General features: G+C 56.0%; 1 protein-coding gene across 1 annotated transcript; it reads right to left on the bottom strand.

Moving 5' to 3' along the window:
• Window positions 1–21,491: 21,491 nt before the first annotated feature.
• On the bottom strand, window positions 21,492–51,686 carry URI1 (URI1 prefoldin like chaperone). Its single transcript, XM_081107858.1, has 11 exons — window positions 51,287–51,686; window positions 42,290–42,324; window positions 38,661–38,739; window positions 37,496–37,631; window positions 30,683–30,774; window positions 30,433–30,490; window positions 27,543–27,708; window positions 25,952–26,270; window positions 24,312–24,451; window positions 23,480–23,729; window positions 21,492–22,286 (listed from the first exon to the last, which is right to left on the bottom strand). The coding sequence occupies exons 1-11, from the start codon at window positions 51,389–51,391 to the stop codon at window positions 22,110–22,112; spliced, it is 1,557 nt and encodes a 518-aa protein (XP_080963984.1). The 5' UTR covers window positions 51,392–51,686; the 3' UTR covers window positions 21,492–22,109.
• Window positions 51,687–66,296: the final 14,610 nt, after the last annotated feature.

The raw sequence follows: 66,296 nt of genomic DNA on the forward strand, positions 1-66,296 counted from the left end.
AGATAACTCCGGGTCAATATTAGATTCGCAGATGAGGCTGCGAATAAAATGTATGGAAATATAACATCTCATTTGTACGGATTCACGCGGCCCTTCCACCGACTGCAAGGCCCCGCCACCGCCCAGGGGTCAGAGGGCACGGTGACCTGGAAGCCGCCATCTGGCCCCAGGGGTCTCGGTGAGGACGAATCGCTGGCTTCCCGGGAGCCCAGGGTGGCCCTGCCAGGACCTCGCAGGGCAGGGGGGATGGAGAGCTTCCCGGGCCACCCGCGCTCACCCGGGCCGGGAGCCAGGGCCTGGCATGGGCACCTCGCCAGGGGCCGCTGTCCATATGCCCTCCCCACCTCGGTGCCAAGTTGGGGGCGAGCGGCCCCCTCCCTGCCATGCAGCTGCTCGGCACCGAAACGCAGACCACGAGGGGTTAATGGCCAGTGGCCCCCCGGACCCACCCTCTCCCCGAGCCGCCAGGCCCCGGCGGCCTTGCCCACCCAGCGGGAGAGGCGGGCGCGGGCCTCCAACACGGGCGGGCAGCTCCCGGTGGGCGACCGCTCGCTCGTAAATCACAATTGACAGCAGCGTTTCCCGGGAGCGGCAGGCGCCTCACTTAGCGGTTCCCGTTTTAGCCGAGGACGGACCCCTCCTCCCACTGCTGTTCCCATAAAAATAGACATTCCCACGGGGCAGGCAGGAGCCCCAGCAGGGCACCCCTAGAGGGGAGGCTGGGGAACCACTAAGAGGGAGCAGGTGGTGGGCACCCCCCCCATGGGGAGCCCCAGGGCGCCCTCCTCCTTCAGCGATGGCTCCTCGCACTCCGGGCCCCCCTCCCAGGTGCCAATGGGCAGAGCCCCCCTGGGTCACCGAGGAAGTGGACCTGGAGCCCCGGCAGCCGGCCTGGCCCTGGGACACTGGCCAGTCCACTCACAGCCTGTGCTCAGGTCAAAGACCCAGAGGTGGCCTGGCCGGCGGGGCTCAGGGGTGAGCGTCGGCCCATGAACCAGGAGGTCAGGGCCCGGGCTGTGGGCTCCGTCCCCAGTGTGGGCCGTGCAGGAGGCGGCCGGTCCATGCTTCTCTCTCCCTCTCCTCCCTCTCTGAAGTCAATACAAATATATTTTTAAAAAACAAAGACCCACAGGCCATGGGCAGCCCGGGCCTGACCTGAGCCCCAGGTTAGCGGGCACTGGGGGGTGGGGGGGAGGCCCTGGCCCAGGCTGTGTGCAGGTCCCAAGGGCAGAGTCCCCCCCACACACCCACTCACCCAGGGGCTGGTGAGAAAGCCGCAGGGAGAGCCGCCGCCCCGCCCCTGGCGGCCGGAGCCTTTCTTTCTGCTAAGACCCCTCCAGGTTCCCAGACGACTTAAGCTCGTCCCTATTCTCCCCTCCAGCTCGGCCGCTTTGAGGGCGGCTCTGGGAGATGAAGGGGAATTCGCTTTCTTTCCTCCTAAGCCCCTCAAACTCCCAGTGACCCCCAGTTAAATCCCTTTTAACAGGCCTCCCCTCGCCCAGCCAGTTAAAACTCTCCAAAAATAAACAAGGCCCAGCCGCTTTGCCTGCCGCTCTGGGGGCCCCCCCGGGCTGGGCGAGGGGGCGGGGTCCCTTACCCGATGGGGAGCAGGGTGCTGCTTTCTGAAAGAGGGTGCTGGGCCTGCTCCCCCTGCCTAGAACCCCCCCCCTCCCCGAGAGCAGCGCCTCTGGGCTGGGACGTGCAGGAGCCTGGGCCACCTGAGCGGCCCCCGTCTGTCCTCCACGCTGCCCCCCACTCTCCAAACCCCCTCCCCAGGGACACGCCCCTGGTGACCCTAAGTGGTGTGAGCCCCGGGTGGTGTGACGCTGGCCAACAGCAGGCTGGCCCCTCCGCTGCTGGGGGCCTCGCAGGCCTGTGCTCTGGAGGTGGGGGTGGGAGGCTGGGTCTGCGGGGGGGGGGGGGGGGGCGGGTGTCGAGCCCAGGTGGCCAGAGGTCAAAGTGCAGGGCCTCCTCAGCAAGTAGACACAGGGCACCCGAACCCTCACCACCCTCAGAGCCACACACCCCCAAACCCCTCTGTGCACACGAGCTACACCCACAGCCCCCGGGGCCACCAGCCCCCTCAGGGAGGCGCACCCCAGGGCCTCAGGGGCAGGTGCAGGGCCCCGCCCAGGACTGTGTCTGTGCTCCCTCTGACCCCTGCAGGGGGCGATCCTCCCATCCCCTCCCAGAGCCGGCCACCCCTCAGAGGGGCCAGGAGCCAGAGGACCGGGGAATGGAGCCGCTGATGCAGCCGCATTCCTGCCCTCAGCTGTCTCCCCACCGTGTCCTGGGGTCCCTACGCAGGCCCCTCGGCTGCTCTGCCGGCTCCTTCACTGCGATCCCCAGGCTCCGTGGCGACCAGTGAGGCTTCATGGGCTTGGCTGCCTGAGGCTGGAGGCCCCGAGAGGGGAAGGTCCCCGGGACGCGTGGGGAGCACGGGGGCTGGCACATGTGCGGCCTGCAGCCCCATCACTCCTCTCCTTCAGGCGACAGCTCGGCATTAGCCAATCGGAGCCCCACATCGCCCGGCCGGGCCAGCGCCTGGCCCAGGGGAGGCCGCGGGACTGGTGGGGGCAGTTGTCCTTGGTTGCTAAGGCGACAGGAGCTGCTTTGGGGGAGGAGGAAGCCAACGGAGGAAAGCAGAGCTGGGAACGTTTGGAAGAAGCAGAACCTTCATTTCACCGTTTAAGAGCCTTGATCCAGCCGGACCTGAAGGCAACCCGTTCCGCGACTTTCTACAGTCCCCTTGGGTGCCTGCCCCTGACTACCTGGCTGCTGGCACCAGGACACACCCCAGAGCCCGTCTGACGCCCCTCGTCCAGGATATGCACCCCCCGCCCCCGAGGCCACAGCCTTCCTCAATCCAGGCTGCAATGCCAGCCTGGCCAGCTCCCTCGGCCCCTGCACAGCACCATCCCTCCACACGCCTCCTGCCACCCCACGCTTATCCACGGCAGCCCCACACATCCACCCGGCCGTGTGGTCCGCCCCCGCCCGCCAGGACACACGGCTTCAGAGCTGCCGTGTGGCACACCCCCTGACCCACAGCCGGGGCCCGGCCTCCTGGGATGCATGCGCCTCCACTGCACACATTCCATGGCCACGGTGACCTTTCGGGCACATGGACGCCTGGCACGCTGGACAAATGACAGGCCCTCCCTCGGAGACGCCGGGTCAATGCCAATATCAATGACCTCCACCCGCCGTTCCTCACGCCCACGGCCCCCAGCCCTGGCACCTCCCTGCCCTCAGAAGTGAGCTCAGCCCCGTGGGGCAGAGCCAAGAGGAGCCTGTATGCCCAGCACGGCTCTCGGGGAGCCCCCTCACCCCTTCTGCCCCCCCGCAGCCCGGCCCGCACCCCCACCAGCACCTGCACAGCCGGCCGCTGCCTCCTGGAGGGCATTTCAGCAGAATGGACTTGGCGGCCGCGGCCTCCCGGGCGGATGTGATGGCAAATAGCAAGCGTCTGGCATGTCCCCGAGATTTCTGAGCAGAGAAAGGTCAGGCGGGTCTTAATGAGAGGCTGTGTGCGGCCGGGGCCCGTGGCCGGCAGACCCCTAATGTCCACATGGCCTGTCAGGGCCCCGGCTCCCAGGGCCAGCTACGGGGCCGGGCCAGGCCATCCCCCCCCCTCCTTCCCCTGCCCCCCACGTGCAGGGCAGGTGCCCCTTCCCAGGTCTGACCTCGGTGCTGAGACCTGACCTAGAAGCCAAATGCTCTCTCTTCTCCCCAAGCAGGTGGACACCTGCCTGCGCCCAGGCTCTGCGAGCAGCCGGCCTCGAGGAGGGCGGCCCCGGGGCGGGCGCCTTGGGCAGGGGCCAGGTGGCAGATGCCGCTGGCAGGGGCGGGGCAGGACAGCCCAGGCGGCTGCAGGAACCACCTTAAAGGGAGACCCTGCTTCCTGGGCAGCTCAGGGGTCGCAACCCTGGCAGGAGCCGGGACAGGGAGGGGTGACTGACAGGGCGGGGCTGCTGGGGGCTGGCTGAGCTCCCGCCCTCGGGTCTGGGACACACAGACTCCAGGGGCATCCAGGGGGCAGGTGGGCCCGGCCGGCGTGGCTCAGGGGTTGAGCATCGACCTAGGAACCAGGAGGTCACAGTTCCAGTCCGGTCAGGGCACAGGCCCGGGTTGCAGGCTCGATCCCCAGTGGGGAGCTGCAGGAGGCAGCCGATCAATTCTTCTCTCATTGATGGTTCTCTCTCTCCCTCTCCCTTCCTCTCTGAAACCAATAAAAATAAATAAATGAAAGGGGCAGGGGGAGGGCCTGGCAGGGCGCACCTGGCACTCTGTCCATGCACCACCCAGATGCCACTCAAGTCCCCTTCCTCCAGCTGCGCCCGAGACGGCCCCTCCTTCTCCCAGGAGGAAGCCCCCAGGCCCTGCTCCGGGGCGTGTGGGTCGGCGTGGAGAGACGCAGCCCGCAGACACGGCGACCACTGAGCAGGCACTGTCGGAGCCGGGAGGGCCCCCAGGTGGCTCCCAAGGGGGCTCAGCAGGGCTGGGGCTGGTGAGAGGCGGCCTGGCCGGTGGAGGGCGGGGGGGGCGCGTGCTGGCTGGGGCTCCCCCCATCTGCTGGCACATGGAGGGGCCCCAGGGTTGGGGGACACGAGGCTCTTCCCTGCCCTCCAGGGGCCCCCCGCTCCGACCTCCAGGCCTGCGTGGGCTCCGTTTCCCTCATTATACCAGGGGCACAGGTGGGCACCCAGACACCCTCAGCACGCCGAGCTGGGCACCGAGGGACTGAGGGGGCAGGGAGTGGATCTGCGGGGGGCAGACAGTCACCCCTCCCCACCCTCGGCCTCACGCTGGCCCTAAAGACACGCATCTATGGCCACCCCGTCCACAGCCCTTCCCTCCCTCCGACAGGCTGACCCAAAGCTTGGAACCCCCCCAGGACCCCCAAGTCTTACCGAGAAGCCTGTGCTGAGGGGGACGCCCCCTCTTCTGAGATGGGGACCCCAGGGCCTGGAAGGACCCGTGGCAGCTCCGTCCCAGGAGGATGGGCATCCAGAACCAGCTCCAACCCGTGCTCTCCCATTTCTAACAAGACCCGGAACCAGTTACAAGCAACACTTGTGAGCCCTTAACCACTCTTCCCCCCCGCCCGGAACCACCGGGCCGGACCGAACTGGATCGAGCCGGAAGCAGCCACCCTTTCGGAAGCCACGTCCGTGCAGAACCCCTCAAATCCTGCAGAACCCGGACAGGGGGCAGACCTGAGCCTGGCTTCCCGTCTCCTGGCCTGTGGGCCTCGCAATAACAGCTTTTCCTTTTCTTTCTTTCTTTTTTTTTAATTGATTTCAAGGAGGAAGGGGGAGAGAGAGAGAGAGAGAGAGAGAGAGAGAGAGAGAGATCAATGATGAGAGAGAATCATGGATCGGCTGCCTCCTGCACGCCCCCCACTGGGGATGGAGCCCACAACCCGGGCCTGGGCCCTGACCGGGAATGGAACTGTGACCTCCTGGTTCCTAGGTCAACGCTCACCCACTGAGCCACACCTGCCAGGGATGGACTGGGCATCCTATCAGGATGGCTCCTGCCGCCTGCAGCGCCCTCGGCTCCCCGCTGTGGCCCAGGGCCCAACGCTCCCACCCGCTCCCTCGGGAGACATCCTCGCGTCCCAGCCCGCTCCCTCTGCGCCCCGTCCTGCCCGGCTCCCCTCATGGCTTCCTCTGGCTCCTCGAATGCCCTGGGCTCCCTCCAGGCTGCCCGCCCGCCAGGACACGCTCCCTCATGGCCGTCCTGGCCGGCTGCCCGCCCTCCTCGAAGCTCAGATGTCACTTCTGCAGGAAGCCTTGCCCGTGAGGTCAGAGCCCCTGCTGCCCATCCTGGGGTGCTCTGGGGTCCCCTAGTACCGGCTGCCCCCACCCCTGCCCGACATGAACAGGGTGAGAGCAGGCACCCCGGTGACCCCAGGACACAGCCCAGGTCTGGCCCAAGGCTGGTGGCATCTGGGGCTGGGCCAGGCCCCTGAAACCGCCATCAGGAGGCCGCTGGGCACGTCCCACCATCACTGACCACACCCTCCCCTCCGGGACTCAGGGCCCGAAGACCGGGGCCCGGGGAGGCGAAGGCCTGGACAGATGCCCCCAGGAGGAGGTGGGGGGCAGCGTGCGGCCCAGGCAGGAGGGGACTGATCTGAGCAGCTGGGCCACCCGGAGGCCAGGAGTGTCGGGCGTTCGCTTCCAGGAGAAGGAAGTGGCCTGAGCAGAGGCCGGAAGGCGAGACAACGCGCCAGGTCCAGGAAGCAGGGCCGACGGGGCAGCAGGTCAGCGTGTGGACAAGGGCCCACCCTCGGGGCGGCCGGGGGCCCGTCCATCAGCGACGGGGCCTCCACGTCTCCTCCTCGGAGCATTTGCTCCCGGTTCTGGTCGCGCTCGGGCGAAGCGTGTCCTGTGCAGGTGGCGCCCGTTATACAAGCAGCTTCCCCTTCAAAACCGAGTGCGGGGCCCGGCCGGCCTGGCTCAGGGGCTGAGCGTCCACCTAGGAACCAGGAGGCCAGGGTTCAATTCCCGGTCAGGGCACAGGCCCGGGTTGCAGGCTCCATCCCCAGTGTGGGGCGAGCAGGAGGCAGCCGGTCCCTGATTCTCTCTCATCATGGATGTTTCTGTGTGTGTGTGTGTGTGTGTGTGTGTCTCTTCCTCTCTGAAATCAATAAAAACATTTTTAAAAAATAAATAAACAGAATGTGTGGCAGGTGCAGGGTGTGTGAGGCTGTGGGGGCTCAGGTGCCCGTGGCCCCTCTTACTGACCATTCCTGGGGGGTCGGGGGGTACACTCGGTCAATGCCCCCCCCCAGGGGCAGTGGAAGGAGGGCTGACATTTCCAGAGGCAGGAGGGCTATTGGGGGCAATTAACAGGTGGCAGGGGCAGTTTTCCCCTGGCGTGTCTGCGTGGGTCGGGCGGGTCTGGGCCGGGCTCAGGAGGGGAAGGTGGCGGCTGTGTTTTCGTGGCTGCCGGCAGCCTCCCTCCCCTGCACGCTCTCTGTATGCGGTTTTGTCTCGGCGATGCCAGCGTGTTCTAATTTTGTCATTCAGCCATCTGACTTTCCCTGCTCCGAACAAACAAAACCCAATTTAGTCCGGGATGTTTTAAGTCATAACAATGACGGATGGCGAGGGCTCAGGTGTGGGGGGCTATTTACAAACCCGGTCTCTGTTCTCCCGATATGAAGACAGACAGCTTCTTGTGCTCTGATTCATTATGATTTCGCATTTCAGGAGGAGAAGGAAGGGGAAGGAAAAAAAAGATCGCCTTTTCTGGGCTCCGGTATTAATTGGTTGTTTAATTAGGAATTCTCGGAGCTCGGGTGCGGGGAACGCAGAGCTCGGTCCGGTTGCCTCTTCGCATCTCGTGAAGGTCACACGCAGACGGGCCCGCCTGACACGGCGGCCGTGAATTATGCCACCCAGACAGGCTTCTAACCTGCGCGCCTGGGCGGCGGGCGGCGGCCGTGCGCTCGCCCTAAACCGCTCTCCATTGAAGAGGATTCAATCACCGTAATGAATCGGGGCCGGGCGGCAATCGCGGCGCTGAAAGGATCTCTGAAAGATGTGGAATTTGTAAAACGAACAGCCCGCCGCCTAAATGGCTGTGTGGGTGAATCAATTACTGCCGGGCCCGAGCAGTCATAATATTTAGTGCGGATCCCAGGCCCAGGTACGAGGCGGCGCTGGCGGCTCCCTCTCCCGCGGGAAGTGGCTCCGGGGGCCGCCCGGCGCGGGGGCCAGCGGTTCGGCCTCAGCCGTGTCCACCGCATTCTCGGGGCTGGAGGCTGGAGATGTCGGGGGCCGGGGGGATCGGGGGTGAGGACAGCAGAAGTGGCCCCCGCGCCCCCGCGCACGGGCACACGGAGTGGCGGTGGCTCGCAGAGCCGCTGGGCACGGGTCCCTTATTAATACAGTAATTATGCCTCCGACAGCACCATTCATAACCATCTATTCTGTGCCCAACGAGCCCTGTTTCCATTCATCAGTGGACACAGCGACTGTCAGCACCTCCGGATGCGACTTATCGCCGCCCGCAGCCCCTGTGGGGGGACGGGGTCAGGTGCGGACGGCCCCTCAGCCCCGGTTGGGGAGGCGTCTCCCACGTGGGCGCAGGTGCTGTCTGAAGGCTCCGCATCAGAGAGGGGCGCCCGGGCCGGCCAGCGTGGCTCAGTGGTGAGCACCGACCTACGAACCAGGAGGTCACCGTCGATCCCCGGTCAGGGCACAGGCCCGGGTGGTGGGCTCCATCCCCAGTGGGGGGCGTGCAGGAGGCAGCCGGTCCATGATTCTCTCTCATCATTGATGTTTCTATCTCTCCTCGCCCTTCCTCTCTGAAATCAATAAAAAGTATATTTTTAAAAAAAGAGAGAGAGGGAGCTCCCGGGAGTCCGCCAGGACCCAGGAGACGGGCACAGCGAGACAGGCCGTGGCCCGGGCGTGCGGGGAAGGCTGGACGGGGCCCACGGGGACTTTCCCCGTGACATCAGGGCGAGGCCCAGTTGTTGGGGGTAGGAGAGAAACCGGGGACAAGGCTGAGGGTGTTGGGGGGTCACAGGGCCTCCCAGATGGAGCTGGGGGTCCCTGCAGTGCAAACCCCAGAGGCTTCCGATGGGCAGGGGCCCCGCCTCGTCCAGGGAGGCGTCTGGGTAGCAGGGAAAGGTGCTCCCGGCTGGTCTCACAGCCCAGCGGGGGCACTGCCCGCACCCCTGACCCTCCGCCCCAGCCTGAACGTCGCCCCGGAACCCAGGGCCCCCAGCTCTGTCTCTGCGGCTGGGACACCTGCTCCGCACTGGTCCCCGGCCCAGCACTGCCCTGCCCTGCGTGTCTGTCGGGAGTACTCGGACGTCGGCAGGTCCGCAGATGGAAAACTCCCTCGGGCCTCCCACACTCCACGCAGACCCCCTCCACGGAGCTCCCTGAGCACCTGTGCTGATAAGAGACAGAGGGGACGCCCTGGCCGGTGTGGCTCAGTGGGTAGGCGTCAGCCTGCGGACGGAAGGGCCCCGGGTTCGATTCCAGTCGAAGGCACGTACCTCGGCTGCGGGAGGCAGCCCATCCCGGCGTCTCGCTCACATCGAGGTTTCTCTCTCGGTCTCCCCCCCTCCCTCCCGCTCTCTCTGAAAAATTAATGGAAAGATGTCCCCAGGCGAGGATTGACAACAGCAAAGGAACAGGCGGGGTCTTTTTTTTTTTTTTTTACTTAAAGAAGGCTGCCCTTGGGCCTGGACCCCGGGAGCCCTTCCCGTCTCCCCACGGGCCCCAGGCGGGGGCGGGGGTGAGGGGGGGGCTTCTCCCTGAGCCAGCTCCCCCTGATCGCCCAGGCGCCCACACTCCTCCAGAGGGGCCGGGGCCGAGCGCCTCACTAGCGCCCTCTGGTGGCAGGTGGGCGGCCAGCCAGCCCACAGCCCAGCTCCTTCCTCCCTCCACCCCCCCTCCCCAGCCCACCCCTCTCGTCTCTCCCCCAGGGGTGGGGGGAGCCAGCTCCGAGAGCTACTGGCAAAGGGTCCGAGGGTGAAGATACGAGAGGAGTCTGAGGAGCCACGTCTACAGCCTCCACGGGAGACGTGCAGGCTCAGGTCGGGCTCCTGGAGAACGAAGCCTCCCAGCCGACAGGCCACGTTCACGGCCAGGGAGGCCCACACCCCAGCCCGGCCCCCCAGTGACCTGCTGCCTCGGGGTCATCCGTGCGACGCCCCGAGTTCAAGAAACCTGTTAAGTGACCTGGACGGACACAGAGCCCAGGCGGCGAGGGCGATGTTTCTCTCTCTCCTCGCTCTCCCTTCCTTTCTCCCTAAGGAATCAGCAGGCGTGTCCTCTGGGGGACTCAGAAGTCCAAGTCATTAAACACCGTTCCAGTCGGCACCGGCACCGCTCTGTGAGCTGGGGCTGAGTGTGAGCTGGGGCTGGGTGTGAGCTGGGGCTGGGTGTGAGCTGGGGGCAGGGTGTGAGCTGGGGCTGGGTGTGAGCTGGGGCTGGGTGTGAGCTGGGGGCAGGGTGTGAGCTGGGGCTGTGTGTGAGCTGGGGGCAGGGTGTGAGCTGGGGCTGTGTGTGAGCTGGGGGCTGAGTGTGAGCTGGGGGCTGGGTGTGAGCTGGGGCTGGGTGTGAGCTGGGGGCAGGGTGTGAGCTGGGGCTGTGTGTGAGCTGGGGGCTGAGTGTGAGCTGGGGGCTGAGTGTGAGCTGGGGGCTGTGTGTGAGCTGGGGCTGAGTGTGAGCTGGGGCTGGGTGTGAGCTGGGGCTGTGTGTGAGCTGGGGGCAGGGTGTAAGCTGGGGCTGTGTGTGAGCTGGGGCTGAGTGTGAGCTGGGGGCTGGGTGTGAGCTGGGGCTGTGTGTGAGCTGGGGGCTGAGTGTGAGCTGGGGGCTGAGTGTGAGCTGGGGGCTGGGTGTGAGCTGGGGCTGGGGGCTGGGTGTGAGCTGGGGCTGGGTGTGAGCTGGGGCTGTGTGTGAGCTGGGGGCTGAGTGTGAGGTGGGGCTGTGTGTGAGCTGGGGGCTGGGGGCTGTGTGTGAGCTGGGGGCTGAGTGTGAACTGGGGCTGTGTGTGAGCTGGGGGCTGTGTGTGAGCTGGGGGCTGAGTGTGAGCGGGGGCTGTGTGTGAGCTGGGGGCTGAGTGTGAGCTGGGGGCTGGGTGTGAGCTGGGGCATGGTGTGACCTGGGGCTGTGTGAGCTGGGGGCTGTGTGTGAGCTGGGGCTGTGTGAGCTGGGGGCTGGGTGAACTGGGGGCTGGGTGTGAGCTGGGGCTGTGTGAGCTGGGGGCTGTGTGTGAGCTGGGGCTGTGTGAGCTGGGGGCTGGGTGTGACCTGGGGCTGTGTGAGCTGGGGGCTGGGTGTGACCTGGGGCTGTGTGAGCTGGGGGCTGGGTGTGACCTGGGGCTGTGTGAGCTGGGGGTTGGGTGTGAGCTGGGGCTGAGTGTGAGCTGGGGCTGGGTGTGAACTGGGGGCTGTGTGTGAGCTGGGGGCTGGGTGTGAGCTGGGGGCTGTGTGTGAGCTGGGGGCTGTGTGTGAGCTGGGGGCTGAGTGTGAGCGGGGGCTGTGTGTGAGCTGGGGGCTGAGTGTGAGCTGGGGGCTGGGTGTGAGCTGGGGCATGGTGTGACCTGGGGCTGTGTGAGCTGGGGGCTGTGTGTGAGCTGGGGCTGTGTGAGCTGGGGGCTGGGTGAACTGGGGGCTGGGTGTGAGCTGGGGCTGTGTGAGCTGGGGGCTGTGTGTGAGCTGGGGCTGTGTGAGCTGGGGGCTGGGTGTGACCTGGGGCTGTGTGAGCTGGGGGCTGGGTGTGACCTGGGGCTGTGTGAGCTGGGGGCTGGGTGTGACCTGGGGCTGTGTGAGCTGGGGGTTGGGTGTGAGCTGGGGCTGAGTGTGAGCTGGGGCTGGGTGTGAACTGGGGGCTGTGTGTGAGCTGGGGGCTGGGTGTGAGCTGGGGGCTGTGTGTGAGCTGGGGGCGGGGTGTGAGCTGGGGCTGGGTGTGAGCTGGGGCTGTGTATGAGCTGGGGGCTGGGTGTGAGCTGGGGCTGTGTGTGAGCTGGGGGCTGGGTGTGAGCTGGGGCTGGGTGTGAGCTGGGGATGTGTGTGAGCTGGGGGCTGGGTGTGAGCTGGGGCTGAGTGTGAGCTGGGGGCTGTGTGTGAGCTGGGGGCTGAGTGTGAGCTGGGGCTGTGTGTGAGCTGGGGGCTGTGTGTGAGCTGGGGGCTGGGTGTGAGCTGGGTTGAGTGTGAGCTGGGGGCTGAGTGTGAGCTGGGGGCTGGGTGTGAGCTGGGGGCTGAGTGTGAGCTGGGGGCTGTGTGTGAGCTGGGGGCGGGGTGTGAGCTGGGGCTGGGTGTGAGCTGGGGCTGTGTATGAGCTGGGGGCTGGGTGTGAGCTGGGGCTGGGTGTGAGCTGGGGATGTGTGTGAGCTGGGGGCTGGGTGTGAGCTGGGGCTGTGTGAGCTGGGGGCTGGGTGTGAGCTGGGGCTGGGTGTGAGCTGGGGCTGGGTGTGAGCTGACGGCTGGGTGTGAGCTGGGGCGGCTGGGGAGTGACCATCCATCTCTGATTCCCTGGTTCCTGAGACGAAGGTGAAGAGATAGACGCAGGGTGTGGTGGGCGGGGCCGGGTCCTGGAGGCCACGGGGCCTCTCCAGCTGCTCCGTGTCCTGTCCGTGGTGGCGGCCAGGCTGCACGTGCCCCCTCAGCACCCGCCCCTGCCCCGCTCCTCTCCCTCTGCCAGGCCCAGCCTCCACCACCACCCCTCCGGCCGCCTCCCTTCCTCGTCCCCTCCCCCTCCACCCCGTGGCCTCCGTCACCGTTGACTCCAAACACAAGGAGGGGCCACAGCATCTTTCTCCACCGCCCGTGCCTCCGTGAGACGGGCCCGCACAAGCACCTGGGGCTGAAATCCCCGCAGCCCTCACAGCCCAGGAGAGCGTCTAGAGCAGGTGGGGAACGGCCAGCCCAGGGGCCACATGAGGCCCCCCAGGCATTGGGGGAAAGTTAATTAAATGCTTGACCGAATACACCAGGCTACTTTTTATATATATACACATATTTTAAATATTTTTATTGACTTCAGAGAGGAAGGGAGAGGGAGAGAGAAACATCCATGATCAGAGAGAGAGTCATGGACCGGCTGCCTCCTGCACGCCCCCCACTGGGGATCGAGCCCACAACCTGGGCCTGTGCCCTGACTGGGTATCGAACCCTGACCTCCTGGTTCCTAGGTCAACGGTCAACCACAGAGCCACGCCGCCGGGCTAGCGGGCTCATGTTTAAGTGGATGATTTGTTTGGCCTTCGAATGACGTTGTCAATGTCCACATGGCCCTGGACAGGAAAAGGTTCCCCGTCCCTGCCCCACACGGGCGAGGAGACCCCGGGCGGAAGGGCAGAGCCGTCGGCCTGAGTCCGGAAGCAGAAGCAGAGCCGGCCTGCTGGGCTCACGCCCCCGGGTGTGCAGGCGGGCGGGCGGAGGGCGGGCGGGCGGAGGGTGGGCTGAGGTGCTGCAGGGCTGACGTCTGCACCCCCTTCACCCTGACGCAGGGTCCCAGCCGCAGCCCCGCTCCCCCACCCCCGCCCACCGCCTGCTACCACGGGGGTGAGCCTGACACCGGAGCTCTGCACCCGGCCCACCCCACACCCATCCGGGTAGGTGGCAGCCGCCTGGCGAGGTTTGCTGTGACATTTCAACACTAACTGACCTTCACCAATGGTAGGGACTTAGGACTTCCTATCGCAGCGGTTCTCAACCTGTGAGTCGCGACCCCTTTGGGGGTGGAACGACCCTTTCACAGGGGTCGCCTAAGACCATCGGAAAACACATGTATAATTACATATTGTTTTTGTGATGAATCACTATGCTCTAATTACGTTCAATCTGTAACAATGGAATTGGGGGTCCCCACAACGTGAGGAGCTGCGTTAAAGGGCCGCGGCGTTAGGAAGGTTGAGAACCACTGTTCTATCGTCAGGGGTGCTCTTCTGAAATCTGCAAGATAACAAACCGACTGATAAACAATCTCCTCCCCCTCCGCAAATGCATAGATCACGGCCACAACTCCAACACAATTAAAACACGTTGTACGCCCGGCCGGCGGGGCTCAGGGGCTGAGCGTCAACCTAGGAACCAGGAGGTCACGTGCGACTCCGGGTCAGGGCACAGGCCCAGGCTGCGGGCTCGATCCCCAGGGTGGGGCGGGCGGGAGGCAGCCGATCCATGATTCTCTCTCATCACTGATGTTTCTCTCTCTCTCCCTCTCCCTTCCTCTCTCTGAAATCAATAAAATATATTTTTTAAAAAAATAAATTGTACATTTCAACAAAAACGTCACTGCCCAAGGCTATGAGCAGCACGGGGCACCTGGATTTGGCCCCACACCTTTCCTCAATATTGTCAACAGTTATCAGCACACAGATCTCAGGGGGCCCCGGGATGGGGGCGCAGACACTGCTGGGGACAGACAGCCGAGGCCGGGACGTGTCCCCGAGCCTCCCTGGCTCTCGGACCAAACTCTGCCCCAGGACCTGTGCTCCGGTGCGGTACTCGCCGCCGTTCTCCACGGCCGGCCGTTCCGCGTGGGGAGTACAGCAACGCCCCGGACGCTGGGCAAGGCCCGGCCACGCGCCCTGGCACCGACGGCGGGACGGCCGCGGGCAGCATCGCGGGCGGCGCGGGAATGAGGGCGCTGTGTGCGCCGCGAGGCCGCGTGGGCCTGTGCGTGACTAATCTGTCTCCTGCATTATTTCATTCAATCTCCTCTGACTTTATGCCTTTGACATTTTTGCTACACTCAGTAAATTTGAGTGAATAGGCAATTTTAGAGAATTTTTATAGCGCTTCGGAGAAGTCATAGGCAGGCGGGATCTTTGTTCAAAATTGAACAGTTTCAATATTTCCTTTGTCTCGGGTACAGAGTAATCTTCAGGCCAAAAAAAAAGAAAGGAAGAAAGAATGCTTTAACCTTAAGATGTTAACCGTGTTTCCTGAAACAGTTGGGTTATTTTAAAAAGGAAAAGAGAAAAGGGAAAAAAAAGAACAAGCGTCTGAGTGAGGAGCTGCCCGACCTGTGCCACCGTCGTTCACCAGCGGGCTCGCCGCCTGCGACGGGGACAGGCCTCTCGCCGGGTCCGGGGGCGCGGAAGGTGCTGGAACAGGGGTTACGCTGAAATCGGGGGTCAGAGGGCCTCACTGGGCAGCGCCTGCTTCCTCTGACGTCGTGCGGGGCCTTCATTTGCGGTGGCACCTGTGGCCAGCCCGTGACCTGGTCTGTGGCGGAGCCCGGCCGGCCCGGCGAGCCGGTCACTGGACCGCGGAGAGGGCGACAGGAGATGAACCGCGGCTTGCCCCGCTGCCCTGGGGGGCGTCCTCCCGCCCTCGGCTCAGGGGGCAGCGCGGCTTCCTGGTGAGAGGACTGCCCCGCCTCAGCCTCTCTGGCATCCTGATGCCCCCGCCCCATGGAATCTTATTTTTCACAAAGCGAGCTCCTAGTCACGTGGAGGAAGCCTAAAAGGCCACGAATTGGTCTGAACAAGCTTCCACAGCACATGGCGTCCATGAGTGAGAAAAAATAAAAGAAGGAAAGGGCAGTGGAAGTACTGAGGAGGAAGTCACTAAGAAATCCTTCAAATAATAATAATAATGATATGAAGTGGTAGGAAAAAATAGCAAAAAAAGCTTCAAAACGTAATAGAGAACTGAAATGCGTAAACATGTCACAACATATATTTATAGACTGTCTAGGAGGCCCCCAGAACCATAGGAAATGCAAAAAAATTCGCTGTTAATAACTCATTCTCCAATTGCCCCCCTTAAAGATCAAACTGCCCCCCTGTGGGCACGTGCCCCACGTGGGGACCTCTGGGCTAGCAGGTGCTGTGGCTTATCCTTTTGAAAAGATTATTAAACTGTTTAAAGTAAATGGAGCCCTAGCTGGTTTGGCTCAGTGGATAGAGCATCAGGCTATGGACTGAAGGGTCCTGGGTTTAATTCCCGGTCAGGGCACATGTCTGGGTTGCGAGCTCAATCCCCAGTGGGGGGTGTGCAGGAGGCAGCTGATCAATGATTCTCTCTCATCACTGATGTTTCTAGCTCTCTCTCCCTCTCTGAAATCAATAAAAATATATTTAAAAATAATAATAAATTAAAATGGGAACTTCGGAGGAGTCTATTGGATGGATCCGGCAGCCAGTTATGCTTACGGTGTCTGTAATATCAAATCGCTCATCACCCCACACCCCGCAGGGGGGCGAAACGCTAACGTTTAGTATCTTTGAGGTGTTTTCAAGAAACGGGGCCTCCGGATCCGCCAGGGGGAAGAGGGGAATTCGGGGCACCTGCTGGCCTGCCCGCCCTCGGCCAGGTGCCCACGTTCCGGAGCAGGACGGAGCTGGGCCATTTCCCAGACACCCCGGGGCGCTGAGGGCCCCGCGCTGTGGGCTGTGGCCTCGTGGGGAGAGCCAGCCCCAGCCATGCTCCGCGCAGAGCTGAGGGCCGGGCAGGTGGCGCCGAGGTCCCTCCTTGGGGCAGCAGGGGCGGTGGCGTGCTGGTCACCAGCAGGCAGCCGCTGAGGGCAGGGGAGGGCGTGCGGGGGACAGGGGAACAGCAGGTAACGAGCTCCCCAAACGCGGGCGCCTGGCCGTGGCCCACAGACTCGGAAGCCGTCGGGCCCACACTCCGCTGCCGTCCCCCACGCGCCATGCACGCCTCCATCTCCCCGGGAGCACAGGTGATGAGCGGCCAGGGCCCAGGCTCGTCCCAGACGCACTCGTCTCCGGAGACCTGGGTCTGCGACTCCTGGTCCACGGATAAACCTCGTCGCCACGTCTCCGCCTGGGACACGCGGCCCGATCGTTCCTCACGGCAGACACGGAGACCCCTCGTGATCCCCCATCGCCACAGGCACGGGGTACATTCAGTGCCGTGCGGTGTCTGCAGGGGCCCAGCTGCGGTGTGACCCCGCCCGCCGGCAGACGCGCCCCCCGCCCCTGCGCACCCCCCCAGCACCGCCTGCTCCGTGGGAAGGCTGTGCCGCCTTCTGGCGCGTGGCCCATGTTCACAGCAGACATGCCCGTGACGAGCTGGGACGGGGCCCCATTGATTTAGACTCCGACCCTGAACAGAGGTCCTGTGGGCCTGTCTCTGCACATTCTAGTCGATCAGAAAGCTTCTCCGTGAAAGGGCCCGCCCGCCCGGCGGGACTCGGGCTGAGCGACGACCTGTGGCCCAGGAGGTCAGGGTTCGGTTCCCGGTCAGGGCACAGGCCTGGGTTGTGAGCTCCATCCCCAGTGGGGTGCGTGCAGGAGGCAGCCGATCACTGATGTTCTGTCTCATCATGGATGTTTCTCTCTCTCTCTCTCCCTCTCCCTTCCTCTCTGAAATCAATTTTAAAAAGTATTTTTTGAATGAAAGGGCCGCCCTCGCCGTTTTGGCTCAGTGGACAGAGCGTGGACCTGCAGACTGAGGGGTCCCCGTTTCGATTCCGGTCAAGGGCACATGCCCGGGGCTGTGGGCTCAACCCCCAGAAGGGGGCATGTCCAAGGCAGCCGATCACTGATTCTCTCTCATCATGGATGTTTCCACCCCTCTCTCCCTCTCCTTTCCTCGCTGAAATCAATAAAAATATTTATTAATAAACGAAAGGACCCACTCTTTCCAAACGAGATTGAAAATAAGACGTCCTGCCACGTACAGAGATGGGACCAGTGTTACCACGCAGGACGGGGGACCTGCGTGTTTAGAGCCCTTGTTCCTGGCCGGCGAGGGGGGCCCCACGCTTGAGCGCCCCATGGACACGGTGACTAACCCAGACCCGGCGGGACGCCCGCCCCAGCACCCAGCCTGCCGCGCCGCACGCGCGCTCTCTCGGCTACAGCGTGAGCGAGGGGGGAGCCGGTTGCCTAGGAAACCCTCCAGTCCTGGTAATTATGACTGTAACGGACTGCACACCCCACCTATAACCGAAATGAATAATAATGCTCACCAGTGACTGGCAGGCCTCCGCCGCCCTACTCGCCACTGCCCCCTACCGGCGCGCGAGGCGAGTGACAGGCAAGCCGGGGCCTCCCCGAGAGAAACCCGCAGAGCAGCACCCCCACCCTCACGGCGCCCCCCCTCCCGCCTCGGCTTCCTCCTCCAGGTCCTGAGTGCCATTCACGCAAATTGCTGCCCGATCAATAGAACAAAAATGAAAAGTGCTCCGTGCCCGCTAGACGGTGGGGGTGGAGCCACCTAATGGCCGTCGGTCATCTCAATTAAAAGCCATTTCATCTTGTGACATGAGCGGGTCCAAACAAGGCACTTAGGTCGGTTGGCAGAGGCTGGGAGCGTGCGTGGGTGACGGCCCCCCCACCCCGTGCGAGCCCCCACGACCCCACCGGCAGGGCTGGCTCCCGAGCTCAACAGCTACAAACAACACCCCACCCGGGGGTTCTGATCAATTAAACGGCGTGATTAGCAGACGGTCCGTATGTCTGGGGCCGCGTCGTCCAGCCGCGGCGCGCAGCTGAAGTTCTGCCCCTGGAAGACGAGTCTGTGCAGAAATGAGAACATGGCGTTGTTTCCTGGGTTGGACTTAAAAGGCACAGCGGGAGTTGGCAGAATGCACGTATCACGGGGTTAATGTGGGCTGGGAAGCAGCGATTTGTAACAAAAAGATCGCGTCCGAGGACACGCAGCCGGCTCTCCGACCCTGCGCCTGCCCGGCTGCCATGAACAGCAGGGGCAGCGGCCTTCGCCACCAGCAGGGCGGGCCCGCTGCCGGTGCCCGCTGCCGGTGCCTGCGCCGGGCTGAGCTGCGTGGGCAGGGCGTCCACCCGGCTGATGGAGGCAGGATGGGTATTTCCCGGAAGGAGTCTGGTCCCGGACACTCAGGCCCCACAACATCCAGGTTCTGTCCAGTCCAGGCATTTTATTTTTACTTCTATTTTTTAAATATATTGTTATTGATCTCAGAGAGGAAGGGAGCGGGAGAGAAAGAAACATCAATGATGAGAGAGAATCATGGATCGGCTGCCTCCTGCACAACCCACACTGGGGATGGAGCCCGCACCCCGGGCCTGTGCCCTGACCGGGAATCGAACCCTGACCTCCTGGGTCATAGGTTGACACTGAGCCCCTGGGCCCCGCCGGCCGGGCAGTCTGGGCATTTTAAACTGGCCGTTCAGGGGCTCAGAAGAAAAAGGAAAATGCCCGAGCATTGCTGAAGCTGTAGACTGGGATCCCGAGACCAAGGGTGTGAGGAGCAGACGGGGCCCCAGCACCCCTGGGTTAGGGGTGTCCCGGGACTCAACCGAGAGGTTCAGCCCTAAAAGCTCGAACAGGGTCCAGCCTTGGGCTCCATGAAGACCAAGGAACGAGGCAGGACCATGAGGACGGTGCCAGGAGAAGGACGGACACAGCACTGCCCACGGTCAGGAACACGGCGGGAAACGTGCTTCTACCTGCGGGGGGGGGGACCAGGAGGGGGGGTGGAGGCCCCCGGGCCGGGTAAGGGCAGGCCAGGCCCAGCTGGGGGCGGACATGAGACACGGTCGCGGCCTGTCAGGCCACGGGCTCCAGGACTGGCCTCGGCCCGGAGCCGCGGGAGGCTGCGCAGAATGAGACGCGAGCGTTTTCGGAGAACACTCAGGGCAGGACGGACACCCGGGTCAAAGGGCGCGGTGAGAGGGTCCTGGAGCCCCGGCCTCTCCCGAGACAGCGCTGCGAACCTCGGCACAAGAAGGAACCCAGCGCGGGGAGAGGGCTACAGCGGAACAGCCCTCCATTCGGACCCCGGGGCGTGACGGGGAGAGGCACTGGCTCTGGGACAGTCTCCCCACAACGCACACCCAGGCGAACCGTCAGGACGCACTGGGCGAACCCAGAGTGAGAGACAGTCTATGAAATCCCTCGGGGCCACGGGAACGAAGACCTGAGAAAGGGCCCCAGGGTGGGACAGAGACGTGGACGGAGATGGGAGTGGGTGGCAGGGAGGAGGCTTCTCTCACCATCTTTTCACGGAGCTGTGACTCCGAGAACCACAGTCTCCCCCAAATAAACCATGAAAACAGAACCAAGGTGTGGAGCAAACCCAAATGACAAGTGACTCACCATCGCCCTGGCCAGTGTGCTCAGTGGTTAGTGTCGCATTTGGACCAAGGGCTGGTGGGCTCAGTTCCTGGTCAGGGCCCCGCTCGGGGCACCTGCGGGAGGCAGTCGATGTCTCTCTCACATCGATGTTTCTCTCTCTACTCCCCCCCCCGCCGCCTTCCCTTCTACTCTAGAAATCAACAGGAAAAATATCCTCGGGTGAAGATTTAAAAAAAATTTTTTTAAACAAAAAAACAAATGACTCACAATCACAGGAAAGGCTGGGAAAGGAAGGAACGAACCTAAGTCGCATGGAAAAGGCTCTCGGGTGCCCCATCCAGTGTAGTGTTGTTAATAAATGGATTTCTGCCCTGGCCGGTTTGGCTCAGTGGGTAGAGCATCAGCCTGTGGACTGAAGGGTCCTGGGTGATTCCAGTCCAGGGCACATGCCCAGGTTGCAGGTTCGGTCCCCAGTGTGTGCAGGAGGCAGCCGATCCACGATTCTCTCTCATCACTGAGGTTTCCGTCTCTTTGTCCCCTCTCTTTTCCTCTCTGAAATAAAGACATATTTTTTAAAAATAAAGTAGAATAATAAATGGATTTCTGCCAGGCAGAGAGGCACCACGAACCCGCACCTGTGTGTGCGCTACAGTTCAGGAGTGAGTTCGCTGCAGGATGAGCTTCTGGGGTATTCTTCCCAAAAGTGCAGCCGCGCTCAGTGGCAGACAAAAACGAGGAACTGCCCACAGACGCCTAGAACTCGGTAAACGCATCGGGGTCGAGGGTGACGGGGAAACGGGTGGCGCCGTGGGGCTGGCGGAGACCCTGGTGGGGACAGGAGCAGGACCGCACACGCGGGGCCCGGCCAGGCCGGAGCAGGGAAGGCGGAGGACGAGCCACGGAGCAGACGGCAGCGCAGTGAGCAGCAGACACGGGGGACCTGGCTGGGGGAAGGGACTGGGTCCTGCGAGACGCGGGAATGTAGGAGGCGCTGGTGAGGAGGCAGGGGTGGGGGTGGCACTGGTTTTGCAGCTTCTCTCGGGTCTAAGGCTGGCTCGGTGCACAGGCCGCGGGTCTGCTGCTGTCGCGGTGGCTGAGGGCCCGGCGGAGCCCTTGGCGCACTGACTCGGTGAGAGCGCTGCCGGCCCGGCCTGCTCCCTGCCATCCCCTGGGAGGGACCCCATCTACTGCGAGAAGTGACAGACCCCGAGGCCAGGAGGCTGGAGACAAGGCAGGGGCACGGAGGCTAGCTCACGGCCCCGCTGACTCCCATGGGCCGCCCGGCCGCCCGGCCCCCAGCAGCTGCCAGGGCTCCGCCAGGCGCCTCCGGGGGCACCGCTGTCCTCTGGTTTGGTTTCGGGTTTTGTGGGGGGTGGGCGGAGGCCAAGTCGCTCGGGATTTAGTAAAGAACACAGCCCCTGCGCTACCCCTCAGCGTGTGGGACTCGGCTCAGCCCGTTAAAGCGCATCTTCATGAGCTCTTAGTGCCGCTGCTCCAGTTACAAACACTCCTCTTTTCTAGGACATAACTTCACTTTGTTTAAGCAAGAATTCATTAAAGGAGCTATAAATAGCCTTCAGACACAGCCGTGAAGAGGGGACGGGCATTGATGGCTTGTTTTAGGAGAGCACGATGCTTTTAAAAGCCACATGTTGGCATCAAGCTGAGGATTTACACGTGCGACACAATTTTCTACTAGAGCACGTTTCTGCGTTTTAAGTTTTGCTGAAAGTAAATATGCCATTTCGATTCATCCTCAGAGAATGAAGGGTTGGGAAGACCAGGACATAAAATTTCTTGTTTTAAAATCTTTTTGATCATGAAGACATGCTCTTTCTCCCCCAAATACAGCACCCGTTACACTGCACACGCGGAGGCTGCCCGGGGCCGCGCGGGCGGCTGGCGGTGCTCGCAGCGCGTGCATAAATCAGCCATTTCCACACGCGGCTCTGAGTCATAAAGTCCACAGCATTTTTGAGACCAAGTTTCATAAAATTTTTACTTAAAAAAAAAAAAGTTTTACAAAATCCCATTCTTCCGACCAAGAAGCCTGCCCACAGGCCACGGGAGCTCTGCCGAGGACAGCGGCAGCCCGGGGTTAAAGGGCACCTCGCTGCAGAACCCACCAGAAGGTTTCTTAAAGGGCCTTTCAAAGGCTGAAGCAGGAAAGGCTGCTGGGTCTGAATCTTACGTTTCTGCCACATGGTCCACGCGGTGTGCACATCACAGCTGGCACGGAACCGCCTGCGTTTAGTTCAAAACCAACCACGCCCAGGAACATCCTCTGAGAAGCGATCCGAGAGCCGCGGCATCAGAGGCAGCAGCGGTGTCGCCGGTGTGGAGACGACGAGCAAGCGGACTGGGAAGTCCTGGGCTCACTCGGATCCTCATCTCCACCGACGAACGGGAGAATCTGCTTCCACTCTCAGAGGAGCCATCAGCGGTACGAACTCCAGACAATGCAGCACGAGGTTGCAGGGCGCAAGCGCCCACCGCCTGGCAGCCTAGGTCCTCTGCTGCAGCCTGGGTCCTCTGCTGCAGCCTGGGTCCTCTGCTGCAGCCTGGGTCCTCTGCTGCAGCCTGGGTCCTCTGCTGCAGCCTAGGTCCTCTGCTGCAGCCTGGCGGCTTTGAACTTGGACACCCGCTTGGGGACCTCCGACCCTTCTGACGGGACTTCTCTCCGCTCAGGGATCGTGGGCAGCACAGGGTGGACCGTGGCCGGGTGCGGGGTGAGGCAGGGTGACAACTCTTTCTCTATTACAGTTCCAGAAAAAGCCTACAAGACAAACGCCGGAGTGTGGTAACAAAACGCAAGGAAGCTGCCACACAATCCTTTATCCTGTATTAGTCAATGACACATTTCTTTTCATTAAAAGTAAATTCACAAGATTTCTGGATTAAAAAACATCAAAATACAAATTGCTCAGAGAAATCAAATGCCATTACAACATCTTAATCACACCACCAAGTGGAAGTCCACTCTGACAGCTCACACGGCGCGGGGCCCGGCCCACAGGCACTCCGTCTGGCAGCAGCGACGGCTCGACGTGGCGTCCGCTCGTGCACTTATGGGTATCGCACTGTGTCTCGCCTCAACTTTATATAAGAGTGGAACCTGAAAAGTAACACTGCTGCCCGGCCAGCGTGGCTCAGAGGTTGAGCATCGACCTATGAGCCAGGGGGTCTCTCATCACTGATGTCTCTCTCTCCCTCTCCCTTCCTCTCGGAAATCAATAAAAACGTATCTATTTTTAGTGACAACACTGACACCGGTGGGATGAGCACTGGCCTCAGCACTCGCTACGACTGACCGTGCGGCAGACCCGAAGGCTACGGCGTCTGCTGGGCCGCCTGGCACGCGGGCTCCACTGGAGCCACAGGACTGAGCACAAACACGGGCACACACCAGCCCGTCTTCAGCGGCCACCTGACCGCTTTACAGGAAGATCGATAAAGACCAAGTTGTTACGACTTTTTTTAAAGATTTCTGGTGTCTGGAGCCTCCCCCGGCATCTCCTAAGAACTCCTGTGCACACTGAATCGGACAAGCTTTCACGCAGTTTGCTCACCTTGTACACCAGGGTCCAGGTTAGTGAAGACCACGTAGCACTTAAATGATAATCTGTAAAAACACTATTCACCAAACAAGTACAGCCTGGAACTGACCAGGTCCTGTGAGTGTGAGTGAACACATGAAGCTAAGCTACAAGGTGAACAATGCCGTTACCCAGCTTAACCTCAATAATAAATACATAAAACAGCCATTTAAAGGCAATGAAACGAACGACTGATAGACCAGACCTGGGAGAGAGCACAAGAGCAAGGCCGCTTAGAGAAACACCTTCCGCCCACAAGAACGTGGGACAGGGGCAGGGAGCGAGGGCCCTGAAGGCCGCGGCCACCCCCCCCCACCCCCGCCCCCCAGGAATCAGCCAAGGACACCGCGTGACACGAGTGACACACACACACCTCGAGCGTCCCGGGCGCGGGCGAGAGCGTCTCTGGAAGCGGCTCCTGCTCCTGCTCCTCCTCCAAGATGCTCTCGCCGGCGTCGCTGCCCAGGGCGTCCTCGCAGCTGACGCTCCGCAGGAGCCCGCGGCGCTCCTCGCACTCGGCGCTGCCCTCGCTGGTGTCGCTGCACACGCTGTTCTCGCGGCTGCGCGACTTCAGGATGGACTTCCGGGGGACGTACGCCCCATTCACCAGGTCCACGAAGACCCTGCAGCCACAGCACACCCCGCTGAGGTCGCACGCCAACACGCGGACCCGCGTGTGTGAAACCTGCTCCAGAAATCAGCCTGACGTGTTTTATTCAAACGTGGACCTAACGTTTTCACCGTCAAAATAACTGTGTAGCCTCAAAGGACGTATTTCCTGCTTTTGAAACTGTAACCGGGGCTAATGGCGCACAGCCCTTCCCTATGAACACGTTCTGGGCGGGACAGCTTCATTTGCCGAAACCCCACCCATAACTGAGGCCTACCTGGGAGGCAGGCAGCAGCCTCTGCCATTTCCAGAACGTGGGCCGTGCCGGCCATCAGGCAGTGCCAGCACCAGGCCCAGCCAAGGCTGCAGCGGCCGTGCCAAGGCCCCCGCCCAGCCCACCGGACACACCTCCACTTCTAAAGTTCCAGAGGCGTAGTTCTAGATCCATCGGGAACGTTTTAAAGTGCTGGCCAGGAGGGGAGGGGGAGGGGAAGTGAGCGCACGCCCAGGCTCTGAACTGGACCGTGGTGGCCGGGCAGCTGCCCGGGGACGCCTCGGGGCCCTGCAGAGGCTGGTGCAGGCGGGGCCCGCCCACCTGTAGATGTCCGCAGGGGTCCTGATCGTGGGCAGCTCCGGGGCCGGGTGGCCACCACAGCTGTTCCTTCGCTTCCGTTTGGCTTCTTCCTTCTTCTCACTGAACTTTAAGGTGGTGTTTTTCCCAGTGTTGATTCGAACCTAAAACGTCCACAGCAAAAAATGACAATCCTCCCGAGCAATTAGGTCTAAGCCAAACAAAACCAACGCCCTCAGCACTGACAGCAGCGGGGCCGCCTGTGCTCACCGCACGGAAGCGAGGTGCAGCGTGAGACGCGGTCAGACGCCCCCTCCACTCCCCACCCCCCCACCCCCCCCCGCAGGCCCACAGCACTGAGCTACCTCACCAGCGACCACTCCAGGCCCCAGGGCCTCCGCTTTCATATCAAAAGCAAAAGACAGACCCTTAACAACACGGGTCTGAGCGGGCAGGGCCACTCGTCCATGATGCTTTCGGTAAATACACTGAAAACCAAGACGGACCTGCTCAGGGCTCTGTCCTCCCGGTGCCCTGCTCGGCACCCTGCACTGCCCCGTGAACAACACCCCCAACGCCCTGCACTGCCCCGTGAACAACACCCCCAACACCCTGCACTGCCCCGTGAACAACACCCCCAACACCCTGCACAGGCCCCTCGCTCCTCCCGCGCCGTCCGGCTGCAAGTACGAGAAATGCAAGGCCCAAGGAATCACAAAGCGAACTTTCTTTCTGACGAATCAGCCCTTTTTCCCACGGAATTCAGTAAGCGCTCCCTTCAGTCTGCAGTATTAGAGCATTAAAAAGCAGATAATTATTTCCCTTCACATTAGAGCAAGGATAACTTAAGGGACCTGAGAAATATCAAATATGTTTTAAACATGTTTCATTAAATAATCATCACAGGCACTTGGGACGGAAAGCAGGCCCTGCGGGGACACGAGGGGGAGGAGCGCTACGCCGAGAGCAGCCGTGGTCTCCGGGCCGCGTCCTTGAGAAAGACAATGAGAAAGGAGTGCGGGCTCCTCACACAGGTGCGGAGCAGGAGGGCAGGGGTGGCGCAAGGTGGCCTGTCCTTCTCCCGGAGCCCAGCCTCCCCGACCGAACTTCCCCAGGGCAGGATGGCTGCACGGCCGTCTGTGGCTGCTGAAGAGAAGCTCTAACCCCAGCTCTAAATGCCAAGATTCTAGAGTCATGATTGCCCACAGATGTTTATATTTACTTGTCAGAAAAGAGACTAATTTTTACTTCCTCCTACATTTTTCCTTCTTGCTCATGATGTTCCTATTCATTTTATGCCAGCCGCATAGAAACGACAACCTGGTGTAATTAAAAACTTAACTAATGCAGTCACTTTCAAACACCCTCCACACCAAACACCCACCATACAACTCACTCTGGGATTCCCGAGGGAGCCGTGATGAGGGAAGGGGGGGCGGCAGCAGTCGCCTGGAACCGACCCCTCCCGGCCCCCCCCATCCAATCCACTGCAGAGACCCGTGGCCCGATGCGTGCTAACGACTCAGACTTTCCCCCCTTTTTTTTTAATGAATTGATCAGAACCAGGGACAAGGGACGTCTTGTTTGGCACCATGAACATCAGGCGCTGTGAAGACCGTGTCTTAGAGGAGACCCGACAGGAGTAAAGGTAGCAGCATACCCACCCGCTTGGGTTCGACGGTGTGAGAAAAGTATATGGTTGGTACAGAGCTGGCCTCTGGCCCAAGAGCATCGTCATCGTCACCATCCTCATCCTCATCACTGAGGGGGCAACGAGAGCCGTTCACAGCGCAGCTCGGCCCGCGGAGCAGCTCCGCAACGGTGTCGGCCGCGGGCTGACAGCTGGGAGCCACGGCCTCGGCCGCTGGATGCGTCCCGTTCACGTGTCCGTTCACACGTCCGTTCACATGTGTGCTGGCGTCTTCGCTCTCCTCTTCGGAAGACGCTGTGTCTGCTCCGTTTGCAATCAGAGTGGGAGGCTGCCTAGTAGAGAAAAGGGGAGAAGAGCCACGTGGAACACACACTAGCGTCTTACGTTTTCTCATTTCCAGTTCACGTCGATGGGTCAAATTTAAGGTTTCGAATAGGATACTTTTTAACTAGAATTCTAGGTCAACAAAAATTTTCTGAAATAAACAAAAACACATTAGTTCCTCTGCTGATTCTGTGTACTGTGGTTATTCAAACAAAAGTACAACAGAGTACATGATTTTTCTAATATTTGCAAAGAGGACGCTGGCCATACAAAATACAAGCACAATATAAATAACACGACCAGAAATTTGTAAGAAATTCAAAGGATTCTGTATCTCGGTTTCAAGATCAGAAACTAAAGCCACAGAACATGAACATGCTTATCTTCTATTTCTACAATGACAAGCATGTGTTATGATTTTTAAAAATAATGTATACATGTGCACACAACTTTATTCATATACATACATGCATGCACATTTTTCATGCTTCATTCTACACAGGATTGGAGGACCTTATAAAAATAACAAAACCCAAAGTGCAATGGGACTGAAATGCCATGATGCAAAAAAGAGAGATCGTGACCAAGAACACCACTAAACGGATTTAAAAATGGAACAATATCAGTTAATCAAAAATGCCTGGAGTGCAGAGGAGGGGGAGGAAACCTATCCTTTCTGCGCCATTTTACACGGAGACGAGGCACTGCCTATGGCACATCACCGAAGCACAGCAGCCGGGAGCCTGCGTGGGGAGACTCTCCCCGCAGGGGATGCGCATGGAGCTGACTCCTGCCAGGTCACAAACTGCCCACAACCACATAAGTGCGCAAAAACAGCAGAGACCCGTCCCGGCAACACACACACTCAGCGCCTTTCCTCTTTAACAAGTTATTCAACATAAAAACACTTCATTCAAAATGTAACGTATGAGCCCTGACCGGTTTGGCTCAGTGGCTAGAGCGTCGGCCTGCGGACTGAAGGGTCCCAGGTTCGATTCCGGTCAAGGGCATGTACCTTGGTTTCGGGCACATCCCCAGTAGGGGGTGTGCAGGAGGCAGCTGATCGATGTTTCTCTCTCATCGATGTTTCTAACTCTCTATCCCTCTCCCTCTCTGTAAAATATCAATAAAATATATATATATTTTTAAATGTAATATATGAGATATCCATACTTCCGTGCGCATCCTGTGTCCCCGAGGAGTACACGCTCTCTCACCCAGGAGGAGGGTGGCGAGGAGCTGAGTGGAGGAAGCTCTGGGGGAGGGCGGGCTGTCAGTACCTCTCAAGTTCGCCCAGCAGCTCCTCCTGTCGCTCCAGTTCTTCCAGCCGAGCCCACAGCTCCTGGTCCGCGAGCAGATCCTTGGATTCAACATTTGCAAAATCCGCTTCAAAACTATTTGAAGTTTTGGGCTTGGAGTGAGGTTTATGAGCAATTCGGTGTTTTGCTATTTTTCGAAAAAGGAAAGACAAGGCTGTTAACACCAACGTCACAAAGGCCCAAACCTGGACTTGGTGGGGCTTTCCCAGGAGGCGAGGGGGCGCTGAGACGGGGGGGCGTGCTCACACGGGGCCCAGGGGCCACAGCACCGCCCCCGGAGAGGGTGTCAGGAGGGGACGCTGAGACGGGGGGCGTGCTCACACGGGGCCCAGGGGCCACAGCACCGCCCCCGGAGAGGGTGTCAGGAGGGGACGCTGAGACGGGGGGCGTGCTCACACGGGGCCCAGGGGCCACAGCACCGCCCCCGGAGAGGGTGTCAGGAGGGGACGCTGAGACGGGGGGCGTGCTCACACGGGGCCCAGGGGCCACAGCACCGCCCCCGGAGAGGGTGTCAGGAGGGGACGCTGAGACGGGGGGCGTGCTCACACGGGGCCCAGGGGCCACAGCACCGCCCCCGGAGAGGGTGTCAGGAGGGCAGCGTGGGCTGCCCGGACCCGCTGCCTCAGAAGCGGCTTAGCAAGAGCCCAGGGACTGGCACGTTCAGGTGGGGAAGAGCTGCTCCATGGCTCACAGCCCGCCCTCCTTATCGCACGAAATTCAACACCAGTGCGACCTGCCTCCGTCCCACGGCAGAGGCTGCAGTCACTAAAGCACCACGTTCCAGCATCGCGGGCACCTCCACGCGAGGCATGGAGAGCCTGATGCCCTCGGGGAACCCACAGAGTGCACCCCGAAAGCTGTACTACAATTTATATATGAACACGGCTCCTTTCTAAATTGCTGTCTCTTATTTGTAATCCTCTGTGAGGGCAGGAGATAGAAAAAATCTGAACTCAAACCTACCTGCTCTTCATTTGAAAAACAAAAACAGTTTTATTATAAAGCAAATTAAGCCTCTGGAGGCAACAAGGGAGGAGGTCTAAAAGGCGGTTATGACACAGAAAACACCGAAGTCATATCTCACAGCCCATGCTCTGTAAGTGCTGCTGATAAAACAGCATTAACAAGTTTTACGTCTCAGACTGTACGATACATACATCTCATTGGCCACAAAGTCATCACCCGTCTTTCTGCTCTTTAACTTGAACACGCGTCTCCTTAATTTCACCTGCTAAATCAGTGGTTCTCAACCTTCCTAATGCAGCGACCTTTTAACCCCTAGAGTGCCGGGGAGAGCGATCGCGCTCCTCCTGTCTTTCGCCAAAAGTGCCGGGAGCGCTATCAAAGCTTTGAAATATAAAAAAAATTATATTAAAAAAAATAAATTAAAAAAAAAAAAAGCCCTGGCCGGTTTGGCGCAGTGGATAGATAGAGCGTCAGCCTGTGGACTCAAGGGTCCCAGATTCGATTCTGGTCAAGGGCATGTACCTTGATTGCAGGCACATCCCCAGCGGGGGGTGTGCAGGATGCAGCTGATCAATGTTTCTCTCTCAACGATGTTTCTAACTCTCTATCCCTCTCCTTTCCTCTCTGTAAAAAATAAATAAAATATATTAAAAAAAAAAAAAAGCTTCGAAATGGCATCCAGTTCTGTCTGCTTTATTTTTTTTTTATCTTTAAATTCTTTATTAGTTAAGGAATTACAAATGTGTCCTCATTCCCCCCATAAACCCCCATTCTAAGTCTGCTTTTATTAGTGATGATAATATTGCTAAATATGTTAATGTAGTAAAGGTTTCCTTAAGTTTTTGAATATGTAACTTCATTTACTTGCAATTCATAATTTTTTTCCTAAACTGCTGTAAAATTAGCAAAAATGCCCTGGCAATTTTAGCATAGTTCCTAGGATATTAATTGGCGCTCAAAAGGTTAATACAGTTCCTCATGTTGTGACCCCCAACCATAAAATTATTTTCGTTGCTACTTCATAACTGTAATGTTGCTACTGTGATGAATCATAATGTAAATATCTGATATGCAGGATGGTCTTAGGCGACCCCTGTGAAAGGGTCGTTTGACCCCCAAAGGCATCGCGACCCACAGGTTGAGAACCACTGTGCTAAATGAACCTGTGAGGCCAAGGCAGTAGCAATGGTGTGGCTTCTAAAATCACCACTATTTCAACCAATAAATTCTCTCCAGAGTTAACTGCTAACGTATAAACATCAAAATAAATGTTGAAAGTAACAGCTTCGACAGTCATGAAGTGTAAGCCATCTCCACGCGGGTTTACAAGGCTCGCTGTGGACCAGTTCCCCGCGGGCGGCACCTCACCCTGCAGAAGGGACCCCCCACTCGTGGCCGCCCTGGCAAGAGGAGACGCAGGGAAGGCCCTGCAGCTGCCACCTGAGGCTCGAGGTGCTCAGGCTACATGCCTTCCTTCTTCCCAGCACAGCCTGGCCGGCCAGCCTCCAGGGAGGACAGCGACGGGAAGGCCCACGTGGCTTCCCTGAGGTCAGAGAGCATCAGGGGCAGAGCTGAGGGTGCGGCTCCTGAAGGAACCGAAGAAAGCCACGTGGCCTCACCAGGGAGCTCGGTCAGGAGCACGCGCTTCACCCCAAAGTTCTTGATCCGTGACGTGCTCGATCTGCACATGCATTAAAATCCATCGCAGCTGTACAGCAAGTATAACAATTATAAAAATTCATGGGAAATGGGACAAATGTTCGCATCTTAGGAATTAGAAAGTATCATATAATAGAACCCTAAATATCTCACAGGAGATACCTCAAAATTCAACACAGCAGGCAAACACTTAAATCACTACACAGAACCCAATCTCAGCGCTTACCTTTAAATTCGAAGTCACTTTTAATCTCTTCTCTTATGTCAACAATATCACCTGCAGCCTAATTGTTTAAACAAAACAGCACATTAACAGTACGAACTCGGTGCGTTAGGGTTATTACAAGTCCACTCCTATAGCCTAAGACAGATGTCTAAGGGCATGGGAAAGCTCAACTGATTTGTTCCTTGGATATAAGATTTTTTTCAATATGAATTTTTTTCTAAAAAAATAGGAAACTGAAAATAAGACTCACATCACTCATTTTCTGCAAATCTTCTGTAAATTCAACTCTGGATTCAAAATTTGTCATCACTTTTTTTAAATCATCTATTGTTTTTCTTACATCTGAAATAACAAACACAATCTTTATGTGAGACATGGCACATGTCAGACCTGGGCAATATTTCACCTGTGGCCCTAGCTACTCACGATTCAATGATTCCATACTAATGCTTTACGAAGAGTCTTGCCTCATTTCACTTTCATTTTAAATGGATTTCTTAAAAGTACAGTCACATTGGTTTTCTCTGACATCCATCTCCCCCTGCCCTGTTCCTAACAAACACTTCCCCTGGGCAGAGAGGCCCAGCCGCAGCGGGTGGCCTCGCGCCCACAGCCCCGCCCGCTCGGACCACTCACACACACACCCTGCTTCACACAGATCCTCCTGGCCCGCTGGACAAGTGAAGAGCATCGGTTAGAACACGTTATTTTATTTCTGTACAGAAATATTCCTGAATTAGGTGACGGAAATGACATTTTTTATTTTTTATGGCATATTAGCATTCATATTTCCAAGTTTAAATTTTAATAACTGTGTAATAATACAGTCTATAGATTCTCAATTTCTCCTAAACATCTCTGCCCATGAATTTCTTTGGAGAAAAAATCTTCAATTTTGGGACAGACATTTCTCCATCCAACACTGATGACGCAACAAGTAACCCACGTTCCTGTGACTGAGGGGGGAGCTCGCTGCTGCCAGTCAGCGCGCATCCCGGCACACGGACTTCTAACCCTAATTACGGGGCGACTGACACCCGCTTTTCTCCAGACACCGCCTTGCTGAAGGACAGGCCCTGGCGGGGAATCACAGAGCCCCCCCCCCCCCCCAGCTGCTCTGTGGTCCCTGCTGTCACTCAGCAGCAGCACATCGGAGAGGGGGGAGGAGGGGGGAGGAGGAACGCCCACAGGTCCTTCCCCACCAGTGATGGATGTGGGTCTGGCAAAGGTCTAAGCAGTTAAAATATCTTTTAAAAGAATGAAAATAAGGCGAGTGTTAGAAGTGAAATATCGCCCCGCATTAAGGGCTTCTGCCACAGTGGCACGCGCTCTGATCGGCTCTCGTGATCCGCAGCGATGCTTTAGACAAGACGCAGCCACTCTGCTCTAGCCATGAATGGGTTACAAAAAAAAGACTGCATTAACAAAATGAAAATTACGGTGTAAACAGTTCATAAAATCTCACAGCCCTGATGTCGCTCTAGATCATTAAATTTCTGCAACAATTAGACCTTTTCTCACGGCAGCAAATTGGACCGGTTGCCATGGCAAATCTGAGCCCTTAAGTCATATATCTTTGATTGCAGAAAGGTCAGGCTCAGACAGCCTAATAACTCAAGGAGCTGTTTGACAGATTTCATCCGAGCACGGCCACATAACAGCATAAAACTATGTCGGCAGTTGTTAAAAGCAGGGGGTCAGGGAAAAGGTTAAGGTTATGGAATGTTTTTGCTTCAGTAAACTCAGTCAGATAATGTGTCTAACCAGCTAAAGAACATTATTTTAGGTAGGAGGTCAAATCAATAACTTTTTTCAAGAAGACTGGAAAATATTAAAAATGGCAGGTAGGTAAGCTAAGTGCATTTTTAAAAGTCTGCCCACATATAAACACCGGGCACGAAGCTGGCGGGGCCAGCGAGAGCCTTGGGCTGTCGAGGCCATTGTTCACTGGCGCTCCCTGTAATATGGGAGTTACTTTCAATCATCTGTCATTGATGTGAGAGGAATTCATCATAAGTCACGCATGTGAGAAAACGTGTGTGAATATTCCATGTAAGAAGCTAAAGATGCTTCAGAAAAGGGTGATTGTGGGCAGTGATGTATGATTCCACATTTCCCCTGGAGTCAAAGAGCTTCTTCAGTTTTACATGAATATAAACCACTGCCACACAGTTAGGGAGTCAGATGATGTGCTGTAGGATTATACACCTTAAACCTATGTAATTTTTTATGAACCAATATGACCCCAATAATTTTCTTTAAAAACACAGGGAATCCAATCTCAAGATCATACATTTTCTATCAGAACTGCAGAAATCACTGAGATTACTACCATCACACATACATGATATACACAAATGCACATTATACCTCTATTAAAATATCATAAGTTCTATGTTCAGAAACAAGAAAAAATTAGGTAACTATAGAAAATTCAAGACAAGAAAATGAAGCTGGGCCAACGGCAAACAACAACAAACTGGTGCTCAGAATAAGGGCAAAATATGGCAGGACAAACACCTATTCTGATTTTGTATAAAAATAAATAGGTCAAAGTAAAATGCATATCTAAAGGTTAATTCAAAATAATCAGAATAATTTAATTCTATTTCGTTCTATAACTTTGAGATTTATCATTAATCACCATGATGTTTGTTATATTTTTCACTAAAGCTTTTTGGACTCCATTCTCCCAAGCTCATTTTGTTAAGAGATGAAGTAGACACAGGTCACCAACAATGAATCATTAAAATAGGCTCAGTAACCTTTCACATTCTCCACACAAGCAAGCTGGAATCAAAGGCAGGGAGGTTTCAAGCTGCATTGAAATCACAGTGAATGAAAACCAGCTGAGAGAACAGGAAGTCCCCTCTTTGACACGCAGTATCTGCACTAGTTTCGCTCTCATACAAACGTTTGAATTATCCACTGGTGCAGGCAAAAGAAAACACGTTCGCTTGGATCAAACACACAGCTGTGAAAATGTACAGACAGGACCCCACATACACCAAAAACAAAAAGCGAAACGAAAACCGGGGAAATTAATCATTTGGAGGAAAGAAGAACAAAAGATGCTTTTCAAATAATGAACATTTTAACCAAAAACTAGTTAAATTTTATAGGATTTCAGAAGTATAGAATCTGGTATCATTACTGCTTGTTTTGCATGTGATTTCTGCAGCCAGCGTAGGCCAGTATTGTAAACTCTTCACTAGTTTAGACTCTAGTACAATTTGCCTAGAACTTGCTAACACACTGCACCAGGTGGAAGGAGGGAAGCTGAAGGCAAATGAAAGATGCCAACTCTAAGGACCCGTGTACACCCGGAAACCTAGAAGCCCTAAGGACTCAGGCAAAGTCATCATCTCCACCTGAAGATCAATGGCAGGACCAAACCCTTAGAAATATGTAGCGAGCAGCTTGTGGAGTTACATGCATGTAAAGGAATAAAGTTAGGGACGTCATAATTATTGCAAAGCCTTCATAAGAGCTACAAACTCCCTCCATGAACGCACCCTTCCCCCCAGCTGTGCACCCGTGAGTGCTGAACAGGACTGGCCGATCAGGACAAGGCCTCTGGCTCCCATGTGCCTCCCCTCTCCGCCTCCTGCCTGCTGGGTGCTGGGTGCTGGGTGCTGGCATGTTTCGGATTCTCCCAGCAGTGCCACAGGCGCTGCCCCCTGGTGGAGAGGCCCACCCTCTGCACAGGACCAGTTCAAAGGGCTGTGCTGCCACTTAGCAGACACTGAAACCTAGCACTTCACACTGACTTTGCCCCATCCCCCACTCAACAACAGCAAACAGCCCTGGCTGGGTGGCTCAGTTGGTTGGAGCAAACAAATACCCAACTTGGACTAAAGACGTGAATCTACAAATCCAAAAGGCTCAATTAACTCCAAGTAGAATAAACCCAAAGAGACGCACACCAACGCACACACTCCAACTTCTGAAAGGCAAAGCCAGGGGGCTCCTGAAGCAGCAGCAGGACCCCCCCCGGGAGGATCGCGTGAGGGTGTAAGCCATTTCTCAGGCCTGAGGGGTGAAGTGGCTGCAGCCACGGAGAGGCAGGCGGGGGCTTTACGTGATCCTGGGTCCTGCCGTGGAGCCTGTATCCTATTCTGTGTCCTGACGTGGTGCTGGTTAAACAAATCTTTACACATGTTCTGACTCACCGAACAGTCACCAAATGAAAAGTCAATGTCATGCTCATAATTTTAAAAATTAAAAGAACTTGAAAAAGCTGGTCATGTTGATGTAAATGGCAAAATTGCAAGATGTGAGCACAGAGGGTAGGACACTCGCAGAAACCACCTTCCTCAGAGCCCCTCCTCTGAATCCTTTTACTGTTTTTGTGTTAAATCCATTTTGCTCATTTTGCTCATTTTTTTTTAACATCAATGACCTCCACCTTCCCCAAATGCCTGTCAACATGAAGAAGTATGTTTAACTTGTTATATTTTTCTGCCTTAAGAAACATAAAGTATCTTTTCTTAGGAAATGTCAAGTTCAACAATATGCCTAAACATTTTCTTCAGTATTATAAAAGAAAACTGTGAATAAAACAACTTTTTTATAATTAATTTCTCATAATAAGTTCTCAAACATAATTTATATGCATATATTTGAAAATTATCTTAGATAAATATTGATCCCAAAAGTCATCATGTTTGGTCATTTTCAAGACCATATTTAAATTGAAAAGTGATTTACCAAGAAATATTTCTGTATTCTAGAGCTCTATTCTATTAAAAGTATTGTCCCATTAATATATTAAGTCATCTTGATTCTAAAGATTTCTTTGCTGAAATATCCATATTAAAATCAAAATGAAAAAACTTGAACAGACTGTGAGCTGACTTCCCATAAGCAGTAAGTGAACGCTTCTCCATCAAGAAAGGCCTTTGGGAGGGACCACGCCCATTCTCTCTCCTCTAGCGCACGCACATGACTGTTTGAATGCAGCAATGCCACAAGTACCACTGCCAAAAATTTACACAGGCCTAACAATAAGATTCTGATTAGTGTCACAAAAGACCAAAATATGTATCGATTATAAACTTATACAAGTTGATCTGCAATTAAGAGTCTCCAAATATAAACCCCAGAATCCCAATGAGTAAATGAGTTCTCTAACTAGTATCCGCTCATGTGTAAGTGAAGTCATCTCATCATTGAAAAACTCAGCTGTTTTCTATCTATATGACCTCATTTATGTAGAAGGACCCTCAAAAACATATTCTCAAATGCACATTTACCTAGAAGGTTAAAAGCAGATAGGGGTGCCCTGACCGGTGTGGCTCAGTGGATAGAGCGTCGGCCTGCGGACTGAAGGGTCCCAGGTTCGATTCCAGTCAAGGGCATGTACCTTGGCTGCGGGCACATCCCTAGTAGGGACTGTGCAGGAGGCAGCTGATCGATCTTCCTCTTTCATCGATGTTTCTAACTCTCTATCCCTCTCCCTTCCTCTCTGTAAAAAAATTATATATATATATATTTTTTTTTAATATATTTTATTGATTTTTTACAGAGAGGAAGGGAGAGAGATAGAGAGTTAGAAACATTGATGGGAGAGAAACATCAATCAGCTGCCTCCTGCACATCTACTGGGGATGTGCCCGCAACTCAGGCACATGCCCCCGACCGGAATCGAACCCGGGACCCTTCAGTCCGCAGGCCGACGCTCTACCCACAGAGCCAAACCGGTTTCGGCTTAATTTTTTTTTTAAAAGCAGGTAGGGGTGATATTATGCTACCAATTTAAGTATACTATTTTAGAAATAAGAACATAGATTAATAAACCTAATTCTAAAATGCAACTAAGCTAGGACTTAATTCAACCCACCCAACTCTAAAATGTGTGTGTGTGTGTGTCTATGTGTGTGTGTTTATCAACAACACACTTACTATTTGGTGTCAACAAATAACATCACAGATAACAAAACTAGAGAACTAGCTCAATAAAATGATGCAGAAACCTCAAACCACTTAACAAAGACAAGGGTGCATTTTAGGTACTCCAAACCTGGCCTCTTCTGTAAACCAAAAAACACATGTTTAAGAATTGTTTCTACTTTGAAAACAGGTATTTCTCTCAGTTCAGTAAGTAGAAAGTTAACTCCTTCTGTGTAGGCAAGTATTAAAAGCAAACATAAATCAATGAGAGAGCCTACCACAAACCAATTATCTATATATATAAAAGGCTAATATGCTAAGTGTCTGTCAGACCAGTCGCTATGACATTCACTGACCACCAGGGGGCAGGCGCTCAACGCAGGAGCTGCCGGGCTGCAGTGACTCGGCAGTAGCGGTTCTCAGGTGACGCACCCCGAAACCAGAGAGGAGGGAGCCCAATTCCTCGTGGGGCCACGCAATTCCACCTTCAGCCATGTGTTGTGTTGTTGCTTGGGCACTGCTGGCCCCGAATCTGGTTTCCTGCACACTTGCGTTTGCGTTCCACACCCTGTTCGACAGCAACTTTGCAGAGTGCCCTCTTGCACTCCAGGACCCCTCAGGATGTCGGAGAGCCGGTTTCGGCTGAATCCCGGCAGGCCAGGCCAAGGGACCCCACCTGACAGAGGGACCCCACTCACTCCGCAGACAGCCTTGAGCCGCTGTGCCATCCCAGGTACGGCCGGCAGGGAGGGACTGCAGGAGGTTGGCTCCAGGGCATATCCGGCCCGTCTTGCCCAATCCTGCCCTGCCAGCCACCTTCTAGTTAATTTCCTTTCAATGTGCATATGAATCCATGCACCGGGTCACTAATAAACTATAAAATGCCCCCAACTCTTATGTCTTCCCAACTTCTACCTACAAAGCCACATGTAATGACATTTACATGATGCAGTTTCTAAAGACACACGAATGTGGGTGCTAATCCACCCAGAAGTGCCGTCGTCCTGCTCACTCCCACAGGCTGGTTCTTCTCCGACTGCCTCTGATGGACAGCCCCACCCAGAGCTGGGGCGGGGAGGTCACGGAAGGCCCTTTCAGTAACACACAGCCTGTCCGCTTGGCACCCGGTGACCCATCTAGCAAAGGAGCATCATTTAGAATCGGTACATACGTCCTTTCCGGTGCTCGACTAAGCCCACGGCCTGCTTTGCGGAACACTTGGCAAACCAATTGTCCCCCAGTAACACAGTGACTTCATTAGTATGGACGAGTTTTCCTGGCATGAAGGCAAAAGGGCCAAATGGTACCTATTTAAAAAATAAAATAACAGCATTAAGAACACTGGAAAACATATTTTATGAAACATTAAGCATTAAAAGCTCTGCGTTGAGGTCTTTTTATCTGTACACTAAGAAAAATAAAATGTCAACGTCACAGAAATGTAACACTCTAAGTTTCACCAGGAAAACCTACAGGAGTTTGTTTTATGTTAATAAATCAACAGGGGAAGACGGCACATTTACATACACCTCTCAGAGAAATCAGCATTGTCTCGAAGTCGTCATCCACCTGTTTTTTGTTCATTTATACTTTTTGTTCATTCATAAATCTAAATGAAACAAACTTGTAATGAAATGTTAATACCTTTGATTAAAAAAACGAAATTATTTCCAATAAAATAGCCATTTATTTTTGCAAAGCAGGAATGAATAAATAAGTAGCTTTAACAAATCTACAAAATGTATAAAATGTTTAGGCCGGTAGAATGGACAACAACACACAAAGTGCCTGGGTTGGTGTAATTAAGAACAGTGTTCATGAAGAACATTCATGCAATGAAGGAATCTAATCCAGGGCTCTTGCACAGATGACTATGTCAATATGAAGATCATTTCAACAGAAACTAGCAGGACCTTTTTATATAAAATCAATGTTCTAAGGTTTAATTCTGTGAATTACACAACAGTATGGTCTGTTCCTGCTTTGGCTAACAGGAAGCGACTAAGTGTGATATTTCTGTCATAATTACAGTTTTCTGACATAGTAAACCTGCACACCAAATATGTCAAATTGTGTGCTAGCATTTCTGCCATGTATGTCACCATGATGTGATCACTTCATGGAAGTCTGGGGGGAGGGGGCAGAAGAAAAGACCCACTATGCTACGACTGGTGTGTGAGTGTGAAGCGAAACAGACGAGCCCTATGGCTGCTGCCTCTGACGCAGGACCTCGGCGTGGTCATCTGTGACCTGCCGCCGGAGGCACAGGAACACTATCCCCACCCAGAGCAGTGTCTGCACAAGAAACAAGGGTCCCGTAGGGACACGCGACCCACCATGATGCTGTAGGACAGCTTGTCGGGCAGGGTGCCGAGCCGCTCCTGCAGGGCGCTGTAGTCGTCCTCCACCTGCTGCCTGTTGACAAAAACACCAAACCCGCCATCAACACACCCGTCGGCTCCTCCGCAGGCTCTGGGCCAGCGCGCGGCTAGTCAGAAACCTCGTTTTAGCCATTTGAAGACGGAAATGTTTTTTTCATTTACACATCCAGTTTTCACAAAGTTTCACGATGGCATGACGCCGTGACACACTTCCCGGGGAGGGAGCCGCCAGGGCTCTGGCTGCAGACGAGGAGCACTCCCGTCTCCTCCGGAGGAAGGTGTCTGACCTGAGTAGAACCTGGCAGCTAAGGCAGACAGTGATGCTGGAAGGAACGGAAACTGGGGGGAAGGAGGGGCTAGGGAAGCTCCTGGGTGAGTGGACAGGGGCTGCAGAGTAGAAACCACCAATAACATCTGATCGGGGCTTCCGTCCTCAGAAAGCTGGGGGCTGGGAAGTGGGGAGCCATGCCCCTCATCCAGGCCGCTCCTGGGATGAGGGGGGAGAACCCACAGGGGCGGGAAGAAATCAGGCAGAGGTCAGCACAGGCAGCCCGCCGGCTCTGCATCTGCTTCACGCTCCATCCAAACAGAGCTGCCTGGCAGTTCATGTCAACAACAAAGATGGGACTTTGCAGGAGCAGAGATGGCCGCCGCCTCCACCTGGGAGCCCCTCGGGGCCTCCGCCCCCTGCAAGCACAGCCCTTCCCTGGAGATGAGGTTTCCTGAGGTCCCTGCTAGGGCGCCAGCTGCAGGCAAAACCAGGGCACTGACGTGTTTTAAAGCAGAAGGTCCTGTCAACGTTTTAAAGTAACAAACCTCACCAATTCAGCAAGCAATTTAAAAAGAACACGTCGATGTTGTCAAACTGAAATTGGGATAAACTGCCACAAGACCATCACTCTCCAGATAATAAAAACGACTTCGACAGCGTGAGGCCTGCTTTCAGTTGACTCCTCGGCTCCGAGTCACCAGGGCACAACCAATGCCACTGCCCCAGCTGGCCCAGAGGACACGAGGGCTCCACACGCACGCTGCTCGCCCTGATACTCCTGCAGTCAGTGTCGCTCTTCAGCGTTCTCCTCTCACGAAAGAGGAGGGAGGAAGATGAGGAGCCACACACATGAGAGAAACCAGGCCTCTCCTGTCAGAGGTCCTTCTGGAACAGGCCTTGCTGACAGACTGCACAGCCAGCTGTGCGTGCGGGGCTCCGGAGACGGGGCTGTGTGGGCAGGAAATGGGACAGCGAGTGTCCATGAGGCCGACCTGGTGCAACGCCTGCGCGCCACAGGCGCTTGTTAAACCTACTGCATGCTAGCAGTTATGTTTTAGAAGAGTGATTTTGCAAATGCTCACACACTAACATTAGCTTAGATGTAAACGATTCTTGGGCAGCTTGGCAAGAAGCTGGTGAAAAACAGTTGTTTACAAGAATTGGGGGTAAAGGAGAGGAGGGAAGCTACACACCACTCTGCCCCTTGCATGAACGAATCCTTTGAAAGTGCACAGACCAGCACGGTCAGTAGACATCACGTGCATTTTAAACGTCACCCTCTCTGCTCCTTCACTGCGTCGGGGTCACCACCGAGAAGGGGCTCGGCTGCACGGACTGTGCCGTACACGAGGCTAACGCCCGGTTCAGCAGCGCGAGGGGCAGCAGGCGTCTGAAGGCAGGCGGGGGGCGCCCTGAGGAGCAGCCCGGCCTCCCTGGGCCTCCTGCCTCCACACACAGTGCACGTCTACTGCGATTCCTGCTGAGTGACCAACTGGGCGGGGCTTCAGGGCGGCCGCTCAGACGACAGCAGCCTCCGACCGGCCCCTGGATCACGGCTGCGGCACGAAGGGAACGCCACACCCGAGAATGCCACCGGGCTCCCAGACAGCACCCCGCTTCCGGGGGAAGACACCAGTTCCCGGCTTTTCATATAATAAGTTAGCAGCTTCACTGGCCATTTAGATCCTAGCAATAGCAGGTCCTCATTTAAACCAGAAGGAAGTCTGCTTCCTGAGCCGTATCAGAACTGATTCAGAGCAAGAGGCACATTTAACGGGAAAGCAGTTCTGGGGCTTTTCATGCACAGACAAGGTTCCCTCTCGCTGGCAGAGAGACGTGGAGGTCCCCTAGCCAGGCCTCTCGGGGTGGGGGGCTCTGTGGAGCTGGAGACCGAGTCTGAGTCCCACGGACCTGCCCCGAACTAAAGCCATGTCCGTCCGTTCTCACTCGCCAGGCCTGCAGTGCCAGCAACTACGGTGCTGCACACAACTAGCCGAGGACGTGGCCGCCGTCCACTCAGGCACCAGTCCTGTGGGTGCGGCACGGGGGCCACGGACAGGAGGGCGTGCCCTCGCCCTGAAGGAGCCTCCACCTCCACAAGCACCAGCGCAGGTGGTGAGTGACACGAGGGTGCAAATCAGTGTCTGTTCTCACTGAATCCAACCCTTCGCTAATTTCCTGATTAAAACCAACAGAGAGAGAAGCCAACACTAATAAGATTTCCTCTAGGAATCACTTATAAAACGGCAAATGGTTCACTTTGACCAAATTAGCAGGGGGGCAGGGATGAACTCTCTGGCCGGGGACCTGCATTCCGAGCTTTAACCTGACGGATGTGTGATGACAGGCTGCACGGCGCTGCACGACAGGCGTTTACTGGACATGAAGAAGCACTGGGTTATTCACAGGTGGATCCACGCGGCGTGGCCGAGATCCGGGAGCAGCAGTCGGAGTGCAGCGCAGGAGGAGCAGAGCGCAGACACCTGCCTGCAGCCTAGTGCGCCGGAGCCAAACAGCACCTGATGTACTAACTAGGGCCATTTCCTCAGAGGTCTCTCAGGCATGAAGAAAAAGCCTCTTAAAATAAATTTAAAATATTCTGTGCTTGATGGTGTCTGAGCAAGGATTCAGTCCCAGCCCCAAGGGCAGTCAGCGCTCCTCACTCAGCCTGCAGGCAGGAAGCAGGCGGCCTGCGGTCTCCCAGTCACCTCCGCGCAGAGGGCACAGGGCCACAGGGCACAGGGCACAGGGCACAGCGCCGCACTGTGACTTCACACCTGAGTCAGCAGCTGGACCGCAGGCTGCCAGGTGGGCGTCCTCAGAGACAAGGGAGGGCTGTGCACCGAGCGCGCTATGAGCTCAGGATCAGCGCTGAGCCGACAGGACGCTCGCCACTGCAGTTGCTCAGAGGCTCAAAACTTCAGACACGTGCACCTTTCCGCCCTGATTTTCCAACAGCCGACCCAATTATTATCCCAGCAGAAACATAAGAAATATTCCCAAGTAGGTCTATGATTAGTCTACAAAAATGTCTGTCTCCACTTCATAACATTAACATTATTCTAACACTAAAGAAAAGAAAGGAGAAAAGAAGCCCTTAGAGTAAACACAAATGGCGACACAACTTCAGGAAATCAGGGAACACGTAAGTCAGCAAACTGTGACAGACGGTATAAATGAGTGGCCAAGGCACTCAACACGGAGAGCACTAGCGGAATTCAATCACGGGCTCCCCAGAAGCAGTACACGCTACTTCAATGCAGACGGCGGCCGACAGGGTTTCAGAAAAGTGATAAAAGCGTCCTTCACTCACCAGTGCTGGATCCGCTCTCGGCAGCCGGTGACCACCTGTCATGGAAACAGATAACTCCTCATGAGAAACAGGGCATGGCACAGCTCAAACCCGCGCGTCGCCGCGAGCGGGCCTTACAGATTCCACGGCGCCTCCGGCCCCATCTGTACGCGTCACCCGCACCGAGATGGGAGCGCTGGTTCCTAAGCAGCACACTCTATCACACCCTCTAATGCGGGCTGATAACCGCAGAACAAATTACAGCTCCCGGCTCGGGCTCGGTGCAAAACCCGCTGCATAGCAGTGAGATGACACATGATATAAGATAACTAGTATTTTGTACAATCTACAGACCTGCTTTCAGTGTTACATATTTTGTAGGATACACAAATGTTACAAATAACAAAAAAGCTAATGTAACATCCACGTTTCATCAGTTAAAAAAAATGACAGTAGTGAAAATATTTTATTTTGTCAGTATATCTCTGAATGTTCTCACCTGTGATTTTTATTCTGACGCATTAAAAATGAGTTCAGTGATATCTTTCTACTACATTTTCAAAGGGAAATACTTGGGATAAAGAGATGCTCTGAACAGCCCATTTGTTCCCCCTGTGAATTATGATAAAAGTGTAAGCACCTCATAGCCAGTTGAGCCTATAATAGGAAAACAGTAAAATTAATGACAAAAGTTGTTTGTTCCCCTCCGCGGTATTTCAGCAGATTCCCACAATGCTCCGAACACCAGTAAGAACACTCACCGATAAAGGGGAAGACACTTACATGGCAACTGAAAAGCAACACTGTTTCCAAACATTATTAATCACTTGCTTTTACATGGCCCATTAATAAACATCTTAAATAATAATTTCAAATGCTGTAGCACCATTTTAGAGACAAAGAAACTAAGGAATAAAAGCCAAAAGGCTCAATACAAAGCCACATGAAAAAAAAATAGCAGAATTATCTGGGGTTTTGTTCTGTTGTTTTTTTGAATCCTCACCTAAGGATATGTTTAGTTGTTTTTATTATTGATTTTTTTTTTTTTTTTTAGTGAAAGGAAAGAAGGGGAAGGGGGGAGGGAGGGAGGGAAGGAGGGAGGGAAACATCCATCAGTTGCCTCCTACATGCACCCCAACCAGGATTGCACCTGGAAGCTAAGTATGTGCCCCGACTGGTAAGAAGCCACAACCTTGGTGTATGGGACAATGCTCCAACCAACCGAGCACCAGCCAGGGCGCTGTATCTGGTTTGACACCCACTGCTCTGGCTCACTGCTCTGTCTGTCTGTCTGCTTAATGTTTTACCCAGAAATCACAAGGGGGTGCGGGCTGACTCTAAATCTCTCTAACATTTACTAGTAATTCCTGAAATAACTGTCCTCCTGTGAGACATGTTAAATACGAGGGCAGGAATCCGGCACAGAATGATGCTGCGATCAGATCCCCAGCCACACCCACATTCACTCAGCACAGGGGGTCCGCTGTGCGAGGAGGACCTCAGAGCATCACTCCCTGAGCCACACCGAACAGCGGCGCTGACATCGCCGACCGGGCACTAGATGGGCCGGCCGAAGCGACACCAGTCCACCCTGCAGTCTCTGATCTGGCCGTCGCTGTGAAAGACACAAACAGAACTCCGTGTCAACTGAAGAGAACACCTCTGCATGGAACCCTTCTGATGAAGTTCCTACTGAACAGCCCCGTGAAAAGATGAGACCCGCTGCCGCCGACGCTGGTCTCCACGCATGAGGTGAGCCAGCAGCACCCGAGCAGGGCTTCATTAACCTCCACGCGGAACCTGCCGCGGCTGCATATTAACTAGTTACATATTCATAATCACCTACATTATTTAAAGGGCCTTCGATGAAATGTTCTCTGCAATATCCATTAGTGACGGTGTGAAAGGTCACAGAAGATAGTCTACGGAGGGCTTCCAGGAAGGCTTTTTAATTAGTAAATATGTAAATTTGGCACATCCGCTTTTTATGCTTAAAAAACAAGTCTGCGGTAGGATGGCCTGTCTTCTTGCCATCCCTCCCACTCTGCTCCCCACCAGGTTCCAGCTATCCTGCCGCAGCCCGCCCCTCCCCTGGTCCCTTCTCTTTCCTAAAAATAGTTTCCCAGGAACAGATTTCAAGGATACAACAACAAAAAATCTATTTCGTCATTTACAAGGGAAACTTTCACTGCCAAAAAGACTGTCTTACACTGAAGTGTCTACTGGCTACGGCTAGGGTTCAGAACAGAGGCTGCAGCTGGGCGCCATCCAAATACAGGCCAGATATTTTGAGAACCAAAGAAATAAAGGAAAAGGTGAAGGAGCCCCACACGGAGACAGCTCCCACGGCAGGTCCACGGCTCTCTTTGCTACAGGACTCAGTCCCCGGCTTCCGACAGGCACCTGACCCAGGCAGTTTGCTTACATTGTGAGATATCTGTAGTTTTCCTCGTCACAGCAAGTTGCTGGTTTTTTTTTAATTTAGTAAATTTCTACAATGTAAATGTGAAGGAAAATTTTAGAAGGAAGAAAATCTTATGATTCAAACCAGTCTATCTGGGTTAAAAAACCTGTCTCGTTTTTCTGTGAAGTTAAATAATTCCAAATAATCTTATTCCCTCTGAAAATGAACTGATTAATTCCTTTAACTATTAATAAAGTGACCAGGAGAAGGTGAGCCTGGTTCTATCAACAGCCCTTGGGGAAAAACAACAAGAAGCATTTCGTTACTTTGTGGTCCTTCACACAAGCTTTTTTTAAAAAGTAAGATGGCTATCGAGGAACGAGGAACTGAGCCAATTCCAGCTTTCTCAGTTAAACCTGCCAAAACATGGAACTGTTGCTCCTGAAGAAAGAAAATCTTATGGAACCATTTTTAGAAAAAGAATTGGTCAGCAGGCTTCAACAATTAAAATAACTGACCCAGTCAATTCTGTAATATAATGGCACTTACAGCCAGGAATTATAAATAAAATACGGCCGCAGTGGAAGTAGAGCACTAAGTCCAGTACAGGGGTCGGCTAGGAGCCGGCCTACCGCTCTTTACGACGGACGCGCTCTCTCTCTCTCTAAGCGTCTTTGCCGACACCCCAGTCGTCAGTCACATGGCACCTGCCCTACCTACCCCAAGAGTAAGACTAACAGAGTTTCGCCAAGACGTCCCCTCATAAACCAGCTGCGAGCCGTTGCCAGGAGGGCTTCGTCCTCCCCCGAAGAGCGGGCACCTGTGTGCAGCAGTGAAGTCACGCGCCCAGTTACAGCTGCCGAGAACCGCTAAGAGGGAAACGGCTTTAAACCGGGTCTCCCGCGTCCCAAAGCCCACGCTCACTGCGTGGGGCGGCTTCCACAGGAAAGCAGCTGTGTGCATCCTCTCTCTCCCTCTCTCTCTCTCTCTCTCTGACTCGGCTGCTGCTCCTGCCCTCCCTCCATAAGCCCACAGTCACAGTAATGCAGTAAAAGCAAGAAAGCTTAAACCCACCAGTAACAGTCCTTCCTTCTTCCAATGCTTCACTCAGCTCATGGCCCTCAGGTCAAGCAACGAAGTATGAACGGCACATGTCCCAGGCGCATGCGTGTGTGCGTGCGCGTTTGTGTGTGTGCGTGCGCGTTTGTGTGTGTGTGCGTGCGCGTTCGTGTGTGTGTATGCGGGCTAGAGGAACAGGGCCGGCCTGTAGTCACCATCACATCGCATCGTATGTTGGAGGCACTAACCGAGTTACATGTCCAGGATGACAACGACACACGGCCCAGCCAACAAACTGGTTTTGCTTTACGTCGGGGTCCCGCTGACATAGAGGCACATTCTGCTACGAAGGGCTAAGTGATAGGTGATCGGTTTAAAGTCAACAAAGCCTATGGGGGGGGCGCGGGAGTAAACGCCTTTGCTCTCACCTTAGGAAGGCAGGCCGGCCTGGTCTCCCGTGTCAGTCTCCACTCACTCCCCTTGGCTCCTGGCGCTGGAACAGTCCGCCAGGGGCATCAGCCGTGCGTCCCCTTGGGAAATCCGAGCCACATTCCAAGCGGCCTGGAGGAGAAGCCGGAGGACGGGGCACTGTGCCTCGGTGGCTCGGAACCCGCCCTTCACTCCGAAGGTCTCCCTACACGGCACTTCCGGATCCCTCCTGCAACGGCCGTGGTGAGAGCCCGAGCACTGCCCAGGCACAGCTCCGAGGGGCGGACCCCTCCTGCTAGCTGCCATCGGCCACGGCTACATGCTGGGTTTCAGCGCCCCGAGTCAGAAAGGAAAAAGGACCCGGAGGCTACGATGGCTGAGCTGGCAGCTCCTTAACAGCTGAGCTGAGCGTGAGTGAAGGACGTTCTGCCGATTAAGAAAGTAGGTGCACACGTCGTCACCCAGCAACTAAGACGTGCGCGCCAACAAATCAGTGCAACACTGCAGGTCTCTAGGGAGCCAGCCTTCTCTGTAAAGAAGGAGGAACTGACTGCAGGTTCCTTCCAGAAAAAAACTCAACACGAGCACTGAACTGCAATGCACCGGGGTTTCTGTGTAACGCTCGTAAACACCTTCACTTTCTAAATATCCTAAAAGGCAAAGATGCCAAAGCTGCTACCAAAAGTTAACTCCAATTATATAGAGCCACTCGCTGAAACACTTGGAGGTTCTTATTCAAAACATATAGCCAGGATGGAATCAACACGACCCTCCTCACCGCCCCTGGACACTGAGCCTGTTTCCTACGCAGGCTGCCCACACGTTCCCGGTATTCACGCGGGTCCCTTTAGCAAGGCCGGACTGTGTCTGACATGCCTGCCACTCCCTGAAGAAACAGCTCCTTGCAGGCTAAACACAAGCAGGAGGACGCACCAAGGCCGGGCACCGTCACCTGATAAAAACCAAAGGAAAGACGCAATTTCCCAGCAGCCGGGGCAGGCGCAGGGAGGACAGACACTGCCCTCCAAGGAGCAACAGAGTTAGAGCTGGAGCTGACGGCAACAAAAATAAGCAAAAATGAAAAGAGTGAAATCTTAAAGCGGGAGAAAGTACCTGGACATCCATGGTGATGGGCACAGCAAATGTCCGCTCGCTAAGGCGTAACCACTGAGACTCGCTCAAGGGCACGGGTCAGCCACATCTCACTAAGAAATGCCACAGGGACTGTTCAGAGCAATGTAAGTGCAGGAGGAACGAAAGAGCCACTGTACAGGTATTTTTAAAAAGGTCACGATAAACCAATGTGGGTCCCATAAAATAATAAAACACCGTCGTGCTTAAAGCACACGGAATTCAAGTGCATGGAGCGATGATGCGCGCGCTGGGGTGGGTGAAAGCGCACGTGCGACCTCTGGGCAAAGGCCTCGTGAGAAAGAATAGCAGGCAACGGATGGCGTAAACATACAGTACGTTCAGCGCTAACAAACAGATATGAAGAATAGTGCTAACTGCCACAGTAGAGAAGAACGTACCAGGAACAAGTTATCAGAGCAAGGAAACACACCGACAAGGTGTGTTTGAATAAATCAAAGGAAGCCCCTAAAGAGGCAGAGAAAGAACATCCCAGGAGGCGCCACAGCCACGGGGACAGCGATGAGAGTGACAACCACGTCAGTGCAACACGGCGGGGCCGCTGTGGAAAACAGATCGGTGGTTCCTACAAAATCAGACACAGATGACAGGTGAGCCAGCCACCCCACTTCTGGGTATCTTCCCCAAAAAGTCAAAGCAGGAACTGCGAGAGCTGCAGGTCAAGGTCACGGCAGCATTATTCATAACAGTCAAAACATGAAAGCAACCCTCGTCCATCGATGGATGAATGAACAGCCACATGTGGCATATCCATACAACGGAGTATTATTCAGTCTACAAAAGGGAACCCTGATATACGTAGTCTGTGGTATGAATAAACATTCAAGACATTATGCTAAGTGAAATAAGCCAGTCTCAAAAGGACAAATGCTGTATGACGCCACTTATGTGAGACGTCTAGACAGCCAGACTCACAGAGACAGAAAGTAAATTGGCAGCTGCTGAGGGGAGTGGGGGGTAGGGGCAGGGAAGGGGAGGGGGAGGGGGAATTGATTCATGTGTAGTTTCAGTTTCCCAAGATAAAAAAAAAGTTCTGGAGATGGATGGTGGTAAAATCAATAAATGAATATCCTTAGGTGAGGATTTTTTTAATTTTTTTTAAAAAGCTATGAAAAAAAGGGTAGCTATATTTCGGGTCTCCTGTCCTGAAGCAGACCCTTTCAAATACAGTCTAGCCCAAGAATGTCAAACTTGGGGCGCACAACAAATATTTTTGCAGCCCAGCCAACATAAGTCTGTAAGAAACGTTTTAATAAAAATTTCGTAACTTGCCCTGATCGGTTTGGCTCAGCGGATAGAGCGTCGGCCTGGGCACGATTCCGGTCAACATGCCCAGGTTGTGGGCTCGAACCACAGTGAGGGGCATGCAGGAGGCAGCTGATCAATGATTCTCTCTCATCATTGATGTTTCTATCTCTCCCTCTCCCTTTCTCTGAAATCACTAAAAATGTATTTTAAAAAATTTAAAAAGAAAAATAGGTTTACTTGCATTATGCTTACTAATTTGCGGTTATTCAGTGTCTGGTAAGTTAATGCTCAAGAAAAAATATTAATTTTCATTAAAATGTTCTATTATTTTTTTTAATATATTTTTATTGATTTCAGAGAGGAAGGGAGAGGGAGAGAGAAACATCAATGATGAGAGAGAATCGTTGATCGGCCGCCTCCTGCACCCCCACACTGGAGACCGAGCCAGCAACCCAGGCACGTGCCCTGACTGGGAATCGAACCGTGACCTCCTGGTTCACAGGTCGATGCTCAACCACTGAGCAACGCCAGCCGGGCTAAAATGTTCTATTATTTTGTTAACGATGACTCATTTATTTCAGCCCTTTGTATTCAGCATGTCTCTATCAAAATAAACCTACGTTTCTAAGAAAATTGAAGCTTTTGTGTTTTTGCAGCCACCGTAAACTTCAACCTTATTTGGCCCGTTAGCCTTTGAGTGACATGCTTGGTCCCAGAGGTCGGCAAACTGCGGCCCCTTGAGTGTGGCTCTTCCACAAAATACCACATGTGGGCATGCACATACAGTGCGATTGAAACTTCGTGGCCGCACTCAAGGGGCCAAAGAGCCACATGTGGCTCGCGAGCCGCAGTTTGCTGACACTGGTCTAGCCTATTTACAGAGAGACCTTATCACGGCCTGGGAGTGACTGAGCCTACCGTGACCGACATGCACATGCTTACCGTACGCGCTTATTTATCAACAAGACACAGGAGAGGAGCCGGGGCGAGTGATGTCCACGGAGGACAGTCAGTCCCAGGACTGGGCCCGAAAGGCAGTTTCCAAAGGCAACTGGACACCACCCCGAGGGCTGTTCCGAGCACCCCCTGCATCCCCCGCATTTCAGCCACACTGGCATCAGAGTAAGACCAGCCCCAGGGGAGGGGACACGTCGGGAAGCACTAGGCACACCTCTATGACCGAGGCCAAAGGGATTCTGGGAGCACCACCTTCCGAGGTCTGCCTCGAATTTGCTAAAAGAACAAAAATGTAAACAGTTTTGCCAAAAATGAACAAACGGGTTTCAAAAAGAGCCGTCTCTTCTTTCTTTGATTTTTCTCTTCAAAAAAAAAATTAAGATCCATGGACCTGTAACTTAAACATGCCAAACCTGCTGCATGTTTAAACCCTCATCTCGAAAAAGGCCCAGCTTAAAACCTGGCGGTTGTGTACAGCTGCGATTTTCGGCCTTTTTCACCTCATATACACTGACGGCCGAAATTCTGCGGCACCCCAGAAAATACAGTGCGCTGTGTGCCGACCTGGCCCAAGATAAGGTACGATCTTGCTTCATTCATTCTAGACGCTGCCGCTGTGCTGGCTGCTGTCACTTTATTACTTGGCAATCCAAGTGCCCCTGCCCTGACTGACTAGCCAGGTATTGCACGTTTTTAAAATCCTCGCCGCACACCCTTTGCAAACCGCTGGTCTGCGGCATTCAAGACAGGAGCACGCATACCGGGCAGCCAGCACCGGGCGGGGAAGATCGCAGGCCGCTGGGGGCCAGGCGGAGCAGGGCTGCCCTAGGCCCTGTGCGCACCTGTCTATCTTTGCAGACCTGTGTCCGAGCGGGGTTTATGCAGGAGGGTGAGCGGCCCCCTCGGTGTGTTTGCAACAACTTCCTCTCCCTCTGACCCAGAGGCTCTCCCCCAACCGGACCGGGACCTGGTCAGCACATTACACGCCGCTTTTCCACGTCGGAGGCTCAGGCTTTCGGGAGAGCGCGCGGCACAGAACTGAAAGGGCGCACCCTGAGCTGGACACGGGGACGCTGGCGCCGCCGGTGGGGCTCAGGGTGGGGATCCGACCTGCGAACCAGGTCCCGGTCCGAGTCCCCATCGGGGCGCTGGCTCCATCCCCCGTGGGGGGCGCGCAGGAGGCAGCAATGGGTGATGCCCTCTCATCACTGATGTCTCTCTCTCGCTCCCTTACTCTCCCTACAATGCAATGTTTAAAAAACACATAATTATTTAAATAAAACAACAAAAAGTCAGGCTGTCCGTCTTCAGCGGGTGCAGGTCTTCCGTCAGTCCCGTTCGGAGATGCAGGGCTTCCGTCCCGCTTCGCCGGCACCGCTCCTTCCGTGGCGGCCGCGGGGAGACCGGAGCCTCCACTCCGACCGGCCCCGCACCCCGTGCGCTTGGCACCGGCGCGCAGCTGGTCCCCGTTAGAGCCGCGGGCACAGCCGGCACCCACTTCCGCCGGCCGCGCCCCCTCCCCTCGGGGTTCAAAGGGCGGCGGACAAAAGACAACAAGAGCACGTGACAAAAGTTTCTCCGTCACTTTCCGTCTCCCTCGGGCCCCGGAGGCCGCGCGCGTCCCGGACGCGGGGTCGGGGCGAGCCGGGCCCGGACGGCGGGGCTGGGCTGGGGGTCGGGGTTCGGGGGTCAGGGGTTGGCGACGGGAGGGAGGGGAGCGGGCGCCCCCACAGCCCGGCGGACGCGCGGGCCGGGCCGCGGCCTGTTACCTTTTCCTGCTCCTGGCGGAGCCGCGCTACCTCCGGGGCCCGCAGCGGGGCCGGGGCCGGGGCCGAGGCGGCGGCGAGGAGCGCGGGGTCCGGCGGGGCCTCCATGGCGGCGCCCGGGGCCTCAGCGAGGCGAACGAGTCCTAAACAAGTGTTTATGGAGGCGGCGTGGCCGGCGGCTGCCCGGCGCCCGCGTGCTCGGCCGCATGCACCGCGCGCCCCGCGCTGAGGAGGCCGCGCCCGCCCGCTGCTCCGCCGCCCGCACCCCGGCTGCCCGCCGCCGCATCTCACACGCGCATGCCGCCGCCCGGAGCTGCAGGCCGCCGGGGAGGCACGCGCGGTGCTGTCCGGGCCGCGCCGAGCGAGCGAGCGGACGTCCAGAGGCGGCGACTCCCGCGGGCCCCGCCCCCGCCCCGCGCGGCATGCCGGGAAGCGCGCCGGCCCCGCCCCGCCCCTCGGTCACGTGGTGCGCTGGCTGCGGCCCGGGCTGCGCGGATCCTCGGGAAGCTCTCCGTGCTCATCCCTCTCCGCGCCCGGGGCGGGTTCCCGCACAGACCCAGCCTCGGGCCCACGTCGCTCCCCGGGCCCGGGCGTTCGGTGCTGCCTCCGGCGGCCGGAGCTGAGCCCAGGCGCGCGAGCAGCCAGCCATTCCCTGGCAGCAAGTCCAGATCGTGCCGGTGCCTGTGGCAGGAATGCGGGGGCGCGATCGCCGTGGCGTGTGCACCGGGGACGGCAGCCCTCCTCCAGGCCGTCCCGCGGCCAACGCCTCTGCACCGCTCGGGCCTCCGTGTCAGTAACCAGGCTCTGCCCGCCGGCGGGCTCGGTGGTGGAGAAGCCGCCTGGGAACCGGGAGGTCACGGTCGGGGCACGTGCCCGGGTTGCAAGGCTCCATCCCCAGCAGGGGGCGTGCAACCCGTGATTCTCATCATTGATGTTACTCTCTCCCTTCCTCGCTCTGAAATCAATAAAAATATGTTAATAAGTAAATGACCAGGCTTCCCTGCTCTCTACCCATAGAAGCCCCTCCCCTCTCCTCGGGCACCGCCAGCGCCGCTGTTTCTCCCTGTTCTTCGCGGTAGAACAGCGCAGTGAGGACTGGCATGTCCACCGCCCAGCTTCAGCAACCTTCACTCATCACCAACTTCTTGCATGCAGCCTCCCCGTCTAGCTGTTTTGAAGCAAATGCTCTACTTTGTATCATTCCGCTTGTAGCTACGTCAGCATACGTCTCTAGAGGTAAATACTTATTTTGTAAAAATATAACCGGAGTCTCATTAGCAAACCTAAGAAAAACCGCTACAATGATTCCTCTGGTATAGTGCGGTAAGAATGTTTAACATGAGACCTACGGTTTTGACAGACTGAAGGGCACAATGTTGTTAACTACCTTACACAACAGGCCTCCGGAACTTAACTGGCGTAATTGAAACGTTGTACCTGGTGGGTAGCAGCTCCCCGCTCCCCCCGCCCCGGACATATGTGACCACTGGGTGAACCTTGAGGACATCGTGCGGTGTCACAGAAGGACAGATCCTGCATGATCCTACTTCCATGAGGAATCCGAAGTAGTCAGACTCAGAGGAGCAGAGATTAACAAATAATAATAACAAATCCTTAATATCGTCCAATATCCAGTGACGTTTCAAATTTTGTGGAATTTCCTTAAGTCCTGGGCCGGCCTCCTCACCTGCTGAACGGTGACTCTGTATTTCGATAGCTCATGGGCGGCGCTCCCCGGCCGGCTGGGGAACCTGCCCTGTCCTCAGCTCAGCCGGACCCCACGCCAGTGATGGGGCTGCATGAGGCACAGCGGTGATGGTAGGATGCCTTCCTTCACAGCTGTTGGGCTCTTAGTGGAGGTAAAATTTGAATGTATTTTCCACTGAAATGAATTATTAAAACATTCACACAAGGCCCGCCCGGCGTGGCTCAGGGGTTGAGTGTCGACCAGTGAAGCAGGAGGTTACGGTTCCGTTCCAGATCAGGGCACAGGCCGGGGCTGCAGGCTCGATCCCCAGTGTGGGGCGTGCAGGAGGCAGCCGGTCCATGGTTCTCTCTCATCATGGATGTTTCTCTCTCTCTCTCCCTCTCCCTTCCTCTTGAAATCAATAAAAAACATTATTAAATATATATATATATATATATATATATATATATATGGCTGTGAACCTAAACCTGCTCTAAAAATCTATAATAATAAAAGCGTAATATGCTAATTAGACTGGGCGTCCTTCCCGATGAACCTGGGGCTGTGAGGGAAGCCTGGGTCCCAGGTGCCAGAGGGAAGCCGGTGCCGGCAGCCGGGGGAAGGAAGTCCGACTCCTGCACGAATTTCGTGCATCGGGCCTCTAGTTATCTTAGTAAAAATAAATGTGCAGTGGGGGGTGGGGGAGGACCCATGGCGTGTGTGGTCCCGGCCCAGCCCCAAGCGCAGCAGGGGAGACGGCGCCCTAAGGAGCCACTGGGAGAAGCAAGCAGGTGCCTTCCCACTGCACAGAGAGGCCTGACTCCCCCAGCACCCGGCCTCCCTGGTCGGCATCCGTGTGGCCAGGCCGCCTGGGGTCAGTGCCCAGCGCTGCGCCAGGTGTGCTGGGCCCCGTTGCTGACAGCGTCTCCCCTCTTGAGAACCGTAGTATTCTTTTTCCATTACCTGATCATATCACACCAAGATCTCTCCCTTTTTTAACCTCTGGCACAGAAACAGACCCACCCCATGCGGCAGGGAGATAATGCGGAGGGAGTGGCATTATCTCTAATTTGTCTTTCTCGCTCCTGCTTCACTCTCCTCAAGGACACGAGTGGCCAGCGGTCCCGTGGCGCATCGTGTACACGCGAGCCGGGGCTCCAGGGTCACTGCCATCTGCTCTCTGGAGGAAACCAGGCCGATGTCCGCCTGGCCAGCTGGGTGTGTGACGGACCTGGGGCCCTCCCAGCCCTGAGGGTCTCCTGTCGCTCTGGGGGTGGGGGGTGTCCTGGCCATCACGGCGCCTGTCCCGGAGATCATCGTGATGCGGCAGCCACCGCGGGGCCTGAGGGATTTCTTCCCCTGGCCGCCCTCCCCCTCCTCCTGCCTGGGCTGGGCCTGTGCTGAGGCCTGGGGCTCACAGGAGCACACATCCAGGCGGGAAGAATCCCGTTTTACAGATGGCACAACCAAGCCGCCCACATTGGGACACCCAGGCATCCGGAGATGTGAGTCACCGCCCTCCCTGGCCATGTTTAGGGACCACCCATCTTTCCCTTTTTCATATGTTGTTCCTCCTTTTTTAAAAAAATACATTTTATTGATTTTAGAGAGAGGAAGGGAGAGGGACAGAGAAATAGAAACATCAATGAGAGAGAGACATCAAGCAGCTGCCTCCTGCACGCCCCCTACTGGCTTGAGCCCTGACTGGGAATCGAACCCTGGACCTCCTGGCTCACGGGTCAACGCTCAACCCCTGAGCCACACCCGCTGGGCAATTTTTCCCCCTCCTTTTTTAACTGACAAGTAATATATGAGCTGCACCTTAAGGTACTCTTTCTTTCCTTGTGGCTTGCTTCTTTTTCCAAGTGAAAATCATCTTTTTTCTTTTTTAAGTACAAGATCATACATTTTCACAAAAATAAAAAAACATATAGCAAAGCAGAAAGAGTGTAAGGAAATCCATACTCACTATGTGCCCGATGTTAGACACAAAGTCATTAGCACAGGGCTCCTGCCCTAAAGACATCAACCTTGGAGACAGAGAACTACGCAGGCAGTCGTACCCAAAGATTTACGGTACATACGGTGCCAGGCACGCAGATCCATTCTGTACAACCACTGCAGTCACACCATGAACGCTAGCTACCTGGGTGTCGGCCTGATATGTCAACGGGAGGGGGGATCACGTCAACAGATTCATTTCAGCACAACAGAACCAGAGTCTAGAACGCAGCCAACGAGAGCCTGTGCGAGGAAAGCCCAGCGATTTTCGCCGACGATCCCGCCAGGAGCTCTGAAAACCACGACGCAAACCCCAGGCGATGACTCGGGCTGCCAGACCGTGATTCTCTACAAACGGATGAATGCCCGCCCTGGATGCGACCCCCAGCCACGTCCACGTACTCGGTGATGAACCTGTCAATGCGCTCAAGTCCATCTGAAGTGTAAATGCCAAGGACGAAGCACGTGCGTAAAGAATCCCTGCCTGCGAATCCCCGCGAATCCCGGCTACGCTGAGGACGCCGCTGGCAAACAGCGCGGTGTTGACATAAGGCTGAGAGGCCCTCGAGGTGCGGCAGGAACTCGAGAAACTACCTGAAATAATAAAGTAAAGTAAGATGACATAGCATTTGAAATGAAAGGGGGGGTAGTGATGGGGAGTTTATTTGATAAACGCCGCTGGAATAATTACCCATTGTTTTGGGAAACAGAATAATATACCCAACTCCAGATAATCACCCCAAACTAATGTCTGCCGGCGGGGCTCAGGGGTTGAGCATCGACCTATGAACCAGGTGGTCACGGCTTGATTCCGGGTCAGGGCACAGGCCCCGGTTGTGGCTTCATCCCTGGTGTGGTGTGTGGGGGGTCGGGGGGAAAGGGAAGGAGGGTGGCCTTACCCTCCCTTCCTCTCTCTGTAATCAATAAAAACATTTTTAAAAAGACTCAAAACAATACAAAGTATTATAAACACAACAGGAGCGCATACGCTGGGTTCTTAAGTGCTTTGGGGATGGGAAGAGCTTTCTCGGGCAAATCTAGCCATAAAGACACAAATTAGCCGAAACCGGTGTGGCTCAGTGGATAGAGCGTCGGCCTGCGGACTGAAAGGTCCCAGGTTCGATTCCGGTCAAGGGCATGTACCTGGGTTGCGGGCACATCCCCAGTAGGAGGTGTGCAGGAGGCGGCTGATCGATGTTTCTCTCTCATCGATGTTTCTAACTCTCTCTCTCCCTTCCTCCCTGTAATAAATCAATAAAATATATTTTTAAAAAAATGGAAAGACACAAATGAGCAGGCTCCGCTGCACTTCGCTTCTCTCGCCAGACACTACAGGTTGTTTTTTAAGCCTCAGAATAAAAACACCCGCAATATGTTTCAAGGGTAAAAGCTCAGCAGGTAGAATGTATGAGCATCTTCTGCAAACAACCAGGGAACGGCGAAGGATTGTTCTCAAAGGGCACCGAGGCTAGGACGGCGCCGTGCAGAGGAGAGGTCGGAAGAGCCGGTGCGTCGACGGGAAACCACCAAACCTCTGACGCTGGGAGACGTGCCTGAATCGACGGTACGTTTTATTTATTGGGTCGATGAACTTTAAATAGTTTAACCTCTCGTGTTGGAAACTGGGAAGAAAAACAGATGCTTGGAGCCCAGCCTAAACTGCGGTAGAAGGTGACTCAGTACAGCGCTGGTGAGCATGAGCTAGGAACATCATCAACAACAAATTCTAAGGGAAACTCCTTTTGTTTGTTTGTTTAGTTAGTTAGTTATATAGCGAGCTAGTTAGTTAGTTAGTTAGTTATATAGCAAATTAGTTAGCGAGTTAGTTAGCTAGTTATATAGCGAGTTAGTTAGTTATATAGCGAGTTAGTTATATAGCGAGTTAGTTAGTTATATAGCGAGTTAGTTATATAGCGAGTTAGTTATATAGCAAGTTAGTTAGTTAGTTAGTTTTAGTTATATAGCGAGTTAGTTAGTTAGTTCTCACCCGAGGATATTTTGCCATTAATTATCAAAGTGGAAGGGAGGGGACACAAAGGGAAACATCGATGTCAAACACACTGATGGGCTGCCTCCTGCACGCCCTCTATTGGGGATCGAGCCTGCAACCGAGGTACATGCCTTTGACTGGAATCGAACCCAGGACCCTTCAGTCCACAGGCCCAGGCTCTATCCACTGAGCCAAACCAGCCAGGGCTCATCAAATCTTTTCAATGTACAAACCCTTTGACTCTACAGTTGTTCTGGAAATAAAATGTCTAGAAAATAGAACATTGCAACTCTTTCCGGTCAGTGAGCGAGCGCTCTGCTGGCCCCGGAGGAAGATGGGTGTTTGCCGGCCAGACTTTTACCGGCACCTTTGCCCACCTGGGGGTGGCCTGGAAGTGGGCACGTGACTGATGGATGCCGGCTCTCCATTCGGACCCCTGCGTCTTTCTGAAACGCCTTTTTCCTATCAAAACCATGGAACCAAGTATTAAGATGAAATGAAACTAGACCAGGCTTCTTAAACCGCTACATCACAACGTGTTAATCAAGGTTTTCGGGAATAATGAAGCACATTTAATCACGCTGCCGCTCACCACGAATATCATGATTAATATTTGGGTGAGAGCAGAGAGATTGTGTTGTTAATAAATAAGTTATTTTAAATGTGCTTATTTTATCTCTACCTTACCCTCTTCAAATGTGTATTTGTGTCTGTTTCATTACAAACACAGCGAAATGGCACCGTCGTATCTAGCAGGCTCTGTGGGCAGGGTTGGGGGGCAGGGTGTCCAGCAGACCTAGAACTTGAACTTGGATGCCAATCATCTATTTGGGAGGTGATGGGGGAGCTGGGGGGAGGGGTGGGGGAGGGAGACAGGAAGGATGGCCACCCCCCTCCCTCAGAGGCCAGCAGAGAGAAGATGTAGAGCGCTGTGGCTGTGGAGCTGTCCCACGGGGACCGGAGAGGGACGGAGCGGTCTGGACAGGACCCAGAAGAGGGCCGAGCAGCAGAGGGAACTGTGAGGTCGGCAGCCTCCTGACCGCGGGGTGGGGCATGGCTGGGATCCACTCCGTGGTGAAACCACAGTCCAGCAGGTGTGGCTGCTGGCGTCTGGGCCATCCCGCCAGGCCTGACAAGAAGCAGGGCGCTGGCTCTCTCTCTCCTGCCTTCCTCTCTCTTTAAAATCAATAAAAACATATTTTTTTAGAAAGAAAAGTAAAGAAGCAGAGGGAGTCTGCAGGGGGCACTCCCAGGACCTCTGCCTTGGCCTGGCTCTGGCCCGAAATCTCCCACCAAGACCCCCACAGGCCCGGCGGGCGTGGCTCAGGGGTCAGGTGAGTGTCGACCTATGAACCAGGAGGTCACAGTTTGATTCCCCAGTCAGGCCACGTGCCGGGTTGCAGGCTCGATCCCCAGTGTGGGATGTGCAAACATCTCTCATCATTGATGTGTCTCTCTCTCTCTCTCTCTCTCTCTCTCTCTCTCCCCGCGCTTCCTCTCTAAAATCAATAAAAAATATATATATTTTTAAAAGACCCCTCACAGGAAGGCTGGGACTCCCGGGGCCCTTCAGCCCTTTCCCAAAGCCTCAATCTGGCGGAGGGAGTCCAGCAGGTAGCAAGGACCCTGCCCGCTCTGCCCCGAGGGGGGAAGGAGACAGGTGGACGACCAAGCCCCAGACCCACACAGAGCCCACCCCGCCCTCCGCTCCTCCAGCCTGGCCCTCAGACGGCATGGCCGCCAGGCCTCGAAGAAGCCCCCAACAAAAGGCGGAAAAAAGGCTTCAGATGCCAGAGAAACAGTCTGAGTCGTGAATGCAATGAGCCACCCTGTTAGGGTCTGCTGACTGACTGATTGCAGACTCGCTAACGTCCTGGATTCGAGATTCCCTGAAAAACAGGTGAAACTTGTGAATTCCTGTCAAACACCGTGGGGCACTGCCTGACCAGTCTTCGTCGAAGTGACCTCACCAATCATTTTTGGCTTTAAATTCGACACGAGGGCTTCGTCAATACCCCCAGGTTCCCTACCTTACCGTTTCACCGCCTGGGCACGGGCTGCGGGACCCGGCCTGTATATTTATGGGGCTATTGTTAGAAGTGACTAATTGGGTTTGATTACCTCCCCCATTAATATTCTGTCCATAATTTAACACGCTTCAATAAAATACCCTAAAGCCGTGGAATGATTAGATTTCAGGAATATGTGTTTTGCAATTAAGTCCTTCTTGATTTTGATATGCAGATGAAGGAAGGCTGGTCTCATTTCTTTCTTTTATTTAAAAAAACTGCCCTTATTAACGCAGCGGTGTGTGCTGGAGATCAGGTGAGGCCCGCGTCTGCTCTCTGTATACGCTGGCTGAAATGTCTCTCAATCAGGCCTATGAGGGCAAATCAGGTTTGATTAGTTTAAGTTCACAGTCATGCCATCTAAATGAATAATGTGTCACCTAACATTGCAGAAATTTGATTAATAGTTTATCAGTTAATTAAAAATGGGTTTAATTTTTCTTTTTTGGGAAAATGCAAGGTAGATATTCCTTGGATTCATCATAAATGCAAATTATTTCGGTTTGAATCTATTGTTCCTTCTCGCTTCTTAGCCAAACTGGCAAGAAAAATAAAGCTTTGCCCGCCAGTGTGGCTCAGTGGATAGAGTGTCGGCCTGCGGACCAAAGGTTCCTGGGGTTCGATTCGGGTCAAGGGCACGTACCTTGGTTGCAGGCTCCTCCCCCTCCCGGGCCCTGGTTGGGGCATGTGCAGGAGGCAACCAGTCGCTGTGTTTCTCTCACATCGATGTTTCTCTCTTCCGCTCTCTCTAAAACCAATGGGAAAATATCCTCCCGCGAGGATTAACAAAATAAAGACTGGGGTGTTCTTTTTTAAAAATATATATTTTTTATTGATTTCAGAGAGGAAGGGAGAGGGAGAGAGATAGAAACATCAGTGATGAGAGAATCACAGATCGGCTGCCTCCTGCAGGCCCCACACTGGGGATGGAGCCGGCAACCCGGGCCTGTGCCCTGACCGGGAATCAAACCGTGACCTCGTGGTTCCTAGGTCGATGCTCAACCACTGAGCCACACCGGATGGGTAAGGATGGGGCATTCTTGAGTAATGCCCAGCTGTTGGCTCCCCGGCTCCTCTCTCCCCCACAGGTGCCTGATTCTTAATTCCGCCCAGCGAGCAGGGAAGTGGACGCCAGCGACATTTACTTTGGGCTCCAGGCGGGGCACAGGGAACCCACCAGGGGCGCCTTCCTTAATGAGGGAAGAAAAATGCCCGAACAGCGACCAGCCTCAGGGCACCCAACAGGCTTCAGAATAAGCAAAAACAACACGGAAATTCACTCTGCGCTGCTGGCGGTTCCGTCGCCCCGGGTTAGGCCAGGGGTGAGAGTTCCCTTACTGTTCCGGGTGCCCTCCCCCATCACAGAGGGGGCGTCCTGGGAAGCATTTTATCCCCTTTAAACCCAGCTCCACACCCGCCCCTCCTGGGACCCCCACCTGGGAGACCCGCCTTCTTTCCTTTCATGGTAGGGAGGGGGCGGAAGTCCCTGCCACTTGACAAGCACCCCCAAACAGGCCTGTGAGGTCGGGCTGTCACCTATGTAATAGGAGAGGAAGCTGAGGCTGACCCGGGCTGGGGGGGCGGGGGGGTGCAGCCCTGGGAGGCAGCAGCAGCAGCAGCAGCAGGAAGTCTGAGGGGCACCCGGCCTCCTGCCCGCGCTGGGCCTGGGCCTGGCTGTGTCCCAGGTGTGCCCCTGGCTCCCTGGCGTCCCCAGAGGATGGAGGGGCCCCCACCAGGTGCACACACACACACAGCCCCCCCACAGCCTGTGCGGAGCATGCAGGCGCCTTCCTCCCAGAAGAGCCGAGAGGCCGATCCAGGAGGAGGCCGCACGATGAAGACGATGAAGACGTCCGGCCTCGCCGCCAGGCGCCGGGCGTGTTATTTGAAGAAATGTTGAACAGCTCGGCAAATATTTGATTCCCTGGGATTGCAGCCGCGTTCCCCGAGGTGGTGGCGGCGGCTGCCTGCGAAGTCCCCTCCCGCTTGGGGGTACCCGCGGTCACGTGGCTCCTGCCCCCACCCCCCCCACCCCCCCCCCCCGCTGCTCGCTGAGAAGTAATTACGGCGGAATCGCGTGTAAGACACGGTGCGCACAGTGCCCGGTGCATGAGCGGATCCAAACAGTCTTTCCTTTTTTAAAACAAAAATATATTGTCGCCTGGCCAACGGGGCTCAGTGGTTGAGCGTGGACCTAGGAACCAGGGGGTCAGGGTTCGATTCCCGGTCAGGGCACAGGCCCGGGCGGCGGGCTCATCCCCAGCGCGGGGCGAGCAGGAGGCGGCCGGTCCATGATTCTCTCTCATCACTGATGTTTCCCTCTCTCTCTCCCTCTCCCTGCCTCTCCGAAGTCAATCTTTATAAAGATTGTTATTGATTTGGGAGAGGAAGGGAGAGGGAGAGAGAAACATTGATGAGAGAGAATCATGGATGGGCCGCCTCCTGCACGCCCCGCGCTGGGGATCCAGCCCGCAATGCAGGCACCTGCCCTGGCCGGGAATCGAACCAGCGACCTCATGGTTGCATGGGGGTGGGGGGGGGGGGGCCACACCAGCCAGGCAGCCCTTTTCTTCCTCACGGAAGGTTTCTTATCCTTAAATAGGGACTTTTTACAAGAGCAATAGCTCACAGCTACTATTTTTCAAGCTCTTACCGTGGGCCTGGGCCTCCCCACGCCTCTGCCCGGGCAATCCCCCAACAGAGGAGAAATCGGGGTGAGAGGGAGGGCCTGCTGCGCGTCTCCCAACAGCCAGGCGCCAACCACTGCGCAGCACTTCCCCACTCGGGACCCACTCTGCCTGGGGATGCGGAGCGTGGGCGTGGGCGCACGTGGGGGGCTGAGGGAGGCGGACCTGCGACCCCGCCCGCGCCCCGGCCGGACCTGGCCGCACTGCGCCGCCGCTGCCCCGCGCCGCCGCCAGGTGGCAGCAGACGCTGTGCGATCGCTCCGCCGGGACGGAGGGCACCACGTGGCCGGAGCCGGGGCGCGGGGAGCCCACCCGCGGCGCGCCCCCCGGGAGCGGGCCGCCTCCTCCGCCCGGCCTGCGCCATGCCCGGCGGGTAGCTCGGTCGGGGGGGCGTCAGCCGGGGCCCGGGCCTGTCCTCCGCCCCAGGCGCGCGCGCTGATGGGCTTGGGCCGAGGCCCGCAGCTCGAAGAGCCATCGACCCGCGGGTGGCGGGGGCGGGAGGAGGGGCGGGCTCCCGGGACCCCTGCTGCCCGGACCGTCGTCCCAGAAGCGCCCCCTCTGGCCGGCCGTGCACACACCTCCGGCTGCGCGGCCGCCCGGACCCTGAGCGGGGACTGTCCCCCAAGGGACCTCCGAGGACCGCGTGGCCCTGTCGGGCAGGTCCCGGTGGCGGGGGGCCCAGGGGACCCCGCGCGGGCTCTCCCCGCCCCAGGCCCCACACTCCACGACGCCCAGAGCCGGCTGGCGCGCGGGCCGCGATGCGCGTGGCTCAGTGGGCGCAGCTCCGAGACGCGCCTGGCACCTTCCGCGCCGGCGGGGGGTGGGGAGGGTGCACAGGACCAGGGAGGGCGCGGGTCCCCACGCCAGCCGGTTGGGGGGGGGGGTTGCAGGGGGCGTTTGGAGCGGAACCGGATGGACCGGGAGCCAGCATCCCCGGCGCCCAGGGAGGGGGACGCGTCGGGGCGCCCGTGGCCCCCAGGCCGAGCCCGCCCTCTGCAGACTGAAGCTGAAGCCTCCGAGCGCGGGGACGGGAGGGTGTGGGGGGAGCCCAGGGAAGCCGGGGACCTTGAAGGAGCTAGAAACCGGGTCGCAGCGAGGACGTCCCGTAAGAATGGCCTCCTCGGGCCGCGCCATGGGAAGCGCGCCGAGCCTCGCGGGGGAGGCGCCCTCGCGGGTGGACAACCAGCTGCACTGGGAGGGATGCCCACGGCGCGGGGTGGGGGGGAAGGAGGGATGCCCACGGCGGGGCCCGTGGCCGTGGCCCCCAGCCGGCCCAGCTCAGCCCCATCAGCAGCCACTCCAGAGCAGGGACCGGCCAGGAGCGTCTCGGACCTTCCCTGTGCGCAGCGGGACCCACACGTGTACTCGGGGGTCCTTAGAAGAAGAAAGGCGAAAATGAAGAAAAGTGAGAAAAACCTTTAAGAGACAGTGACGTGTTGTGGAATCAAGAGCTTCACGCCCGGTTCCAGGCTCCATGGCCAGGTCTCTGCCCTGGGGGCCCCCATCACCTTTCCATGGGAATAGGGGCGCAGCCCACGGCAAGGAGGGGTGGGAGAGGGTAGGCCATCGCCACGGGTCTGAGACCCCCTTTCCTCTCATTTCACTGGTGTTCTGCTTTAGATGGTATTTCGTTTTACTTATCTCATCGCTTTTACTCTTTGTCTCAGGACCTGCCATCCGGCTGTGAGCGTGTGGGGTGCGGGGTCATTCTCGCAGGCCCTCTGGTCAGCCCCTGGGAAGAACCCAGCCGCCCGGCCTGTGATGGGTCCCTGCTCACTGTCCACCTCCGTCCCAGGCCTCCCAGGCCTCCCAGGCCTCTAAACAAAAGGCCCCTGCAAGTTACTAAGGAAAACAGCCACAATCCACAGGAAAATGGGCAAAGACCCTCCACATGTCTAGTATCAGGACGGTCCATGAGAACAGCCCCGCGGGGGTGACAGAAACTCAAGGGGATGAGGGCATTTGCAGCTGGAGGGGTGGGAGGCAACAGATGCCCGCAGAGGTCCTCAGAGGTTGAGCTGCTCCATATTTTTAGCTGCGCATTGCTATTACAATGTTCCAGGTGTTGATGGCAGCCCTGCGGCGCGGCTCAGTGGTTGAGCGTTGACCTATGAACCAGGAGATCAGGGTTCAATTCCCGGTCAGGGCACAGGCCTGGGTTGGGCTCCATCCCCAGTGTGGGGCCTGCAGGGGGCAGCCGGTCCATGATTCTCTCATCACTGATGTTTCTCTCTTTCTCCCTTCCTCTCTGAAATCAATACAAATACATTTTAAAAAAATAAAGTCATCTTTATATCTAGACGCTAAAAACATGAAAAATTGAAAGGTTTTGAAGGGCTCCTAGAATCCAGATCCTGGCAGTCCCCTGATGGGTTGACTATTTAAATTGAGAAATGGGTTTATTTCTTTATTCCTGATAGACCCTCCCCACCAGGCCGCCCAGCGCAGCTCAGGAACACTCAGGCTGTGGTTGAGGCCGCCTCGCTTCCCCAGAAGGCTCGCCGTCCATGTTTCCCGGCTCCGCATGGCTGGGGGGCCCCTGGATGTTGGCCGAGACCCTGTCCCCCACCCAACTCCACTCGCACCCCCCCCCCCCGGCCTCTTTTTCAGGCGACGTTGCCTCTGGACTTGAGCTTGTCTCCGCACTGTCCAGTTTTAGCAAGAATCCAGCTGTGTCGGTTTAACCAGAACCCCCATCCTCCATATCTGATCACACGGTATCTAATCGGTTCCTCATCTCTCTCTCTCTCTCACACACACACACACACACACACACACCACACACACCGCCGGTGTCCCTGTGCCTGCTGCCTTCAGCAGGAATCCCGTCAGGTCGGTTCGGCCAGAATCTCCCTCACCCCGATGCCATGTCCCCTCCCCTGACTCCCACCCACTTCTCTGTGTTGGGAGTGGAGGCCATCTCTCTCCTGCAGGTAAGGCAGGGCGCCGGGCCCCACACCTGTCGCCGGGCCCCCTGGAATAAGGTCTGCTTACCATCCATCGGCAAGAGGGGCGTGAATGGCTTTTCCGTCGCCACCACGCCCTGGGGGCTGGGCTGCGGGCATCTGGGCGGTGTGGCAGCTCTGCGGGACCTGGGCCATGTCTACCCTTCGCCCAGGGGATGGCAGTGCCCCCGGGGCACACAGGTACCAGCCTCCAGGTTTCTAGGGACCCGAAAGGAGGCACAGACCACCAAGATCCCAGAGATGGGGAGACCGAGGGCCTGGGGGCAGTGAGAGCTCCCCACAGCAGGGGCTGCACCCCTGGTCCCAGGCTCCCCTTCCAAGGAGGGGAGCGGTGCCTTGGAGGGGAGACCCAGGAGAAAGGGCGGGGCACTGCCTTTGTTTTGTTTGTTTTGGGTTTTTTTTAATCCTCACCAGAGGATATTTGTTCCATTGATTTTTAGAGAGAATGGGAAGCAGGGAGGGTGTGTGGAAGAGAGAGAGAGAAACATCGATGTGAGAGAGGCACATTGATTGATTGCCTTTTGCATGCACCTGAGTGGGGCTGGGATCAAACTTGCAGTCCAGGTCTGTGCTCTTGACAGGAATGGAACCTGTGACCCTTCCGTGAGCAGGCCGGTGCTCCAACCACTGAACACACCGGCCAATGCAATCTAACACTTTTTAATACCAAAATATACTGATATACAGCACAGGACAATGATGCTTTTCACAAGAACATTCAAGAATTTCTCTATGCCGAAACCGGTTTGGCTCAGTGGATGGAGCGTCGGCCTGCGGACTGAGGGGTCCCGGGTTCGGTTCCGGTCGGGGGCATGTGCCTGGGTTGCGGGCACATCCCCAGTTGGGGGTGTGCAGGAGGCAGCTGATCGATGTTTCTCTCTCATCGATGTTTCTAGCTCTCTGTCTCTCTCCCTTCCTCTCTGTAAAGAAATCAATAGAATATATCAAAAAAAAAAAAAAAAAGAATTTCTCTAAAACACAAACAGTACAGGTGTGGGATGGACGTCAGCACCTCTCCCTCCGCATTTGGAGATGGCAGTCCTTGGAGGCCTGGGTCCAGTGGCCAGAGCGGGGAAGAGCCCTCCCCTCCCCCAGCAGCTCCTTCCTCTGGGATCCACGGAGCTCTAGTCCAGGCTCCAGCCACCAGCCCAAGACAGGCCCCTTCCCTTCAGGGTCCGGGCACCCCCACACACACACACATACACACACCTACCTATCTAGCCTCCTCGGCCTTATTTCCATGCCTTGTATAAATATGCATTGCCTCGAAGAGATGGGGGGGGGGGGCCTCTTTTCTGAAGGAAAATTAACCACAATGACAAACTTAGTTATTCATGCAGACCATCAGCCTGGTATTCCTGATTATGCAGGGCGCAGCCTGAGTATCTGAGCGGCAGAGCCCACCAAAGGCGCCAGCGGCAGCGGCCAGCCCACCTCGCTGGCCTGCGTGCCTTTGTACCCTCTCCCCGCCCGGGGCAGGCCAAGGGGCCGCCTCCCTGGGACAGCGCCCCGCTCCCGCCAGCCCACGCAGGGGGCCCTGCGCGCTGTATATTAAGGGATTAATCAGCCGAGTGAGATTGGCGGCGAAGGCTCCACCTGGCTGCCTACTTCAT

This window comes from Myotis nattereri (genome assembly GCF_964212035.1).
Source record: "Myotis nattereri genome assembly, chromosome: 15".
NCBI lineage: Eukaryota > Metazoa > Chordata > Mammalia > Chiroptera > Vespertilionidae > Myotis > Myotis nattereri.

Coding starts and splice junctions, on each gene's coding strand:
- URI1 (XM_081107858.1), bottom strand. CDS start 51,391: ATGGAGGCCCCGCCGGACCCCGCGCTCCTCGCCGCCGCCTCGGCCCCG. Junction 38,740..42,289: donor CGAGAGCGGATCCAGCACTG/GTGAGTGAAGGA, acceptor TTTTGTCAACAG/GCAGCAGGTGGAGGACGACT. Junction 23,730..24,311: donor ACCCCTGCGGACATCTACAG/GTGGGCGGGCCC, acceptor CTGTGGCTGCAG/GGTCTTCGTGGACCTGGTGA.